The following is a 64912-nucleotide window of genomic DNA, read 5'->3' on the forward strand; positions in this document are numbered from 1 at the left end:
TTTTTTTGTGTGTGTTAGAAGTGCAGGCACACAGAATATTCATTTGGCAGAAACCTAATTTTTGAGCTGCTGGAACATGCAGGCTTGGCTTTGTTGTTTGCTGGCTAAACCATGAGGGGAGCCTGGAGAGCAAGGGGGTTACAAATGGTTGTAGTATTCCAGGGCTGCTTTACTAGAACACGTCCTTAACAAAGGATGTCAGAAAGGGAAAATGAGACTTTGAGTGAGAAATCCACATATACTTTTAAACAGAATTTCAATCACTCGGTGCTAAGTTGTATTGTAAGGGCACTAAAATTTCTCTTTTATTAAGAATGAGGAAAACAAAACAGCTGTAGAATTTGGGGTTTTTTTAATAATTAGGCATTGGACATCGAGTGTTTTAAATGTCCAACAGGAGCCTGAGTTTATAACAGCAGTATTTAAATATGCAATATCTGCCTTTTTGATTTCCTTACAGAAATCCACAAGTGTTTCTCTGGCTGTTTATTCAGAATGTTGATTTGTGGTTAGGACGTGACTATCGATACAACAGGCTGCAATACCTTAAAATGGCGAGATCAATACATTAGGGTGTTCTGCTTCCTACCATTTTCATATTACTATGTTTTGCTAAATGTGATAAATTTTTGGCCTTAGCAATTTATTCACCTTAATTAGATACTCTCAGACAATTTACTTGCTGCTGGATATCATGCATTCCTTTCCAAATAAAACAGAAACTTCGATTGACTCCTTTCCAACTGCCTTTGCTATTCCTTGGGGTCTCGTTAAGCTTATTCAAGGGTTTTGGCTTCTAGATCACAATGATTATGAAGTAAGTATGAAACAGTTGAGTCGGACATTGCAGTGCAGAGCTTTAATCAATAGAAGTATTTTTAAAGATTGGTACTTAGGAGCTGTTGAAGCATTAGAAACTTTTTTTAACACTGCTCTGACATCTTGGGCAATAAGTTATGATTTGAAATTTTGCTTTAACTATTTTGACAGGAAATTGATTAAAACAAAGGCATAATCAACTTTATTAATTTTAATATTTAAATTTTCAAAGCCATCTATGGTTAGGTTTTCAGCAGACTGGTTGGGCACTGTTTCTAAAAGAGTGTTTTGGGTACTTTTAACCGTGGAAACTGTGCTGCAAGTAGCAGCAAGATTTGAGACAGAAGACTGCAGAAGTGACTTTTCAACCTGTTCTTCTGATGCTGAAGGTTGTTCTTTACTTGTCACCATGTCAATAGAATCAATTTGTTGGTCGAGTAACTTATTATTTCATATATTTATAAAAAGCAATGTTTGTCCACAGACTTTTGTTAACTTAGAAAAATCTGAATGTTCCTCTTAAAGCATTCACTTTGTTCTCTCTGGCTTGATTCCTTCTTTTCTGCAAATACTGAAGAACTTTTATTGATGTGCCCTGGATCAAGCATTTTGTTAGTTAGACATCTAAGTTTGCTTAACCCCCCTCCAGCCTTGCTGAAGAAAGTTTTGCCCGTGTTTGTTGCACGGGTTTGTGAGTCTGTGGTAATGAAGCTGCTCTCAACTTCTCCAGAATTCCCTGGCCCTGCTCTTCCATCCAGCTACAATCAAGACTGTGTCATGGCAACACATGAGGATAATTCAATCCCTCATGTGCCAGGGAGAGCACAGGCGAGCCCTCAGGTACATCCAGATGATGAAGCCGTCGATGTCCAGCAGCAGTGAAGTGCGGCTGTTCCTCACCGTGTTGTTGTCCAACAGGTAAGGAAATCTCTCCTGCCGTTTTGGCGTTCACATGTTGGGAAATGTGGAGAACTGATGCTACAAATGGGGCTCCCCTCCATTTCCATTTGATCCATTTGATCTTTGAATGAATAGCATCACTGTGGGGCATCTTGGTGGCTCTAGTGTTCCTATTCCTTTCCATGTCCAAAAACTTACCTCCAGGTGCATGGTGGAGGCTTGGGGTCTGTTGCAGCAGCACACCACGAAGTTAACCATAGAAGAGCTGCTCAAGCACATGTATGAAATCTGTCAGGAGATGGGGCTCATGGAGGATTTGCTGAAGCTGCCCTTCACAGACACAGAAAAAGTGAGTTTGGAGAAGAAACAAAAAAATCTTAATCGTCTCTGGCAAGAGAAGAGGCAGAATTGTAGTAGATGTTTGAAACGTGTTCTTTCTCACAGGAGTGTTTGGAGAAGTTTTTACAGACCAATGCTGGTGTTCAGAATCGTGAGTTCCTTTTAGTCCACCATCTGCAGCGTGCCAACTACATCCCAGCGCTCCAGCTGAATCAGTCCATGAAGGCCAATCTGACGGTAAGGGTAGACATCCTGCTGTGTGAAATTACGAATTATATGTTCCAGACCATGGTTGACTCCAGTTAAAAGAGTTTGTTTGCATCTGAGGAATAAATATGTATCTTGTCTTTTCATTCAGTTCCTCAGATCCCTCTGTTATGTATGGTTTAGATTATGGGAGTTGATTTACTTGTTTGTGTGTAATGAAGAGTATGTTGTATGTCATATCCTGTATCTTGCTTTTGCCTGAGAGCAGTCTAGATGCTCCACAGGTAAAATTTGCCTTGTGGGTTTTAGTTGCGAGTTTCAGAGTTGTTCGGGATTCTTACATTTTGGTTTTTTTAACTAGTCTTGCACTTTGCCAAAACTGAAATTGGTGAACTTGATGTGTGCTCCTGGGTGGCACTTGCTGTGTGCAGCAGAGGTGTTCTCCTGTAGCTGTAGAGCAAATTTAGGCCCTAGTTAGAACGAGCAGAGATAGTTCTGTGCAGTGAACTTCCTGTAAATTGTTAACGTCGTGCTTTACACATTTCCATTGTCAGAATGACCGTGATCCTCACCTGAGAGAGAGAGCAGTTGCCAGAAATTCTCTATTAGACCAATATGGCAAGGTGCTTCCCACAGTTCAAAGGAAGCTGGCAGTAGAGAGAGCCAAGCCGTACCGTTTGCCTTCATCAGTCTTAAGAGAAGGTAATTTTAGAGAAGGGAAATACGATGTACAGCCGGCCATCACTTTGATTACACAAGGCTCATATTTTTCCCTCTTGCTTTACAGTGCCAAGGCCAAAGCCTTTATCAACAGTTACAAGGCAGGGCAATGCAGGAAATGTGCATACAAGAGCAACTTTCATCAGTAAAGTGTTGTCCAAAATTGGGGAAGTATGGTTAGGAAATGAGCAGAAAACAAATATCTCACAATATGATAGGTAAGCAGCTTTTTTAAAAAGTTAGTCTTGAGCTACATGTTTGGAGGGGGAGGGAGGAGGAGGTGGAGAGAGAGAGTGAGTGGGAGGGGGCGAGAAAGAGAATTCTGTTTGAATTGTGTTAATATTTTGGTGGGAAGATGCATGTGAATAAAGCTTTGTTTTGCTTTTTTGCTCATATAGTATATAACATTTAAGAATCAATCATATGTAGTGTTTGGAGAGTTTTTCTGCTATGATAATCTTCTCTATACAAATCCATGTATTTACATTATGGCACATATGTTTACAGTATTTAAGACAGCTGAAACTTGAGCTGTTTGTCACTACCATGAAGCTGTTGGTGTACTGACTTTTACAGACTTTTGTGTGATCACATAGTAGTCTTTTACCACTTCCTGCTTGGTTATTTAAAAATAAGCAGAATCTTTACAAAGAGTGGAAAAGAGGCTTGTAATTGTCAGGTGATTGTCTTACATGGGATATGGACAAATAAAGTTGAATTCTGGTATAGCTGGACTTGGAAGGAATGAAAATCAGTTACGTTTTCATTTTCCTTCTAGTCCTAGAACTACAGAGCCAGCAGTCAGTACCCATCCTCTCCCTGCTGCAGAGTTGCCCGATGCATTTCTTGGGACACCTGTTACGAAACTTTCTCAAAAGTGTTCAAGGTATAGTAGAGCTACAGACTTTATATTTCAGAAAGGTGTTATCATGTAAATACATGTGCATGAGTGTATACTTCTTTGGTTTACCAAGGATTCTGTTGCTTTTAGTTTTGTATCTCAAAAGTCAACTTAGGGTCAAAATTAAGTGGAGAATTTGAAATGGTCCCTGCATTGAAATGTAGATTAGTTTTCTCCACTGCTGAGAATTAGGTCACTTGTGCAACTTAAAATTGGGGTATTCTTATGTCAGAGGCAGGGATTTAGGAAATTAGATACGAAATGTAAAGATATAATGAAAAAATGCTCCAATGTGCTTGTCGCTTGTTTGTGGGACTGATAGATCACCCCCAGCGGTGAGGTTGTATTTCTTGTTCATCCAGTGTTTTTGTTCTGCATCATCTGAGATGATCACAGCATGGTATTTTTCATTTATTTGTGCTCCTAGTTTAAATTGTGTGTTTTACCAGGTTACTGGATTTGGTGGTTCGTCCTGTTCCTTCCCGCTCTGTGGCACAGGATGAGAGCCAGCAGTCCCCATGCAGAGCTTCTACTTCTTCCGTGGCATCCAGCCCCCTGAGATCAAATACACATCGCTCCAGCTCCCAAAAGAATCTTCCAAGAGCATCAGAGCTGAATTTACTGGAAACTCCTCTTGTGGTCAAGGTTTGTATTTTAAGAAGTGAGTAGCAACCAACCAAACCAAAAAACTTCTTAGGTTTGTTTTAGGTGAAATTAAAAAAGTATTTAGCAGAAGCACTTCTGCATTGAAATTTTCAGTATGCATGTGGTTATTGTATACACAGTCCTTTTCAAAGCAGTAAGCTGGGAACGGTTTTTAAGCAGGAAACTTTAGTTCTCAGTTGATCACAGTGGACAGCTTGTCCCATAGCTTTGTGAAATAAATTTACTGTATGGAGCAATTCCATTTTCCACCTTTTTCTTATGAAATACCGTCCATACCAATGAACTAGCTTCATCCTCTTTTGAAACCCTTTCAGTACTGTAAAGTAATCTGAGTTAAGAACACCTGAATGCTTCTACATGAAGATACGTAGGTATTTTTAAAGCAGTGTTACTTCCTCTTGTGTGCACCTGATAAATTAGTAAAAAAAAAGCTGTGACTGTTGCTTTGCAGAATTGCTGTCAAATGCAGCAACTGAAAACGCTGCAGTACAGAGGAAAGTTGAAGTCGTGTGGCTTTTATAAGAGCAGCGTAAAAATTGCAAAAATTACTGGGATAAGAGATAACCTTGCAGAAAACAAGATGTCATATCGTTGTTTCTCGAAGAAGTAATTTTGAAAAATAACTTCTATTTGGTTGGCCATTACAAAGACAAACCAAGAGAAATATAAAAAGGATGCTTTTTTGTCTTTAAAATGTTGGTATTTTTGGAAAAAACAGTGCAGAGGCAAAACTTCTGCTGCTATAAACCCAGTTCATAATTTAAGCTAATTTAAGTTTTGTAATGTAAGCACAGTCTTCCCGTTTTGAAGATTTAACTGGTTTTAAATTAAATGTTTTTATTTCTTTTCCTAGAGAGCTAAAGTTTTGGCCACATCTTCTGGTTTTCCTGGGTTTACTCCTCAGTCTATTCTCAGGTCCAGCCTTCGCACTACACCCCTAGCAACTCCCTCTGCATCCCCAGGACGATCAGTTACTCCTCCTCTACGAGCAAAGGAACCTAGAATATCTTTCAGGGAAGAGAGCTCGAATGCAAAGTGGACTGTTGGGGTAAGCTGGGCTGCAGTTAGCGAGTTTTGCAGATAACGCTGTGATATTTTGACTTTAAAGTTTGCCAAAACTCCTTACACTGAGAATCTGGATTGTGAATCAGAATGGCAGAATTTGGTCAAAAAAAGATTGTGTTATGCTAGACCTTCTGTAGCATCATGTTCCTGCAGGAACATATTCTTAACAAACATCAGGGACCTTGGTGGCTTTTATTCAGATGTTCTTAGGACCTCTGGTGGTTCAGCTTTCAGCTCTACCTTTTCAAATGGTAGTGTTGCAGGAAGGTAAGGAATATAGATCGAGCCTCTTGTTTGGGTTTGTTACATTTTGCAAATTGAATATCTGGGAAAGCAACAAGTCATAAAGCTGCATTGACTTTCAACCTGTCTTTTTGCAATGTTGGGTTTACTTAAATGATTGTAAAAAGAGACTCCTGATGAAGAGAACTGTAGTGTTTTCTGTTCTCTGAGCCCTAAAGTTCTCGGGTTTGCTTCTTGCCTTGCACCCCGGGTAGCATCCATGTAGTTTCCAAATGCAGTGGGTCCATCTGACCAGCTGTGGTCCCTTCTGCTCCTGCAGTTGTGTAGCTGGATTCTGTGGTTCAGCCCATCAGGCAGTTGCCAGCATAATGTACCCAAATCAGGGGCACAACAGGGGCATGTGCTGCTATCCCATGTGTGAGTAGCTCATGTATGTTACAAGGAGCTACTCAATTGTAACAAGAGGTGCTCTCTCCTGTATGAAATTCTTACTAATAGTGGCACTATGGCCAGATGAATTTACTTGTTCCATGTCACAGCCATAGTTGAACACCAGCATATTTTAGTAGTGCATGTGTGTTGAAAGGGCAAGCATGAAATAGAGAAATCTGGAGTTAAGATTTTATTAGGCAAAGCTTTGTCTTCCTGAAAACACACTGGTAAGCCCATTGAAGAGGCTTGAGATGACATTATGAGCAAGACTGACTTCATCTTAATTCTTCAGTGTCGTGGAAACTCAATAAGCAATCTAAAGTGTGATTAATTTTTACACTTAGCCTTAAATCTAAGATAGTGCTAGAATGAGAATTTTTTATTGCCTCTCTAAGGGGACATGTGTAACTTAGAAATATCAGTATTTATTGGGGTTTTTTGTTTTGCTTTGGCAAAAAGCAGACTCCTGTTGCTGATCTGAACTTGTGTTTTAGGTGACAGAAGATGATAAAGCACTATTTGGAGCTTCATCTGAGCATCATCATGGCTTGATGGAGGATTCTTGGTCTGAAAGTAGAGAGAAACCAACTCTGTTTACTCTGAGCAATCCTGGGGGTGATCGTGCTGAATTGCAGGAGTCTTTGGAAAGCTTACCTGGAGGTGATTTGGAGAAGATGGATGTCAGCAAAGAAAATAGTAATTTCTCTGTCAGATCAGACCAGACTACTTTGGAGTATCATGATGCAAAATCACCTGGTGATTTTGAAGATGATGTCATCTTTATAGCTGCTAAACCAGCTAATTCTTCCACTGAACAAACTGGTGATGTTCAAGAATGGGAGAAGGAGGAAGAAACTGAAATGGTCGAAGATAAACCTTTCCAGATGAAACAACTAGATCCTTCAGAACGAAGAAAAGAAGCAGGTGTGTTTCATCCTGTGATAACCTAAGTTTCTGAATTTTTCAAATGTCTTCAAAAGATTAAATTATTGATGAGTGCAGCAGTTTAATGATGAGTTTTCACAAGTGCCCTGTGCTTTTAAAATTACCTCTTATGTTTTAAGTCCTTTTTTAAGTATCCCAGACCTATGAATGTATACTTCCTTGGCTGGCATTTCTTTTGTGTGCAGTGGCAGTTGAAAGGCAGCAGTGATTTGTGGGAATGTTAAGAGGGATACATGTTTAAAGCTTGGGCTTCTGGTTATGTTTTAGAGGTACTTCTGTAGTTTGCAGGTTTTTTTACGTTGTTTGACTGAAATTGTGCATCATCAGGCTTCTTGTTCTACTGCAAAGAAGAACTCGGACCTTCTGTGCCTTTGAAGTCTTGGTAGCATTATTTTGCTAAATGCCTGTCCTAGATGAAATGCATAAAGGATCACTTTGAACTCATATGAGCAGTTTAAAAGAAGTGATGTTGAGTGGAATGGGGAAGTCATCCATCTCTTCGTTTTTGTAGGATTTGTGGAAGAATCAAATGCTACATGTCCTACCCTTCCTGAGGGTGATAAATCGGTGTTTAAAGCTGCTGAGGCTGCTACTTCAAGGGCTGGAAAAGAAGGGTGAGCTTATGAAGTAGATACATCTTTGGGTTCACACAACATTCAGCTGCTGGCTTTTCTGTGTTTGAAAACTGATTTTGACCTGGGATTAGTTCCTTCCTGTGTTCTTATATATAAGGGCCTGTCTATTCCATTCTGTCTCTGAGCAAAAGTAATCTGGCATGAATGTAATGCACACTGACTAGCTGTCAATTTGAGCCTTTTTTCTCAAATCATTGCAGATCCCAAAGTATGATGATAAAGACTCCATTCAAGAGTCTATACAGACCTTGTTACAGTTTGAGAGTTACTAAGCAGATACTGTGAACATAAGCCCTGTTTTTTTATGAAAATTGTGTAGTTAAAAATTAATCCTGAGATCCTGTAACTTCCGTGGGTTTCTTTTGGAGTTTGAATGCTTTCTGACAGTATTTTTTACACTTAATTTCTGTTTTCTGTATGTGCTCAATTAGCATCTATTTGTTTATGGAAAGGGAAGCCATTTCTCACCAGGTACTTTAAAAGCTGCAACTGCTTATTCATAAAGACAGGATGTCAGCAATGAGAGAACCCTTAATTTCAAGTGGTAACTTTCACCTGTACAGACTTTTGTTCGGTTGGTTCTGAACCTCTGTTATTGTAGTTGCCCGCTTTCTACAGAAGACAAATAATACATTATTCTGTAACACACATCTGTTATGTTATTAACTAGTGTTAGATAGCTGGAAAGAATGTCAAGTACGTGGTTCGTTGCATAAAGTGAGTTAGAAAGTGAATTACAAATTGAGTCACAAATTGATTATGTTGAAAGAATTTCTAATTTTTCTTGTATTTTTTCTGGTTTGAAACTTGAAGACTTTACAGTGAGCAAGTAACTTGTAAAGCTCTTAAAAGTTTGTTTTCAAGCTTTATGATGAATTTCTCTCTTTCTGTTCATGAAGTGAAACAGCCTACCAGGAGTCTGAAATGACCTCTTCATCAGAAGAAAAAGCCATACTGGTTGCAACAAATCCACAGCTCTCTGAATCCCCAGAGGCAGACAGTGAACGTATGTTGGAAATACTCTGTGTGTTAAAGTAGCAGAGCTCCTCAAGTGAAGTGTGTAGTTTTCCATACTGCTATAGGTGTCTCAGATTGAAATAGTAGTAGCATGTTACTGCTAACTTTCATTAAACTATAGAGAAAATACACTCCTTCAAGAAAGTCCTTGTAAAAAGTGCATAGTGAATCTTCTTGATCAAAATATTTAGATGCTGGTAGAACTCAAAGTATTACAAGGAAAGACCAGTATTTATTTCAATGTTGTACACCACTACCAATTTGTGTGCCATGGGATCTGCTGTTTGATTTACTATTTTAAAAGGTGATACATCCTCAGTATTCAGACTGAAGAAATTATCTACCATGTCTTTCCAGCCACATTTTCCTCTTTTATTTTCCATCTATGGACTTGGCAGCTGATTTTCTCCTCCTTCTTTCTTGCTGTGGGGCTGCATTCTTTAGCAGATCTGTAGTTGTTGCAGTTTAAACCCAGTCGACAACTAAGCCCCACACGGCCGCTCACTCATTTCCCATGGGTGAATGGGGGAGGGAATGGGAGAGCTAAAGGTGAGAAAACTCACGGTTGAGATAAAGACAGCTTAATAGGGAAAGCAAAAGTCTTGCATGCAAGTCAGGCAAAACAAGGAATTCATTCACCACTTTCCATTGTCAGGCAGGTGTTCAGCCATCTCCAGGAGAGCAGGAAGATGAGTCATGGGAAGACAAACACCATAACCCGAATGTCTCCTGCTTCTTCCTTCTTTGCCCTGCCTTTTGTCCTGAACATGATGCCATATTTTATGGGATGTCAGTTGGGGTCAGCTGTCCTGGCTGTGTCCCTTCCCATCTTCCTGTGCAGCCCCAGCCCACTCACTGCTGGCATGGTGTGAGAAGCAGAAAAGGCCTTGGCTCTGTGTAGGCTCTGCTTAGCAGTAACTAAAACTTCCCTGTTACCAACACTGCCTTCAGCACAAATCCAGAATACAGCAGTACCAGTTCCTATGAAGAAAATTAACTATCCCAGCCAAAACCAGCTCAATAGTTTTAGCTTTTGGAGAAAGCCCAATATATGTGGCAGGATGGAGAACCATATTGTTGGCTCTTGTTACCTCTTTTACTTCTTTTTGCTTAAACTTGTGTCATTTATGTAACAGTTAATGTAAAATTACATAAATCTCTTCTAGCTGTGATAAGTATCCTTGACAGTGAGGACAGGGTCAGTACTCCGTCTGAAAATCGCCTTGAGGGCAAGTGTGTGGATTTACCTGAAGAATGTAACCCTAAGGCAGCTGAAGTTGAAGAAGACCATGTTTCTAACAATCCTCCTAAAACTGAGGAAATTAATGTAAGTAAACTATTTTCCCATTTCCTACAAAATAGAAAACAGTTTGCAAATTGAGGACAGACCTGTTCTGACAATTAGGAGACAATAAAAAATGTGTCCATTTCTTGAGCTGCTTAACACAAGTTAAAACCTTGATGTTGTAAGGGCAGATATGTTTTTCTCTCCTGCATTTTCTGTTCCTATAACATGAATGGGATCTGTCTAAACTTAGGCATTTGACAGCAAACAAAACCAAAATAAATGCCTAAACTATTTTTTTAAATAGCTAGGCATTAATTTGATTTACTTGAATTCAAACTTTTTTATTTGACTTAAAAAAATAGTTTTAATGTTAATAAGAAAGTTACAGGAGTGCAGCTTCTTTGTACTGGAAATCATTTACCAAATGACAAAAAGATGTGGGAACCAAACTCCGAATTATTTAGGTGCTTAGGTCCTTTACTGTTTGTTCCTTCTTAACACAAACAGAATTTCCAGTAATGAGCTCATTTTGGTGTCAAGATACTTCTTCAAGAGATGGAGGTATTTAGAAAATGTGTTATCTCATGCAATCCAAGTGACTCCTTAAAGTGCAGTGTTGAGTTGTTGGATGCGATCCCTGGCCAGTCTAAGTGCTGCAGTCACAACTGTCATGACTGAGGCTTTAAGCAGTGGGGAGCCAATTGTATTTTACCCTGTCCGAGGCAGAGTGGGTCACTCTGGCTGTGGAGCAGTGCAGAGGGCACTGCATTGTGATGGTCACTGCTGGTTACATACACACCTTGTGTTGGAAAACTGCTGCCTGGTCATGGGCAGTGGGAAATGGTCAGTTCTGAACAGAAATACCAGAACCAGAGCCTGTGAACTGCACACAGGGACTGCTCTGATCTCTGTGCCTTAAACACACAAACTCTCATCTGTCGTACAAAATCACATTGTTTCACATTTGGGGTGATCTTAAGGGAAATGTCCTCAGTTTCATCTAGCTCGGTGTGAAATTAGTCTGTTTGGTAATGAGTGAAGTATTAACAGACTTTTTTTTAACTTTAGGTTATAGAAGATACCTCAGAACCAGCACCTGAAACATCTCCATATAGTGAACTAGATCCATCAAGCGATCTTCATTATAGCTATGAAAATATCGAGCAACAGTTTGCATGTGATTTTCCTGATAATAAAGATAGTGAATGTGATGCAGCTGAGGGAGATGGAGACCTTTTTCTATCTCAGAGTAATTTTACCTTAGTTTTGGAAGGAGAAGAAGGGGAAGCAGAGATGGGAGACCCTACATCAGTAGATGCTTCTAAACCAGATGAGACAACAACAGAAGAACAGGTCAACCCTGTGACCAATTTAGGAAATAATGAAAGCCAGGAACATGTTACAAACTCAGTGTCCACTGTAACTGGTGATCAGGAATCTCAAAATATTGCAGAGTCACTCCCATATGTGCCTGAACCTATTAAGGTTGCCATTGCTGAGAACTTACTGGATGTAATTAAAGACACAAGAAGTAAAGAATTTACATCTGAAGTTGTAGAACAATCTATTCATGAAACCATAGGTAAAAAGGTAACTAGATTCCAGAAGGCAAAAGCTCCCTTAACACCTGTGCTGGAAGCAGTGGGAGAGGAAACCAGCAGACATCATTATGGCATTGCTCCAAGAACACGCACAAGGGGACAGCTGAGTAGAAGTCCAGGTGTTCTGTCAGCAGGCACTCAGCAGCTGCTGAAGACAGACAGCCCAGCTCTGCTTGGACTGTCTCCTCGGAGGAGTACCAGGCGAACAAAAGAAGCGCCTGAGACTCCCAGTCTCCCATCAGAGGAAAATGCTCAAGAGGAGCAAACACCTGTGGCGCCTGTCACTCCTAGGAGAGGTAGGAAACCTAAAGTGTCAAATGCAGAAAAAACAGAAAGCAGCCATTCTGATGGACAAAATGTGTCTGACAGTATGCGGCCAGTTACTCCCAGAAGAGGACTAAGGAGAGCAAAGGAAGCTGCGCCTGAACTCCAAGAAGAGGCTACTACTGACGAAACGCCTCTTGCTGAAGGTAGCATTATTACTTCTTTCGCTTCCAAAAGGACTAAAGGAGGAAAAAGTTCAGCTGGAAATCCAGAAACTAGCAAGAGTGATACTGATCATAAGGTAAAAACAGCAGTCAGTCCCAGTAGAAGTGCAAGAAAATTGAAAAGCTTTAATTTACAGTTTACTGAAGATACTGTTAAGGATCAACAGGTGCAGCCTAGTGACCAACTCCTTTCACCTGTGCCAAGTAAAAGAGGCAGAAGAAGAAAGATTAGTTCATCAGAAGTTTCAGAAAATTCTGATCTTGATCTGTCTAAATCGTCGCTTCCTCAAACAGAATTTAAGCTTCCTGTCACACCTAGAAGAAGTGCTAGGAAGGCAGCACGAAACCTCTTGGCAGACCCAGAGTCTACCTCTGCTCAGGAAGACACACATTCAGGTGAGAAAGTAGAAGTCCTTGATACTCCTAAGAGAAGAACTAGAAGAGTGCCACATGAGAATCCAGAAAAAGTGGATACTCACGAGCAAGCACCTGCAGAGCCAAGCGAGGAGCCAACCACACCTAGGACTACGGTAAGGACAGGACGTCGGGGCAGGAAGAGGCGATCAATGTCCGAGGAGACCTCCCAGGGACCTGGTGGCAGTCCTTTGCTGCTCGAAGACATAAACCCCTCAGGACATGATCAGACATCAAGAGCTCTGACAGATCGTGTTACAAGAACCAGATCCCGCAGAACTGCCATCCATCAGAAACTGTCTGCTGAGGAAAATGAGGCTTTCCTTTTCTCTCCTCCTCTCACAAAGCTGACTAAGAAATTTGAAGGTAGGTGCATTATGTTTATATGCAAAATAGGGCATATTTCCTCTTTTTTAAACCACAGAAAACAAACTGCGAGGATGGCTACAAGTATTGTAAAGAATGGAAGCATGCAAAAGAAAAAATTTGCCAAGAGGCAATTCATCTTTTGGCTGAACTCTGTGTGACTGCCTGCTTAGTTCTGGTAGAAACAGATTATGAAGCCAGTCTAAGCAGTGAAATTAAACTTAGCTATATTTTTGTGAGGAACCTAATTTCTATCAGATTTTGAAAACCAGAGATTATTTGTGAATATGCCATCCCTTCCCTCCGCAAAGGAGAAATAAAGGATGTGTGCTTCCAAATTCTGTTCAGTTTTCAAGTTCAGATGAGCTGCATCTTGCAACAAACTATACATCTGTTTAATTATGTGATTATTTTTCATGGGTGTATATTTCGTCAGTGAAATCAGTGTACACAGTAGTCTTTTAATCAGAATACATGATAAATTTTTTTGAGATGTTTAAGGACTGTTGATGCCTCTGGAGTATAGTATCTTTGATTTGGTAAGTGCAGGTAAAATCACTACACTGGCTTAGTTTTGTTTCACTATTTATGGTAAAAGAAAAGAAGAGGCAGTTACTAGGGGGAAAATGCCTTTGCATGAGGTGTTTATAAAGCTGATTGGACCTTTATTTCAGGAAGCTATTGTGCTCTTATTTGTCAGCTGTAATTTAGTATTACTGTCCCTCATGTATAACCTGTGTGCATGCTAACACTGCATTGTCATTACAGGTGGAAAAACAGACCATCCTGTGCAATTTAACGATTTAGACCCGGATTTGTCTTCTCAATTTGTCTTTTCACCCCCTCTTTTGAGGTCAAGGAGAAAAACTGTAGCTAGCATTTCCCGGATTGTGAAAGAAGCAGTAAGTAAAAACTCCAGTTGTCCCATGTTCTTGATTTTAATTCTGTACCTTTTTTGAGATCATGCTTTGCCTTTTTCGTTGGAAACATATCTAAAAAGAGCTTCAAATGAATCAGCTAAAATTTGTTTTTCTTCATGAAAACTAGCTACAAAAGTCAGTTTTGAATCTATGTAATTCAAGAATTGATAAATACTGTTTTGCCTTTAACAAAAGGCACAGTGGCTTTCTTTAAACTTACTTGGTATGTCATCTGTTAATTTCAGAGTTTGAACTTTTGGAATGGTAAAATAATTTGATGTGGAAGGTTTGTTTTTGCACATGCTTTGGGATGTAACTTTGGCATGATTTCTTAATGAAAAAACATTATTATTCTGTAGAATTGTAAGAACTTGTTCATGGGTAACATTTTTGTTGCCTTAATGTAGGAGGTTCCAGCTAAAGAGGAAGAGGATACCAAATCCATAGAGTCTGGGGGAAAGCAAAAATTGAAGAGAGGTAGAACTCCAAAATCAAAAATGAAGAAAGCAAGCAAGTATGAAATAAGTTTTGAACAGTTATTTGCATTTCTTAATGTGATGGTGATTCACCTGTTGAGCACCTAACTACTTCTTCCTCACTTGGCTGTGCAGGTCTTCTCTCATTCTATCAGACTGTCCAGCTTGCTGGTCTAATAGGCACCTTTTCCCCATTTAAGGGTTTGGTTTTCTAATGGAAACAGAAGAGGGAGGGGATAGAAAAGGGCAGGTGGATACTTACTGCAAGTGGTGACATTGCAATGCTCTTAACATTATCTTACTACACCTTGTGAAACCCCACTCTTCCAGTTTAGTTTCTCATACAAGGCCGGGAAGTGGCCAGACGATGAGTAAAGGGAATAAAAACAAAACAAATCTTATTTATGTGCCTTTTCTGCCTTAATTCTATCTACAAAGAAGCCCATGTGTTTTTCTTGGGAACTGATTTTGTAATGCCAGTTTTTTCCTCGATTAAATACTGTTTGTAATGAGTAATTGATTTGATGCCTATCCTTCTTTTCAGAACCACAAAAGAAAGTTCTTGGTCACCTCCACCAGTGGAAATAAAATTCATCTCTCCTTTTGGAAGTCCAGTGGATGGAACAAAAACAAAACAGAAGGAAACTACAGATGCAGCAGGGAAGACCCTAAGAAAGAACAAAAAGAGACTGTCTAATTTTCCAAAGCCAGTTGTGCGCCGGAAGATGCTGTAACTGTTTTTTTAAGTTTATAATGTACACCACTGTTTGTAAAGTCATCAAAATTGTGTGAATTAGTAAAAAGAAGAAAAATCATCTAATTTGGAAGAGATAATTTATATAAATTATTGTAAAATTTCATAAAAAAATGGTCTTCAGTAAGTAACTCCATATGGAGTGTGATTTCCTCAGTCAATGCAGTTTTCTATTTTATATTAAGACTTCATACATTTATATAATATGTAAATACAGGTTATTTTAGGAATGTTAAATAAAAATGTATACTTCCCAATGTGCTTACTGTCTGATAGCTTTTTGAGGGAATATTGGGTTGAATGACCTGTATTGCTCAGAACTTTGTTGTTTTGCGGGAGTTACAGACTCTCAAAAGTGATTCCAAATGCTTTTTAAAAGTTTGTTTAGAATTCCTGTAACAAGTAAACATTTTAAATATACTAGTTTTAATTTTAAAATTATGTTTTACCTTCTGGGACAAATAATTGGACTTAAAATACAAACTGGTAATTCCTTACATTCACAGTTAAGTTGTACTGTATTGAAGTCAGAATGTAAACAATTGTGTTTTAAGCTGTGCAATATTTTTTTTTGTATTTTCTTAAACTTTGGGAAAGCTGCTCTTCAGTTCATAAAACCAGATCACACCTCAGATGTGTCATTTTTTCTTAAAATTTGTTGTCAGCAAAAAGTTAACTGTACAGATGGTGTGATGCTTACAATAGCATATCAGATTTAAAAGGATACTACCCAGATACTTCGGAATTTGAGCCAAAATTATTTTCTTAATATGACTTCTACTATAATTTCAATACTTATTGTCTGTAAACATGCTTTGCAGTATTTGAAGCCTGCATATCACAGCACTGAAAACCTGATGGTGAAGCTAATGTAATAGCCTGAAAAAGGTACAAAAATGTACAGAAATCTTAGTTACAAACCGTATTTTTGAATAATTATTTCATTAACAGTCTTGGGTTAAGGAGTATATGTCCCTATAAAGTTTCAATTTGTATAAATAAAGTCACAAACCTATTCTTTTAAAAGCAGACATGGAAGTACTATTTTGATGTGCAGTCTTTTAGACAACGGATTATTTTTCTGTATGTTAATTTATATATGGATGCAACTTTGAAGACTACAGAACGGTGGAACCTGATATTAAACTTTTCCATTAGTAAAAACTACTACAGTTATTTTAAGACATAATTTATTTATTAACTAACAGCTTGTACATAGTGAATGAATGTATTCATAACAGACTAAGCTTGTGAAAGAAGATTGTTCTGGGGCTGTGATTTTTCTATCTCAGAACAGATCATTCTAGAGAAGCAATTGCATGCACTTGGATATTTTTCTCCTTGGGGAAGTATTCATTACTGAAAGAAAGCCTAAAAAAAAGTCAGATGTTTAAAATGTGGAAGTGGCAGTTTGACTGAGACCTTTGAGTCAAGTTAGTAATCATTTTCTCTGTATATTTTGTACTTGAATGACTATAAATACAGTCAAAGAGGAAAGGGGAGGGAAGTTCTAGCAATATTATTTTATATTCACATTGCACAGAAGTGCAGTGCATAGCTCAGAAAATGGGGTAAAAGGTCAGATTTTCAAAACTGAAATAGAATACAGATGGCACATCTGATTGTTTTTTGTAGTGTGCAAGAATATTTGTAAAATACTTTGATTATTGTCAAATGGAACTGACTGACGAAATGCTAGTAAGGATTGCTTAATAGGGTTTTAACACATTTCTGTCATTTATACTTATATGTGTATATTTTTTGGTATGAAAATTAATTGGAACAAATGAAAATACAGCATTAGCTGATTTATTAATTTTTAGTGTCTATTTTATTTACACCTCAGCTAAAATATCCTCATTTGGCTGTGCTTAAGAAGAAAGCAAGCAATAGCAATAAAAGACAATTGGCATTGTCATATAGATTCAATAACTTCCTAAAGGTTTGCAATTTTCTAGTAATTTTTTTACTTAAAAGGAGTTTTGATTACATGTTAAAATGTTTTACTCTTTTCTTCCCCTTTTTTGTAACTTGGATTCAGTGCATAGTTCTCCAGTCTGACCAGATTCCCCAAGGAGCAGTTTAAAAAGGAATGTGAGCATAATGTGTAAGCAGGAGTGGGAGCTGAGAAATTTAAAGGACACAGAAGGAAATGGAAGCAAAACCAGACACTGTGACTTTCTGTTTAGAGCCTGAGAAAAGCAAGAAGCTGGAGAACAGTGTTAAGGCACGAACTCTGTCATCCTCAGTCAAGGATGGGTTTATAATGAAGTGAAGAAAATAGATTTTATGTGGGTGCTTTCTGTGTAGGCTTGCTACACGTGTGAAGGATGAGTGGAAAAGATGATTTGCAGCTGTTTGCACATGTATCTGAGAGGGAGAGAATTGTAGTGGCAGGGAAGGACAGGAGGGGCCTGTCAGAGGAGGTGGGATGTATCATGGATGGATGCAGGAGGCTGTAAGGGCATAGAGCTGCAATTTTCTTGAAAACAAGATGGGAATTTCACAGGAACTACAGCTCATCACTAAATAGAACATCCTGAAGCTTTTCTATAGGAAAGTAATTGCTTGAAGGGTGTATGTTTTTATCCCCTAAAGAAAGGTTAGAATTTCTCAGGAGTGTAGTCACGTATCTGCTTTAATCCACTGTTGGATGGCCAAAAGCTGAAGCTGGATTGTGCATCTGTACCTCTGGAAGGTTGAAGGCCTTGGGACAGCCAGAATCTTACCTTTCAGAAAGAGTAACATGGGGTGTAATGGCAGGTTTTATTTCCAGGAAACACACAGGAGGATATTAGTGATGGGAGTATCAACAACATTAAGGACTGTTGTATTTTGTATTTTGTAAAGAAAAGAAAGGTCACAGTGGAAATGGTTCTCTTGAGTTACTTCAGAGGGTTAACATAAATACTCCTAAGACTTGTTTTTCTTCAATTGTTAGCTAAGGCTGATGAAAGTATTCATTCCAGGTTATAACACAAAGGAGATTTAAACCTATTTTACTTTCAATAGCCACTCAGTGCTTGAAGCGCCAATTGATTCACATTGACTTTATTTGCCTTAATATTTGTACATGTCCAGTGTGCAAGTAAGGGCACAGATAACTATTTTAATCCCCCACCAGAACTTCCTCTCATGGAAGACTACTCTCAGGGTTGTCAGTGCAATGGATTTATTTGCTGCAATTTCATTACTTCCCATGTAACTAATAATATAGCAAAGTTGTTGATTTCTGGTGGGGAAAAAAGCTACAGGCAGAAACCAATCTACAGGTTCTCATGAATAGTTGGACAATGCTTGCCACCAATTAGTCTAGGCCAGTCTGAAAATACTGAAATAATAGAATTTTAGGCAATAGGACAGTGTTTGTTTCTTTTGTTCATACTTTTGTCTTCTGTGCAAGCTTCTGAGTTTCTGTTCCAGGAATGCTTTTTTCACCAAAGTAGTCATGATGAGTCTCTTTGATATGCTTGAAGATAAACGTTCTGTGGTTCCTGTTGAATTAAAGCTGTTGCCAAAATAAAATGCATTTTCCAGCACTGGGCTGTGTGCATGACCAATATGTGAGGTAGAGGGAAAACTGCAAATTATGGTTACTGATGTGTCCGTTTGTTCAGGTCAGTTTCTCCTTGACTGTGTCGTGACTCAAGAGCAGGCTCATCCCACGGCAGTCATTGATGTGCTGTGCAGAACTTGGTTTAAATCGGAACTGAAACATCAATTAGTAGTGCATGACTGCTTGCCTGTATTTTGATACTACAGCTGGGATTGTAGTAACAGTAAGAGAAGGATGCAGGAGATGGGGGTGTGATTTCTGTGAAAACCAACAGCACCACCATCTATGACCACAGGCTTCCATTGCACAGGAAAACCTTTGCTTTTGATCTGACCTGTTGCAGCTTCTGACCATGGTGTCTTCCTTAAAGGACAAGAACAGTGTACTCATCTCAGCAGGACCCAACAGTTACACAGGCCAGGTAAGATTTTATTCAAAGAAGCAACTAAAATCAGTTTTTGCTAATACACTGTTGTAGAACAGTCAGGTTTTTTTATCTCTGCTTACTAACATTCACTTCAGTGTAAGGCACATGTCTGGTGGTGGTTTGAAGTGTTACGTAGTGTCACTTACACTTCTGTCATCCTGGAACTCTGCTGCTTTCGAGCATGTTTACAAATCTTGCTTCCTAATTTGAACTGTTAAGTGGGGCGCTCCTACTGAACAGCAGTTTGCACACCTATGAAGAGGATGCACTTGGTTGTTCTTTTAGAGAGGGATCTTGTGTGGTCTTGGGCAAGGAGTGCTGGAGGACACCTGGCCAGGCTGCAATGCAGCTCTGCTGGCATAGAGTCAGACCAGCCCAGGGAAGAGCTACTTGACGATGATCAGTTATGGTGCAAGCAGAGGCCTGGCACCTCTTGTGTGCAAAGAGCTCTTCAAAATTGCACAACACTGGAAAAAGAACAAGTAATACAGGATTTGCACAAAGTGTCATTTATTTCCAAGACCTTTCCAGGTTGTACTGTAAAGGACACGGTTGCTTTCAAATTGGCAAAAACAGTTGCTCCATATACTCAGTTTCTAAGAGTACAAGACATAGTGAATCCTATAAACTAGTGTTGAACAAAATGTTGATGTATTAGAACTAGATTTACAGATAAACCTTAAAATAATTTTGTTTAAGTTAGTGAATTTATTATAGCCAAGCTTAACATTTGATGTCAGTGCCTGCCTAAGTAGTGGCAGGATGTTACAAATCTGCTAACCCAGGGCATCTTCCTTCCTGCCCCAGGAGCCTGTCCTGGTGCAGTCCATACCTTGGGGTGTTTCTGTCCCAGACCCATGGATGTGGGTGCTGCTTTCCCCATGGCAGGTTCAGTGGGTAGCGAGGCTGAACATGCACCATGCACAGGCATGACAAGAGCACGTGTGGCTCTGCAGGCTGCTGGAGACAGGGCTGTGCCTCTAACACCTGCCTTCGAGCACTGTGGCAACTCACCATAATTCCCCTCCCTCGCCTGTAGGTTCCCACCCCACCATGTCTACAGAGCTCCAGAAGATCAGCACAGCTTCAAGCCTGGCAGTTTTTCTGTGCCCCCACCCTGGGCTGCCTCCCTGACCTCTGGCTGAGACACTGAATCGTCCCAGAGACAGGTTTTCCTCCTGTTCACTGGCTAGCCCACCTGAAGTCTGCTAGCAATTTATATATGCACATCTGGCTAGGGAAGAATGCAACCACCCGTAACTGTGGTCTCCAGCCCAGCTTCTGGCGCTGAGACCATCCATCACTTGCTGACACTGCAGACCTGGACCTGAGGTCACCTGGGACCTGACTTTGGTTGCTGACACTCACACAATGACCTGTGGTCCCACCAGTTGCTGGCACTGGGACCCTTGTATGATCTGAACACTATAATGTAGCGCATGTTCTCACACAGACTCACAGGATCACTGAAGTCCAGCTCCTGGCCCTGCACAGCACCATCCCCGAGAGTCACACTGTGTGCCCAAGTGCATTGTCCATTTCTTGAGCTCTGTCAGGCTGGTGCTGTGACCACTTCCCTGGGGAGCCTGTTCCAGTGCCCAGCCACCCTCTGGGTGAAGAGCCTGTTCCTAATATTCCTAATATCCACCCTAAACCTCCCCTGACACAGCTTCAGGCCTTTCCCTCTGGCCCTGTCACTGGTAAGCAGAGAGCAGAGATCAGTGCCTGCCCCTCCTCTTCCCCTCATGAGGAAGTTGTGACTGCAATGAGGTCTGCCCTCAGTCTCCTCTCCTCCAGGCTGAACAGACCAGGTGCCCTCAGCCACTCCTCCATACAGCTACCCCCCTAGACCCTTTACCATCTTCGTTGCCCTCCTTTGGATGGTCTCTAATAGTTTAATGTCTGTCTTACAGCGTGTCTCCCAAACCCGCAGGGTATCCTTCTGCAGGTGATGGATACGTTGTTTCTGGAGGCAGCCAACACGACCTCTCCTCAGGGCACGCCCGGCCGGTAGAGGCTGAACTGCGCCCTGCAGTGCCTGACAACAACATGGCTGCTGCTTAGCCAGGCAGGGCCGTGTCTGCGGGAGGCCTGGGCGATGACAGCCAAGGACTGCGTGACTTGCTGCTCTGGGAATTAAGGTGTCACGTACAGTTTTGGAGAAACAGTGGTGACAGGCGTTTCCTGCTGTGACACTGTTTTACTGGTGTGGTGGGGAGAATAGAATCCTTAAGTAGTTAGGAGAGAGTCACCGACCACCAGGGCCTGTTGCATGGGTTGCAGGTGTTTCTGCAGTTGATCTTGTCAGCTTGCTGGCTGTAAAAGCCTGTTGGAGAGTAACATGTTCCAAACCCATCTGGATACAGGCTTGGGCAGCCTGCTGTAGGTGGCGGCTTGAGCAGCAGGGCAGTCAGACAAGATGACTGCCAGTGGTTCCAGAAGGCCTTTCTAGAATTTCGTTACGAACCCAAGATTCTAGAACTTGAGCTGGGAGGGACAAGCAGTGAAATACCACTCTGCGGAGTTCTGTACTGAGACCCTTGGCACCTATGTCTCTCTGTCCGGGTAAAGCAAGCAATGTAGAGACAAGATTGGCACAGCACAGGCTTCAGGAACTTTTGCTTGCTCAGCTATCTTAGACAGACTGCAGCTCTTGGATGAAAGTAGAGTTGTGTCAGACAAGAACCACAGCAGATAGCTGGGTAAATTTGCTCTAATGTCCAATTCTGATCTGTGTTAGTTTTGTTTGTTTTCTCACTTAAAAGGAAGTCAGATCTTTGGTCTGCGTCTGATACAGAATCTTAGCTGTTGGGGCTATTGGGATAGAGTGCTGAAATCCTTTCTACTTCTCATTTTCTGCTATAGGTTTGTGCTTCCTGGAGAGCACAAACTTTTTGAAATACGATTTTTCTGAGATCACAGCTTGCTAACCTGGATGAGTAGACCTGAACTCAGTGTGTTGTTCTCTTTCCTACTATTTATCTTGTCCATCCCTGTGTCACTTTTTGTTGATCTCAGAGGCATCAGAAAAGCACAAGATTCTCCTTTTGCTCTGCTGTGAGATGAAAAACTGTCCTGAGTTCCATTTTTTTTAAGCAGAAAGAGCTACAGATGATGTATAGGAGATTTGTCACTGCATACTGATGAAGCTTGGGTCAGTCTCAAAGATATTTATGGCTGACATGAGTCTTTCTTTTTGCCTTTTTTTCCTTTATTTACAGTGAAGAATGCGAGACCTAACGGCTCAGGTAACGAGCAGTCTGCTGCAGTTTCCAGAGGTGACTGTTCAGGCACTTGGGGAAGATGAGATCACCCTAGACTCTGTGCTGTGTGGGAAGTTTTCTGGAGGTGAGCATTTTCCTTTAAATTTTGTTGTGGTATAAAGGGTCATAACATCAGGTTGATTCTGTTAAATAAAATGCATCAGATTCTGATAGCGCTAAAAGGATATTTGAGCAGTTAGAAATGCTAAGCATTGAAATTGCAACAGCCTGCTCCAATCTACTGAAGTAGATTAGTGTGCTATTAAAATAATTTAGCTGACCATGCCCTCCTCAGTTGTGAATGAAATAGGAGACAGTTTTCAAAGAAGAGATAGTGTTGTTTTGGGATGGATTTCTTTCTACCAGCTCAAGCTCTGCGTCCATCATAACATCCCATGCAGAAATAGTTACAGAGATGCAATATGCTCCTTTTTCTTCTCTAGTCTAAATAAAATATGGGAAGAAGAGGACAGCTCTGTTAAGCACTGCCCGTGTATTTCCAAGGTATTTAATAGGATGCAGATGAGGACCCAGTGAGAGTTGCTGAAAGCAGCTAAGCAGATTAGCTAGCTGACTTTCTAGGTGATCTGAAGGTAGAGCTGGATGCCTGTCTGGATGTCTGGGCTTGTGTTAAGACCAGATAGAATCTTACCTACCTGACTGTAAGTGCAGTAATGGAGCTGATCCTTCCTTTGAGCTTGATGTTCTCCAGTGAAGGAACAAGTGTTAAATTCTTCAGTGAACCAACACTTGTTGAAGTGTAAAAGTTGAAATGCAGTGCCCATTTGAAGATAATTTCCTGTCCAAATCCCTGCCCAGAGTAGTCACGTGTCAAGCAAAATTCTTAAACTGGAAATGAATTGGTTTAGATGGGCTGTATTTGAAGTGTGCTTTGAGACTTGTGTTCCTGTACATATGTAGGTGTTTTCTAGCAAAAGCAAGGCAAGTATGATGTACACGCTAGAGATCAGTCTATTGTAATCTTTATCCCAAACAGTCAACGTTCTTGAGTGCAGGAATGACAAGTACAAATGCAAAGGAACGGGGTTATTAATTTTAGGATGTACTGGTTGAGGGCTGCAATGGGTGATTTAAAAGCATTGTCCAGAAGTAGGTAGTTCGGTCTTCCTCCCTTTGGCGCGTTTGAGGGAAAGGCGCAGTGACAGCGGCCTTGCTGTTGTTGCAGTTCCTCTGCTGGGGATTTGTTCAGTCATGTTTCTTTTCCCTTGCAGGCAGAAGTGGCCTGGCGTGGCTGGCGTGTGGCCCTCAGCTGGAGGTGGTGAGCTCTGTGACGGGAGAGCGGCTCTCTGCGTATCGCTTCAGCGGAGTGAACGAGCAGCCTCCCGCTGTTCGCGTGGTGACCGAGTTTTCTTGGCAGAAGAGGACTGGACTCCTGGTTGGGTTGGAGGAAGCAGAGGGAAGTGTTCTCTGTCTCTATGACCTTGGGATCTCAAGAGTGGTTAAAGCAGTTGTTCTTCCAGGAAGGGTATGTATCTTTTTGGGGAAACAAAGATTTTGTGTTGTTTGGTGCTGCATAATCCTGCTTGAGGAAAAGGTCTTGTGCATCACTTTGTAGGACTTACACTTTTTATATTGCATTAACGTATTGTCAATTCGGTGTATCCAGTCAAGAGAGCCTTGATGTAGAATCTTGGACTTAGCAATAGCATTATCTTTTGAGTTTACTGATAGTAAAAAAAATGCTGTAGAGCCCATAGTGACTTAATTCTCTTCTTTTACAAAAAAAGGCATTGCAAACTTCTTTTTTTGTCAGAGCAAAAAAGAAAACCCCAGTTAGGGTGTCTGTAATATACTTTTTCTGAACAGCTAATTTCTGTCAGAAATACTGTCTTTAAATTATCTCAGACTCCCATCATTGTGTTGTTAATGACTTTGACACATTCCCCTCAATCTCAGACTAGGAAGCAGAACAAATTTTTCCTTTAATTTAGGATTGGAAGAAAGAGATTTTAGTGAGTTATCTGTCAGATTGTTGGCAGATATACTTTGTCTGCAGTCCTTGAATCTCTGCTTATTGAATAAAGTGTTTGTGTAGATGGGATACAGTGGTGTAATGTTGCTAATTTTTTCTGCCTTCTGTAACCCTTGAACTCAAATGATGTAGTATCCCTGTGTCTCGTTATTGTAATGGAAACAAGTATCAGATTAAGTTATCAGAACATTAACATTCTCTGTGTTTTCATCACCTTAATCTGCAACAAATAAATACTTATTTACTGCTCAGCTTTCCCGAACATTATTTGGTTTGACTTGCTAGAATACAGGTGGAAGTGTGCTTACTAGTAGTAAGCATTTGTGGTGTGGTAACTTTAAAGATACAAGTCGGGTCAGTGTTTCAGTGTGTTGTTTTGCTATCTGCACGGGTTTTAGAGGGAGAGGCAGGCTGTGTGCTAGCATAAACATATAATCAGTAAGTAAATTATGTTCTGATAAGTGATGTTGGTGTGTTAGATTTTATTTCTTCTATCTAAGTAAGCTAGGAAAGGTTAAGAAGTAAGGATTAGGTCGTGTCGAATCTGTATCTACAGAAGTGTTTTGAAATAGAAGCTATTTCCAACAATCAGTTGTATTAGAGTTGTTCTATACCACAAAAACTGGTTCAGGAGCAAAGATGATGAAGCCCTGCAGGAAAGAGTTGGCTGTTGTGTGATGAAGGGTATGAATTTTGAAATAAAGCCAAAGCTGCTCTGAAAATTTTGCTCTTATGCCCTGAAAGCTTTTGATTACAAGTGTGTTTGGTCTGTTGCTTTCGTTTTGCTTCCTATGTCTTTGATATTGCATTAGTTAAGTCAGCATAGTCAGGACACAGGTATTGCTAATTGGACTGTCAGCTCTCAGACTGTGAGTGGGAGTAAGGGTAAGCAAAAACAAGTAGATAAAACTTCCACTTGGCTGCTGTCCATATGTTTTGAATTCTTTCAGAAACTCATATTTGCATATTATGTAATGTATAGTTTGGGGGGGTTGATATGCCTGAATGTTTCTCTGCTTTTCAGATTGATTATTTTTAAAGGTAAAATGTGGATCTTAATGTCACTTTCTACAGTTTTGTCATTACTCTTTTAAACCTTTAATGAGCAGCATGTTTTCAGGACTGTTTTCTCAATGGATATAACTGTGGACAGCTAAGTTGTACAGTTTAACACTAAGAGCAATTCTGCTCCTAGGTGTCAGGTTGTTAGTGTACTAATACAGGGTGCTTATTGTGACGGTGTGACTGCCTTTTAGTGTAACAGTGGATGTTGAATCATTCAGAGAATACAGAGGTGAGTTAAAAAACCCAAACTCAGGAGCTTAGAAAGAATTTTAGCATAATGGCTGTGAGTGTCTCTCAGTGCCCTCTGGATATATAAAATGCAGCAGAAAACTGAAAATGTTGACGAGTATGATTTGAACTGGATTCTGAATTAAAAACATGAATTACATTGAATTGGTTTATAACAGTTGCATGTTTAAGAACTGTTGCGTGGTATTTTCCCAATTTTTCCCGGTTTCTATGAGGCAGAAGGGCAGCATTCAGATTCAGTGAGCTGAGAAAAGTTTTCTTTGTTCTTTCCCAGAATGAGCTGGCAGTACACTAGGAGAATAGGAAAAAGCAGTGCATAGCATAGTGGAAAAATATGTCATTTCAGGAGCGTCTACATGGAAAATAGAAGTAACCGGGGAACATTTTTGGAAGACTCTATGCAAAACTAGTAAAGATTCATTTGGAGCCAGTTGTACAATGAAAAAAATACCTTGAAAAGAAGTTAGAAGCAACACTTGAACCTTGGCTAATTGTGCAGCAAGATGTGTTCTGTATTTCCTCATCACAGTCACCAAGACTTGGAGCTCAAGAATCCGAGTAATCAAAATACTTTTGCTAGTCCTCTGAGCAGCAGAGAAGATTGGAGATTTAATTTGAATCATAAAAATTCTGAAAGAAAACCGAGTTTCCTAAATAACTATAGGTACTTCTAAGATTGGAATTCTTGTGTCCAAGGTAAAAGGTGGATTGTGTAGCAGATGTCCAGGCAGCACAGTCGTAAGCAAATGCTTGATATGGGAGAGGAGAAAACTTCAGGGGGCTTAAGGGTTTGGATATTTTCCCCCACTTCTGGGGGTAAATAACCTCCCTAAAAAGATGGGCCACCTTGTGATGCTCACTTCTTTGCTTTGTTTTCAGACAAACCTTTGTTGTTGCTGTAAAGCTGCCTGTTTTCATGGTGCTGCATTTGTAAGAGGCCAATCGATAGCCCCTGTTCTTCTGTTGTCCAGCTTTAGTGCAGGAGGCTTGGTGTGCTTGGGTCTCTGCTGAGCAGTCAGTATTGTGCTGGGTGTGCTGTGGGTGCTGAAGGGTCTTCACCTTGTCCTGAGGTTGTGGGGACTGCTTGTCCTGTCAGGGAGCAGAGAGAGCTCGTGCCTCAGGCTGAGCAAGTTCCTGTTTGGTCTGTTGCTGTTGGTTTAGGCTGCCTTCTACAGTTTTCCTTCCCATCTGTGACAGTGCTGGCACGCATTTAAAATTTTTGTTGGATATTATGAGTCAAAGTGAGGACCAGCATAGATTTTACTAAGCCAGCATCTCCCTCCAAGCCTTTCTAGGAATGTTTCATTCCCATGGAAATGGTGTGTCTGCTGTGGCCCATGGCCACTGCCTTGTTTGCCTTGCAGCCCTGATTTATCCTGTGAGATGTTTGGTAAAGAGGACCTGGACTGTATCACAGTGCCGATGGGCTGTGAGCAGTGGAAGGACTAGATTTAGCTTTGTCTTTCTTACTTAAGTCCCGTACATACAGTAAAGCTTCTAGCATGTAATTGATTTCATGTGTCTTCTCAGATGTAATTATTTCTAAGTAGGAAATGGAAACTGGTAAGCTGTAAAGACAGAATGGGCCATTTAAGTGGAGAGAGCTTTCTTTCTATGAATTTCCTTTTTGCTTGATATAATTGGGAACAATGCTTTGTTTTGAAGTCTTATGAACCTGTATTTACTTTCTTATTTCTGATGTGCTAATGCTGGCTTCATTTCTGAGTGAATTGAGCTTCCCTTCTGAGTGATTACTCTTGAGCTTGTCAGAAGAGCTTTGCTGTTGACTGCAGTTTCCCGCAGGTGACTGCCATCGAACCCATCAGCAGTGACGGCGGAGCCAGTGTGAGCACCCGGCACCTGCACCAGAGCCTGCGATGGCTCTTTGGAGTGGCAGCGGTGGCTACAGACGTTGGCCATGTCCTTCTGGTTGACCTTTGTTTGGATGATTTATCTTGCAGTCAGAATGAAGTAGAAGCATCGGGTAAGCTGCAGTTTTTAAACTTGAATTTAGAAGTAAGAAAATTTGTTTCTTTTCAAAAGCCAGCATGTACCCCAGTGAAGATCCCAGCGTGCTGACTGACTGCTGACGTTTCTGACACTGCTGATTGCAGATGGCAGTTTGGCATTGTGTGGTCCTGAACTGATCAAAAATTGGGAGTGGCTCAATACCCCTCCTGCTGTTAAGAACACCTCTTGCTGCCCAGATCCCTTTGTCCCTATGATTCTTGTCAGTGGGATGTAGGAATTTTTCCATCTGAGTCCGTGCAGCTGCCTGATAGGAAGTTGTGTCAGAGGTACCATATTTCTTGAGAGGGTTCTCCTGTTTCCTTTAATGACTTTGGGCAAATTTTAGGCTTGTGTTTTGAAATAAATCTGGTTTATCAAAGCCCTGCATTTGGGTGAATGAATACTGCAATTTGTGTTTTCAGATTGTGCCCACTGTTTTGGGTGTTGTAAGAGTGGTTTCAGGAGTTCATGTCCCTTCAAATAGCTTCATCATGAGGCCCAAACTCCTGATTTATAGAGTCCAAGAAGAATTTGTCTAGAAAGGTTACAGTTGTACCCAGTTTTGAAATAGGATTGAGAATACCTGTCCCATTGGAGAGTCCTTCTTTTCTCTGAATAGGTGCAGAAACAGAAATAGCAAAAAAGGTGTTGCAGAAATGGGTGTTTTGCCTGGGACAGTAGAATTAGATTATATACACTGTATAATCCCATCAGTTCCAAATGCAGCTGAAGTGGCATAATACATTCATTTCTTGCCTGCTTTTATGTGTGTAGATCTAGAAGTTGTCACTAGAATTCCTGCTGAAGTTCCACAGAGAAGAGAAGCTGTGACCAGAGAAGGGAGGCATCTCTGTTTTCAATTACGAAGTCCTTCAGGAACAGCAGTATCAACCCTGTGCTACATAAGCAGAAGCAACCAGCTCGTTGTGGGTTTTTCTGATGGCTACTTGTCACTATGGAATATGAAAACTTTGAAGAGGGAGTAAGTAATACTTTCCACTTGGTCACACTTGGAGGTGCAGTGGTCTCAATTTTTTGTTTCAGGAAGTGCTGCAGTAGGGCTGTGATAAAACTGGTTTTTTAAAGTCAGTTTGTTCTGTCCAGGAGTATTCAGTAAAACTATGCAATGTGTGTATTTCCAGGTATTAGAAAGTATTTTTCAGAACCAGGTACTGCAATTAGGCTGAAGTTACTGAAAGCCTTCATTATGTAAATAATGTGATTTTGGTGATAATATTTTTTAAAGTGTCCATGATGAAACTAGTGCGACATGGTAATTCATTAGCTGATCTGTGTCTGAAAGCATATTCTTTCCTACATTTCAGTCTTAATGGAAATTGGTGGTGAACTCATTCCAAGGCAAGGGTGCATGCAAATGAAAGATTGTTTGGAAGCCTTGGAGTCAGTATAAGGGACATGTAATTTTATAAGCAATAGTAAAATTTAGAGGTGATTTTAAATCTGCCACTTAAAATATCTGACCACATTCAGATAGGGGTTTACGTAAGGAAATCTACAGCACCTCACCGGAAACTACATATGTGTTATGGATGAATTATGGATGCATAAATAGACAGTGGACCATAATTAGATGCCAAGAAAAGATTGTGAAGGTACAGCTGAAGTTCAGAAGTTGGGAAGACAAATACTTAAGAAGTAGTGGCTTGTCAGTCATCAGTTGTTTAAGATGGAAGTACAACCTTCTGCACTTTGAGGATAAACGTGCAAGGTGCTTTTTTCCCCAGAAGATGCCTCTACCCTTCTACAAACAGCTAGAGCCAGCAGGCTTTTTTTCTTTATCATTTTTTTGTTTTAAACCTGTAGGCACCACTCTCAGCTTGAAGGAGGAAGGATTCCTGTCTATGCAGTTACTTTTCAAGAGCCTGAGAATGATCCTCGCAATTGTTGCTACTTGTGGGCTGTTCAGTCTACACAGCAAAGGTGAATAAAATCTTGCCATAAGTCACTGATCTTTTTTTATAATACTTGTTCACATTCAGTTGATATCTGTGTATTCATTTTGTTCATTTAACTGTACAGGAGATGAAAAGTATTAAGCTTACAGTGCAGTTTTTTCAGGATTTTTCACTTGTGGAGAGGGGTCGACTCACTCCTACCTTGTGAAAGAAGGCAAAGGAACAGTGCCTATATTTTTGTGCTTTCAGTCTTAAATGATTTCCCTTGTTTCTTGATGACTGCTTCAAGATTTGTTTGGTATTCCCATCATGATATTCAATACCATTTAAAGTGGTTTAGGCTGCAGATGCAGAACAGTAAACATCATCAGCAAGCTACTTAATCAGCCCAGCTGTTCATAGAGTGGTAGTCTTCTTAAGTTTGACTTTAAAGCAGTTTTCATGGAGAATGCTTTACTGTTGTGAGTGATTTCCAGCAATTCGGCAATTTTTTTCTCCATACTGCATATTAAAGCTTTCCAATGATGTAGTTAGCATTGGCCCCTGAAGCTGCTAGTGTCAAAATTTCCTGCTTTCTGTTTTACTGGCTAAATGTGACCAATTTTCATGTTTTGGGAAGCAGTATTTTTCTTTTTAGCAAGAGCATGCTCTTAAGTAAGTTTCAGCCTAGATCTAATAAAATGCTAATGAGGATTGTAAAGCCTCTTTGTAATCAAATCTCCTCATTTATACCTTTTTCAGTGAAGGTGATGTTGTGAGTTTACATCTGTTGCAGTTAGCATTTGGTGACAGAAAACGTCTGGCATCAGGACAAGTCATGTACGAGGTAAGACAGGCCTATATGTGAGAAGATGAAAATAGTAATTTTGTCTAAGTGAATATCAGTTAAGTTGACCAGGTTAATATTTACGATGACAGATCAGTGAGACTAAAGAAAAAATGTCTTTTGATGAGTCTCTGTAGGCATTGTTTGGTCCATACTTTTCAAAACAATTCATAGAATCATAGAGTAGTTTTGGTTGGAAGACCTTAAATATCATCTAATTCCAATCCGCTGCTATGGGTATGGATGCCCCCCACTAGATCGGTTCACTCAGGGCCCCATCCATCCTGGCCTTGAACACTTCCAGGGATGGGACATCTGTAGCATCTCTGGGCAGCCAGATCTCCAGATCCTCACCACCCTTACAGTAAAAAATTTCTTCCTAACATCTAATCTAAATCTCTCTCCTATTTTAGTTGAAAACCCCTTCTCCTTTGTCCTTTCACTATCTGCCCTTGTAAAATGTCAGTCTCCCTCTTTTTTACAAGCTCCCTTTTAAGTGCTGAAAGGCTGCACTGAAGTCTCCCAGCATGAGGTTGGACTATTGGGCTGTGAGTGCATACTGCTTCTTGTCCACTAGCACCCCCAAGTCCTTGGCAGGGCTGCTCTCAGTCATTTCTCCTGGTCTGTAGTCATGTCTGGGATGTTCCAGGTGCAGCACCTTGCACTTGGACTTGGATACCTTCATGTCACGAGATTCTCATGGGCCCCCCTCTTAGGCTTGTTGAGGTCCCTCTGGATGACATCCTGGCTTTCTGTTTAGTCAGCTGCACTTTTCAGCCTTGTGTAATCAGCAGACTTGCTTATGGTGCACTTGATCTCACTGTGTCATTGATGAAGACACTGCAGCGCACCGGTCCCCACACAGGTTTCTGAGGGACACCACTCAACGTTGGCCTATGCCTGGAGATAGAGCTGTTTGCTACAACTCTTTGGCTTGTTCCATCCAACCAATTCCTTATCCACTGAGTAGTCCACCCTTCAAATCTGTCTCTTCAATTTAGAGATGGTGATGTCATGTGGGATTGTGTCAAAGACCTTTTAGAAGTCTAGGTAGGTGACATCAGTCAGTCTTCCCTTGTCAACTCTTGCAGTCACTCCATCACAGACAATGACCAGATTGGTCAGACACAATCTGTCTTTACTGAAGCCATACACTTTTATACTGCAGTGTCGTGTGTTCCAACTAGATTAATCTGCAGAGAGCCCCTATACATTCAATTCCTGAAGAGGAAATGGCTGTTACAAATGAAATTACTCAATTTAAACATCACATGAATGGCATATAGGAAGAGAAGACAGGGCTTTGTTGAATAGCTTTGTGTTACCGAACTGTAGATTTGAGGAAGCCTCTGTCTGTCTCCCTTTCTTAAAATATGGTCATGTATACATCTTATAGATTTCTGATCTCTGTTTTATAATCTTGTTTTTCTTTTAAGCTCTGTCAGCCTGACTTCAAATACACCTACAAAAATACCTACAATGTCTCTTCAGTCTTGATTCTGAAACTCAATAGTTTTAAGGATGATTCTTTTTTACTTTTTGGCTGGGTTGTCTCTGAAATCTACTCTTAAAGCCAGCAAAAGATATAAATGCAATGTAAGGTGGTATGATTTGGTCAGAAGAGTCTCCGTAAATTTTTAGAACTGGTTCCAGAGATGCTGTGGTATAGAATAGATAAAATATAGAAGAGATATTATTAGGTCTCAGATATCTGGCAGAGATGGGAGGCACCTGTAGAATTTTAATTCCATTCAGCAGTATGCACGAAACTCTTCCAAGATCTTTTTAGTGGGAAAGTAATCTTAATTCAGAGTAAGTCTTTCCTCCTATTTGGCACTTGCTCTTGTATGTTCTCAGTAGTACAAAATGAAATTGAGGTAATCCATGGATTACCTTGGACTGTGGTTCAAAGACTTTTTTACAGGGACTTTGAGTTTTGAATTTTTTGGAATGAGTTTAAATTTTGTTCTTTTTTTCCTTCTATCTATAGGAAAGCGCCTTCCTCATTTGGAAGTGTTGCTTTTGAACAGATAGAGGTTAGGTGTTTGGAGAAGGTAGTGTTTCTTTAAAACCTGTCCTCTGTCATGGTGATGAAGTAGAAATACCTTCAAGTGGTTCAACATATCTGAATATGCATGTCATATCTTCGTGTGCGGTTTTTTAATGACAAAAATACACAGTGCTCTAGAGGAACAGAGCACCCTGTTTGGGGGTCTTTTGTGTGTGTGTGGCATTTTTTTATTTTAAAACAGCTTTCATTGCGGTTCACTCCTGCATCTTGTGCTCTGAGCACTTTGGCAGGTTGATAGGAGAAAGTTTCTTTAATCTTCTCAAGATTCACTTTTGAATTTCTGTTTTGTTTTATCCTCTTTTAAAAGTTTTTTTTAGCTACAGTCTTAGCAGTGACAAAGACAATACCTTTTCCTGTGTGCTGCATTGGGAAAAAAGCAATTGTCTCTATTTCTCTCGTGGCTACTACTTTTTCCATCTGAACAATTTGATGTTAAAAGTGTGGGACCTTTAACTATTTGGTGGTTATTCATCTTGGTTGTCTTACTTTTCTGAACAAGATGTGACAAATGTCAGTTTGTACCTCAGAGGGTTGAAATATTTCATCAGCCTTTAAAAATGGATCTACTAGAAATTCCAGTTGATACTCTTTAAAAAAAACACACAAAGCGATTAAAAAATGTTATTGTGTTTGTGACTTGGAAAACCTGTGGTGTAGTTAAAGTAAGACTTGGAACCCTCTACAGGCTATACAACCAGTAGTACATTCACAGGCTTATCAGTGGTGTCAGGCACCATTCCCTGGATCTGAGATCTTTTCCTTCCCTGCTGTTTCTGCTTCCCCATGATGAGTGTGTTGAAAGATCGCAAAAGGAGCCAATCTTAGAAGGCTGTTGAGGAGAGCTGAACATCTGCACCCTCTGAGGAGGAAAGACAGGTTCTTCAGCTGGCTTCCAGATAAACCACTTGCATGTGTAGTTTCATGCTGAGATCTGATAGCATCTACTGCCAAGAATCCCTCCCCAAAGGATGCATCAGGACAGGATCTGTGCTCTCCAGTAGACACTTAAGTCTTGGATTACTTCTTGTGGTCATAGATTGGTCAGTATGACATGATGGCTCTCTGCCTACATGACTGAATCAAGCTTCTTGTTGGTCTTCAGTGACAGCAAATTTAAGAGTTGTCCCATTCACCAGGCCAAGCTTGAGTAAATGAGGAGAAATTAATCTACTGCTGCTTCTTGTTCACTGAGTAGAAGTCACAGTATCTTGAAACACTTGTCCCCTTACATCAGTGCTTTACGTCCCAGGAATCAGACTCGAGGCCATGAAAGCTTGCACTTTGTATTACGGTAAAAGTCACAAATGGAACTTCTGAAACGCGTGGCACTGTGTTTTTATAAACGGGTCCAACTTGGGTCTCCATTGTCTTCAAGGCTTGCTTAAATCTGCTCAAGTAAGAAAACTGAAAGATACACTGAAATTAGGCTTTCAAAGGCCTTTTTTATATCATCTCAGCAGCTGCTGTATCTTGTGGATCAGTTCATGGTCATGGAGCATATCCTTAACTTTGTCCTGCACAAGGCTTGTGTATAGTCTCTACGTTGATACCAGAGTCTGACCAGTTCAACTCCTTTGAAAACTGTCCCATTTAACTGGTCTGGAACATCATAACTTAGTATCTTCTGTGCACTAGAGTTCCTTAACTTAGATTTGCTTGCCGCAGTGTGGAAAATTTAAAGTATGCGGCTTTGGCTAGGAAATTGTCTTCAGCAGGAACTATTTGGTATTATTTTTCTCCTTCTTCTCTGCACCAACTTTGTGTGGGTGTGCCTCTTCATGTATGAATGACAGCTGAAATTTCTAGTCATTAAAATTAATGCTGGACATATTTATGGAATTTTCATGCTTTATCTTGTGGAACTGTCCTTTGGAACGGTGAATTTCTTGTTCAGGACATGATCTCTTTTAAAATCGGTTTTAGTGATTAGTTATCCTACAGTGAAGGTGAGGTTCTTTGCTTAGGCTTCATGTTAGTTTTTCAAGGAGATGGTTTGGATTTTTCTTGTCTACCCTGCATATATCTGTTACTTCCAAAGTTCCTGAATAAGATAGTGTGGACTGTGCATGCCTCAGAGCAAAGTTTTTCTAAGGAATTGATAGTTTTTGAAAATGTGCAAAGCCTTTTCAGCCAAACTTACCTGCTCCAGTTTGAAACTTCTCTTTAATGTCAGATGTAGTTTTTATTTGCTATCAGAAATAAGTTCATTGGAAATAAACAGTACCATATACATGTTATATTAGATATATACTTTCTTTCATAGTAGATCTAATGAAAATTACCTTCTTTTTTAATTTTTTTTCCTGCCCAGGGTTTGGAATATTGTGATGAAAGGTACAGTTTAGACCTCACTGGTGGAATCTTTCCCTTGAGAGGGCAGACCAGCAATACTAAATTACTCAGCTGTCAGACCATAGAAAAGTTTCGCAACCATGCTGACAGAGAGGATAGCATTAATGAAGGTTTGTTCTGATGTCCCTGTTTGGTTATTCTAAACTACATGATTTGGGAATCTAAGCAATGAATGCTGTTCTATACTCACAGTCTTAAAGTCTTAAATATTCGTCTAGCTGACCTTGTTGGGCTTATTTAAAAAGAATCGCTTGCTTAAGTTCTGTGGGACTTTTTTATCCCTCTGGACATCATTCTTTAAGGGAAAAAATAAGTTTTATTTTATGTTTGCTGGGATGCTAGAGCAGTGTATGGGGTCATCTGTATAATACTGGTCAGTCAGTTTGTTCTGGCAGTTGTCTTCATTGCACAGTAAGATCAATCTGTCTGTTGCTTAGGAATGTTACCTGATTTTTTTTTTTTCTTCTCCCTGATCAAACATATGGCTTGGCTGCATCCATTTAGCACCTGGTCACTAGTGGTGTTCCCCAGGGCTCAGTACTGCAGCCAGGTCTATTTGATATCTTTTTTAGATGATCTGGAGGAAAACCTTGATTAGCTAATAATTGTATGTTTGGTTTAGAAAGGATACAATTTGAACAAGAAAAAGAGGCAGTATGACTAAAACCTATCACATGGATGTTTGCTATTCTGTATATTGTTTTTATCGTTGTTAAGAAAGAATTATGTTTCATGGGTGAAATAACAGAATTAAGCCAAAACAGAAAGTAATATTTTAAAAACACCAGATCTCATATTTTCTACAACAAGAAACAATGTCTTCTCTTTGACAGTAATCTCTCCTGACACCAGTGTATCAATCTTCAGTTGGCAAGTGAATACCTATGGTCAGGGAAAACCATCTACTTACTTGGGTGTGTTTGACATCAATCGCTGGTATCATGCTCAAATGCCAGACTCACTGAGGTAGGTTTTAGTTAAGTTGCTTTCAATATCCCTACAAAGGATTAATTTGAAAGTCTCTGTTGAGCTTATGCACTTGTTTTCTTTAAGGCCAGAAGAATTCCGTCATGATTGCCCCTATTTTGCACTGTGGTCACTGGATCCTGTAATAAGCATGACTTCTCCAAACCTCATTTTGGATATTCTGGTACACGAGCGTAGTCTAAGTCGGGGGGTTCCTCCTTCTTATCCACCACCTGAACAGTTTTTCAATCCAAGCACCTATAATTTTGGTAGGTATTTCAGTGCTTTTCATTTGAATAGTGACAAGCTTCAGTTGAGGTCAAATGCCACTTAGGGGTTCTCCTTCTTGTTCATTGTTTGTCACACAAAAACCAAACCAAACAACCCCCACAAACCTTCTCCAACCTGGTTACCTGTCCTGACAAGGTATTTAGCTTGTGCAACATATCTGACAGGCTGCTGACTTTTGGGTTTTGGGGCTTCTGTAACACAGCCTGGGAAGGGGTGATGGTCATAAAATGAAATGACTTGGAGCTGAGGCCCAAAGCACAGCATCTGGGTGGCAGTGGAGCTTAAGTTTCTACGGTCAGACAGTAACTACTTTTTAAAGAAAGTTTGTAGGTGATCTGCTGAAGGCAAGGGCTGCTCGAGGTTTGTCTTTCCAGAGGGCACTATTGAAAAAGCACAAACTGGTGATAAGGTAACAATGTCTGTCAAACGTTCTTGTTTCTGCAGATGTTACGTGCTTGCTCAGCTCGGGAGTTGTTCACATGACTTGCACCGGCTTCCAGAAGGAGGTGACTTTTTTGCTGTATCTCTGTTGAGACTGTCCAGAGATGAACCTTTTCAAGCTTCTCTCTTGCAGTGCTTTGAGTGTCAGAGACCACTTTATGCTCACACAGCCCATCCACATGCATAACTGCAGTCACATCCTGCCAGTTTCATGCAAATAGTGCTGTTCTAGGGAGGCAGAGCAGGGATTGAATGGCTGGAAAGGAATGCAGCATTGCTGTAGTAGGAAGAAAGGGTGTGGTGGAAGTTGGGGAAAGCGTTTTCTTCTTGGTACTGTCTGCACAGCGTGGAGTTAGGGTATGGACCCCGATGAACTTGAGAAAGGAGGACAGCATGGAGAAAGGGAGAAGTTATTTAACTGTTTCAGAATTATTAAGGAAATGCATGTTTTTTCTCCCAACCTTGGCCAAATTATAACTTCTGAGCCACTGCACAGCTTGTGACAAATCCTTTCAAATTAAGTTCCAGCTCACTAAATATACCCGTGTAAATCATCTTTGGCACAAACAAGCACAGAAGTGTGATTTAAAGTTGTGTGTTAGTTTTAACTTCTACAGAATATAATTTGTGTCAGGGAAAATACCAGGGCTCGAGTATTAATAGGCTGGAAAATACTTCCTTTAGCATTGCAAGGGTTAGTATTTTCTTTCACAGGATATTGTCTATAAACTGAAACTGTTAGTTTGTCTGTTGTTTTTAAGACAGAGCCCTAGCGATTGAATGCTGTCTTAAATCTGTGTGTTTTGATTGATGTTTCAGACCTTGAAGTTCTTGAAGAAATCTGGTCCTTTAATAAGTGAAGCCATTCGTGACAGCTACACTCGGTGTCTTGTAGCTGGCTTGCTGTCTCCAAGACTGGTTGATGTCCAGCCATCCAGTTTGAGTCAGGTGAGTGTACACTGGGGAATCCAGGGGGAATACATCCATCTTACCTGAAGGCTCTAGAGGCTATAAGACCATGATTTTTTTATTACAAGTTGCTCTGACAGGCAGGTTTTGACATTAGGTAGCAGAAGTAATAATATTTTTAGATCCAACCTTCTGACTGGGAACAGCCCTAAGAGGTCTGTCTTTAGTGACCCGTGTGTTAATTCCGTGCTCCAGGTACTCACGCGGAAGCATGCAGTCAGTGCTGGGCATGTGCATCAGAGAGCAGCTTTCCCTAGGAACAGCCTTTATCCTCTTCATGTCTCAGAGCCTTGGTTGCAGTGTATTAGGTGGCAGAGTGGCCTCCCTCAGATGTGCACTATTGCGAACACCAGCTTGCTGCACTAGACATCATTTGCTTCCAAGGAAGTGCTGACCAATTACAATTGTCATCTTACCAGACAATCTCATTGCCAGTTCCCCTCATTTTCTCTTCATCAGTAGGTTTTTCTGCACCCTCTCAAAAGTGATCTTCATCTCTGTAGCCTTTGTCTTCAGCTGTGGTGGCTTGATTTCCTCCTCTTAGAGTGCCCTCTTGCTGCAACACCTGCATCACCTGTATCTTTCAACACTGCTACGTTCTGTCTGCCACCACAGTGGTTTCACACCCCTCTCTCACGGGTTTTCCATTTGTGGTGCAACGAACTTTGTCTCATCTGAAGAGTTTCCTCAAAGAAGGAGCCTTTGTGATGAACAACCCATCTTTCTCCAGGCAAGGGCAAAGCTAAAGGGTTGGATGGTCATCATGGAGTGCAGCAGTAAGCATTAGGAAGAGGAGAGCAGTCTTCCCCCGCCTTCATCTTCCTGTCTGTGGGCTTCTTCACCAAATGTGGAAATGTGTTAGGGAAAATAACATTTCTGCATAGTGTGGTAGCTAAAACAAATTTGGCAAGCTGACCCAGCCCAGAGAATGTTTATTTTTCAAGCCTGATGTAGGCTCTTACATTCTGATTAGATGTTCTGATGTCAACTCTGGTTTGGAAATTACTTGGGAAAGCAAGACATTTTATGATGACCTTTGCTGAACTGTGATTATATTGTTCAGAGACTGCATTGAGCAGGGATTGCTTTTGAATACTAGAAAGAAAAATTTCAGCATTAGGGTCAAGAAGCTTGGAATTTTGTTTGGTACCCTAAGAGGTAGTTGGCATGTTTCCTTGCCTGAAATGCATTTTCAGAAAACAATGGAAATATCTGTATGTCTTTTAATATGTAGAAATTGCTCTTAAATGTAATGTTTTTACCTAGAACACAAACTTTTTGATTTGTTTAAAAAAAATAGAGGGAAGAAAAAATGAAAAATTGTATGCAGGATCATTTCACCTGAAAGAAATGTCTGAACACCAGCTGAAATAAGCTTATTTGCCGTGTGTGTGCATGCCTGTGCATTATCCTTCTCGAGGATTGCCATGGCATTAGAATACAGAATTTGAACAGAAATTTCTGCCTATTAGAACTGAAATGTTTCCCTTCTTTGTGGTACTTTAACAAATTGTAGCTTAATGTTTTGGCTGTCAAAGCTGCTTCATGTCTTGCTGGTCTTGGGAGCTGCTTGGCCTCAGCTTCACTGTTTCCATGCAAACACAGTTGTGTTTGCTCTGTCCCCTTCACGTGTTCCTGATGGCAAAGGGGGGTGCCCAAAGTGCATCATGGGTGTGAGCAGAGGATGTTACTGCAAATAGTTAACTGGGACTCAGTAAATGGAGACTGAAACCCCAAGGCACAGAAATAGAGATTAACATTAGCCTGTGTGAGGTTGAAATGTCAGAGGAAAACTTCCCTGTGTTCCTCAAACCAGCAATCAGTCCAGCCCGTGGCTGGAATTCAGAAAGAATCAAGAATTGGGAATTAGTTGCGTTTGCACCAGTGGACTTTGTGATGTCTGAATGAGTATCCAGTTAGAAACAAACACTTGTGTCGATGGCTCGGGAATGAAAAGTAGGTGAGGTTGTGATTTGCTTTTGTCTGTTGTGCTTAGGAGGAGCAGTTAGAAGCGGTGTTGTCAGCTGCTGTGCAGACAGGTTCTTTAGAACTTCTGACGGGATGCATTAAACACTGGACTTCTGAAGGTAATGCTGCTTCCAGTGGTTTTATGTTCTGTCTGTTTTGGTGAGAAATTGTGGCTTCACATCTTCTTTGTTTTCTCTTTCTACAGAGCAGCCAAGTTCTGCTGTAAATTTACGGTTTGTTCTTGAGTGGACGTGGAGCAAAGTGATCTGTACAAAAGATGAACTGGACCAAATATGTGAGTACTGGTGTGGTCGTTTTTGAAAGCTCAGGTCATTCTTTGTAGTGGATCCTATTCAGTAATCTGCCGGTATATGGTACTGCTTCTTTAAGTGTTCTCTAAGTGTTGTGTGGTTGTTGAAGTGTCCTCTGGAAGTCTGCAGTTGCTCTGCTGACTGATGATTTGATATTCATCCTTGACAAGGTGTTCCGCTGTTTGACGGCTCCTGCAACTTCATTGACCCCCAGACACTACAGTCCCTTCAGCACTGCCAGCTGCTTCTGAGCAACCTCAGCACAGTCCTGAACTGTTTTCTAACAGAAGCCCGAGAGCTTACTGAGAAAGGTTGGTGAAAGCACTGCTAAGCCTTGGGTCCGTTTGTTAAGGTTTGGAAGGATGCTTGGGTTGTAACTGTGGAGACAGGAGCTGCTGTTGTTTTGGATGGTTGGGAGAGTGTCAGATTGAGCTGGGAGGAGGGGCTTAAAGAAGAAGAGAAGAGAAGCTGGGACTTAAAGCCGGGAGGAGGGGCTTAAAGAAGAAGAGAAGCTGGGACTGTGATTTAAGATGCTTTGAGTTCAGGGCAGCAGCTTGTTGTGGAGGTCATGAGGCTGGGTAGGGGAGGCTGCATTGCTTCAGCAGTGAGCTGAGTAAGCACCTGGGTGGCACTTACAGCAACTGAGTGTGGCAGTGCTGAGAAGTGTTCCTAGTTCTTAGCTCGTGATCGATAGCTGTGTGCAAATTGCTGGAAAATATAAAGGAAGCTGAAATGAGTAATGTGTAAAAGCAAGTTCCTTGATTTATTTTGGCTTCTGAATTTATTAATTGTTGTTGGCATATTGTGGGCAAAAGAAGACACTCCCTTTGCTGTAGTAATAATCTCTGCTACATGGGAAACAAATGTCTTTTTCCTGAGTAAATCTAATTGATAAGGTTTGGGTTTTTTTAAATTTTAATTTTTAGTGAGTCTGTTTCTTTGTAGTGCTTGGTTTTTTTTGGGGGTGGGTGAATGGTGTTTCGTTTTTTCAAATTCAGAAGTGATCTGGAGGGACAAATACAAGTAAAAAGAGTTCCACCATGTTTTTTTAGGCTTTCTATTTGTTCTGCTGAAGGGAGTTTTGTAAAAAGGAGAGGAATTGCAATATCCAAATAATCTTTTGCCTTTTTTTCAGGTTTTACAGACTTGACAAATAAGCAGGTGGTAACCAGCCTAATTTCTTTGTATGCACAAGTGGTGATCTGGTTCTGTCGATCCAGTCTCCTGCCTGAGGGTTTAGGTAAGCAGAACCTGTATTGCCAGAACACTTGTTTTGAGAGTAAAAGCAGTACCTGCATGTTTGGAACCTTTTGTGTATTGCTGGAGGTGAAAATACACCTTGGAAATGATCTGAAATTAGACACCTTATAAATTCCATTGTCAGCCTTAATTGTCTGACAGATGCTCACACGACACATTCAAAAACCATTCCAAACCGACAAAAGAGTTGTTTATTTAGGAGTGACCTGAGCTTACTTTGCGTGCTCTGAACACTGCATCAGCTGCAAACTTGAAACTGATCTTGAGACAAGAAGAAGTAGTTGAGCCTTTTACCTTAGTTCTCTTTTAGCAAAGGCAGAAAGATGGATTCTTTGAGAGTTGGAGGTTTCTTGAGGTTGTGTGGTTTCTGTCTGTCTAGTCCAAAGTTGTAGTTGAAAAACGTGGTCTTACTTCTTTAACTTGCTTTTACTGTATCACCTGTAGATGACCATATGCATTTGTCCAGACCTTTCTACAATTACCCTCTGATTCAGAGCTACTATACGGGTCACCGACAGAAACTCCAGCGCTTATCAAGGTAAGACTTACAGGAAATCTCTAGAAAGCCTGCACTGTTAGTTAGACTGGGTGAGCGTGGTTACTTTGGCAGTTAAAACCCTTTGTCTGCACTTCCTTGGCATTCCACATAACAGAGCAGGAAAGCAAACCTGGAACCCAAACAGTCACTGCAGCTCTTCTCTTGATTTCTGCTTTGGACTGCCTCATTAATTCATTGTGACCTAAGGAGCATCTTTCCTCCGAGTCAGAAATCTGTGACACTGAGAGGCTGGAATGAGTGTTTTCCTCTGTCCAAACCCTTGCTCTCTTTTGTTGCAGAGGAAAGTGGGATTCTGACTGCTTGATGATTGATGGAATGGTTTCCCAGCTGGGAGAGCAAGTTGAGAAGTTGTGGCAGAGAGATGAAGGCGGCACTGGGAAATACCCACCTGTCAGTTTACACGTGAGTGTTCTGTTCACTGAAAACCCCAGCAGCAGCAGCAGCAGCAGCAGCAGTCCCCTAAAGCCAGGGATCCTGAAAGACAGGAGCATTAGAAAACCTTTTCATCTTTCATTTCAGGCACTGCTGGATCTCTATTTGCTAGAAAGCATTGAAGAAAGTGACAAACATGCAATTGTATCCTTTGCAGATTTTGTTGTTACCTCTTCAGTTGTGTGCACATGAATGTTCTTCCATGTTTGTCACCAGGTGTTTTTCGCAAAGTCTTTTCTGATACAAGAAAATATGTTCCCTAAAATATTCAAGATAAAATCCTCCCTTAGTTTTTCTCAAAATTCAACACAGTTTATGATTTTTTAAAGCACTCCTATATGTAGCAAAGGATACATATAGTGAGTTAGAATGGTGCCCTGAAATGTGCTGCTTCAGAGCAAAAGGATTTGTAACAGTGGTTTTCCAGTAGCTGATTTTTGCCAAAATCATTTGTCTCACAGCCCAGCTAACAATGTTTGCTTTTTTTGTGTGTGTTAGAAGTGCAGGCACACAGAATATTCATTTGGCAGAAACCTAATTTTTGAGCTGCTGGAACATGCAGGCTTGGCTTTGTTGTTTGCTGGCTAAACCATGAGGGGAGCCTGGAGAGCAAGGGGGTTACAAATGGTTGTAGTATTCCAGGGCTGCTTTACTAGAACACGTCCTTAACAAAGGATGTCAGAAAGGGAAAATGAGACTTTGAGTGAGAAATCCACATATACTTTTAAACAGAATTTCAATCACTCGGTGCTAAGTTGTATTGTAAGGGCACTAAAATTTCTCTTTTATTAAGAATGAGGAAAACAAAACAGCTGTAGAATTTGGGGTTTTTTTAATAATTAGGCATTGGACATCGAGTGTTTTAAATGTCCAACAGGAGCCTGAGTTTATAACAGCAGTATTTAAATATGCAATATCTGCCTTTTTGATTTCCTTACAGAAATCCACAAGTGTTTCTCTGGCTGTTTATTCAGAATGTTGATTTGTGGTTAGGACGTGACTATCGATACAACAGGCTGCAATACCTTAAAATGGCGAGATCAATACATTAGGGTGTTCTGCTTCCTACCATTTTCATATTACTATGTTTTGCTAAATGTGATAAATTTTTGGCCTTAGCAATTTATTCACCTTAATTAGATACTCTCAGACAATTTACTTGCTGCTGGATATCATGCATTCCTTTCCAAATAAAACAGAAACTTCGATTGACTCCTTTCCAACTGCCTTTGCTATTCCTTGGGGTCTCGTTAAGCTTATTCAAGGGTTTTGGCTTCTAGATCACAATGATTATGAAGTAAGTATGAAACAGTTGAGTCGGACATTGCAGTGCAGAGCTTTAATCAATAGAAGTATTTTTAAAGATTGGTACTTAGGAGCTGTTGAAGCATTAGAAACTTTTTTTAACACTGCTCTGACATCTTGGGCAATAAGTTATGATTTGAAATTTTGCTTTAACTATTTTGACAGGAAATTGATTAAAACAAAGGCATAATCAACTTTATTAATTTTAATATTTAAATTTTCAAAGCCATCTATGGTTAGGTTTTCAGCAGACTGGTTGGGCACTGTTTCTAAAAGAGTGTTTTGGGTACTTTTAACCGTGGAAACTGTGCTGCAAGTAGCAGCAAGATTTGAGACAGAAGACTGCAGAAGTGACTTTTCAACCTGTTCTTCTGATGCTGAAGGTTGTTCTTTACTTGTCACCATGTCAATAGAATCAATTTGTTGGTCGAGTAACTTATTATTTCATATATTTATAAAAAGCAATGTTTGTCCACAGACTTTTGTTAACTTAGAAAAATCTGAATGTTCCTCTTAAAGCATTCACTTTGTTCTCTCTGGCTTGATTCCTTCTTTTCTGCAAATACTGAAGAACTTTTATTGATGTGCCCTGGATCAAGCATTTTGTTAGTTAGACATCTAAGTTTGCTTAACCCCCCTCCAGCCTTGCTGAAGAAAGTTTTGCCCGTGTTTGTTGCACGGGTTTGTGAGTCTGTGGTAATGAAGCTGCTCTCAACTTCTCCAGAATTCCCTGGCCCTGCTCTTCCATCCAGCTACAATCAAGACTGTGTCATGGCAACACATGAGGATAATTCAATCCCTCATGTGCCAGGGAGAGCACAGGCGAGCCCTCAGGTACATCCAGATGATGAAGCCGTCGATGTCCAGCAGCAGTGAAGTGCGGCTGTTCCTCACCGTGTTGTTGTCCAACAGGTAAGGAAATCTCTCCTGCCGTTTTGGCGTTCACATGTTGGGAAATGTGGAGAACTGATGCTACAAATGGGGCTCCCCTCCATTTCCATTTGATCCATTTGATCTTTGAATGAATAGCATCACTGTGGGGCATCTTGGTGGCTCTAGTGTTCCTATTCCTTTCCATGTCCAAAAACTTACCTCCAGGTGCATGGTGGAGGCTTGGGGTCTGTTGCAGCAGCACACCACGAAGTTAACCATAGAAGAGCTGCTCAAGCACATGTATGAAATCTGTCAGGAGATGGGGCTCATGGAGGATTTGCTGAAGCTGCCCTTCACAGACACAGAAAAAGTGAGTTTGGAGAAGAAACAAAAAAATCTTAATCGTCTCTGGCAAGAGAAGAGGCAGAATTGTAGTAGATGTTTGAAACGTGTTCTTTCTCACAGGAGTGTTTGGAGAAGTTTTTACAGACCAATGCTGGTGTTCAGAATCGTGAGTTCCTTTTAGTCCACCATCTGCAGCGTGCCAACTACATCCCAGCGCTCCAGCTGAATCAGTCCATGAAGGCCAATCTGACGGTAAGGGTAGACATCCTGCTGTGTGAAATTACGAATTATATGTTCCAGACCATGGTTGACTCCAGTTAAAAGAGTTTGTTTGCATCTGAGGAATAAATATGTATCTTGTCTTTTCATTCAGTTCCTCAGATCCCTCTGTTATGTATGGTTTAGATTATGGGAGTTGATTTACTTGTTTGTGTGTAATGAAGAGTATGTTGTATGTCATATCCTGTATCTTGCTTTTGCCTGAGAGCAGTCTAGATGCTCCACAGGTAAAATTTGCCTTGTGGGTTTTAGTTGCGAGTTTCAGAGTTGTTCGGGATTCTTACATTTTGGTTTTTTTAACTAGTCTTGCACTTTGCCAAAACTGAAATTGGTGAACTTGATGTGTGCTCCTGGGTGGCACTTGCTGTGTGCAGCAGAGGTGTTCTCCTGTAGCTGTAGAGCAAATTTAGGCCCTAGTTAGAACGAGCAGAGATAGTTCTGTGCAGTGAACTTCCTGTAAATTGTTAACGTCGTGCTTTACACATTTCCATTGTCAGAATGACCGTGATCCTCACCTGAGAGAGAGAGCAGTTGCCAGAAATTCTCTATTAGACCAATATGGCAAGGTGCTTCCCACAGTTCAAAGGAAGCTGGCAGTAGAGAGAGCCAAGCCGTACCGTTTGCCTTCATCAGTCTTAAGAGAAGGTAATTTTAGAGAAGGGAAATACGATGTACAGCCGGCCATCACTTTGATTACACAAGGCTCATATTTTTCCCTCTTGCTTTACAGTGCCAAGGCCAAAGCCTTTATCAACAGTTACAAGGCAGGGCAATGCAGGAAATGTGCATACAAGAGCAACTTTCATCAGTAAAGTGTTGTCCAAAATTGGGGAAGTATGGTTAGGAAATGAGCAGAAAACAAATATCTCACAATATGATAGGTAAGCAGCTTTTTTAAAAAGTTAGTCTTGAGCTACATGTTTGGAGGGGGAGGGAGGAGGAGGTGGAGAGAGAGAGTGAGTGGGAGGGGGCGAGAAAGAGAATTCTGTTTGAATTGTGTTAATATTTTGGTGGGAAGATGCATGTGAATAAAGCTTTGTTTTGCTTTTTTGCTCATATAGTATATAACATTTAAGAATCAATCATATGTAGTGTTTGGAGAGTTTTTCTGCTATGATAATCTTCTCTATACAAATCCATGTATTTACATTATGGCACATATGTTTACAGTATTTAAGACAGCTGAAACTTGAGCTGTTTGTCACTACCATGAAGCTGTTGGTGTACTGACTTTTACAGACTTTTGTGTGATCACATAGTAGTCTTTTACCACTTCCTGCTTGGTTATTTAAAAATAAGCAGAATCTTTACAAAGAGTGGAAAAGAGGCTTGTAATTGTCAGGTGATTGTCTTACATGGGATATGGACAAATAAAGTTGAATTCTGGTATAGCTGGACTTGGAAGGAATGAAAATCAGTTACGTTTTCATTTTCCTTCTAGTCCTAGAACTACAGAGCCAGCAGTCAGTACCCATCCTCTCCCTGCTGCAGAGTTGCCCGATGCATTTCTTGGGACACCTGTTACGAAACTTTCTCAAAAGTGTTCAAGGTATAGTAGAGCTACAGACTTTATATTTCAGAAAGGTGTTATCATGTAAATACATGTGCATGAGTGTATACTTCTTTGGTTTACCAAGGATTCTGTTGCTTTTAGTTTTGTATCTCAAAAGTCAACTTAGGGTCAAAATTAAGTGGAGAATTTGAAATGGTCCCTGCATTGAAATGTAGATTAGTTTTCTCCACTGCTGAGAATTAGGTCACTTGTGCAACTTAAAATTGGGGTATTCTTATGTCAGAGGCAGGGATTTAGGAAATTAGATACGAAATGTAAAGATATAATGAAAAAATGCTCCAATGTGCTTGTCGCTTGTTTGTGGGACTGATAGATCACCCCCAGCGGTGAGGTTGTATTTCTTGTTCATCCAGTGTTTTTGTTCTGCATCATCTGAGATGATCACAGCATGGTATTTTTCATTTATTTGTGCTCCTAGTTTAAATTGTGTGTTTTACCAGGTTACTGGATTTGGTGGTTCGTCCTGTTCCTTCCCGCTCTGTGGCACAGGATGAGAGCCAGCAGTCCCCATGCAGAGCTTCTACTTCTTCCGTGGCATCCAGCCCCCTGAGATCAAATACACATCGCTCCAGCTCCCAAAAGAATCTTCCAAGAGCATCAGAGCTGAATTTACTGGAAACTCCTCTTGTGGTCAAGGTTTGTATTTTAAGAAGTGAGTAGCAACCAACCAAACCAAAAAACTTCTTAGGTTTGTTTTAGGTGAAATTAAAAAAGTATTTAGCAGAAGCACTTCTGCATTGAAATTTTCAGTATGCATGTGGTTATTGTATACACAGTCCTTTTCAAAGCAGTAAGCTGGGAACGGTTTTTAAGCAGGAAACTTTAGTTCTCAGTTGATCACAGTGGACAGCTTGTCCCATAGCTTTGTGAAATAAATTTACTGTATGGAGCAATTCCATTTTCCACCTTTTTCTTATGAAATACCGTCCATACCAATGAACTAGCTTCATCCTCTTTTGAAACCCTTTCAGTACTGTAAAGTAATCTGAGTTAAGAACACCTGAATGCTTCTACATGAAGATACGTAGGTATTTTTAAAGCAGTGTTACTTCCTCTTGTGTGCACCTGATAAATTAGTAAAAAAAAAGCTGTGACTGTTGCTTTGCAGAATTGCTGTCAAATGCAGCAACTGAAAACGCTGCAGTACAGAGGAAAGTTGAAGTCGTGTGGCTTTTATAAGAGCAGCGTAAAAATTGCAAAAATTACTGGGATAAGAGATAACCTTGCAGAAAACAAGATGTCATATCGTTGTTTCTCGAAGAAGTAATTTTGAAAAATAACTTCTATTTGGTTGGCCATTACAAAGACAAACCAAGAGAAATATAAAAAGGATGCTTTTTTGTCTTTAAAATGTTGGTATTTTTGGAAAAAACAGTGCAGAGGCAAAACTTCTGCTGCTATAAACCCAGTTCATAATTTAAGCTAATTTAAGTTTTGTAATGTAAGCACAGTCTTCCCGTTTTGAAGATTTAACTGGTTTTAAATTAAATGTTTTTATTTCTTTTCCTAGAGAGCTAAAGTTTTGGCCACATCTTCTGGTTTTCCTGGGTTTACTCCTCAGTCTATTCTCAGGTCCAGCCTTCGCACTACACCCCTAGCAACTCCCTCTGCATCCCCAGGACGATCAGTTACTCCTCCTCTACGAGCAAAGGAACCTAGAATATCTTTCAGGGAAGAGAGCTCGAATGCAAAGTGGACTGTTGGGGTAAGCTGGGCTGCAGTTAGCGAGTTTTGCAGATAACGCTGTGATATTTTGACTTTAAAGTTTGCCAAAACTCCTTACACTGAGAATCTGGATTGTGAATCAGAATGGCAGAATTTGGTCAAAAAAAGATTGTGTTATGCTAGACCTTCTGTAGCATCATGTTCCTGCAGGAACATATTCTTAACAAACATCAGGGACCTTGGTGGCTTTTATTCAGATGTTCTTAGGACCTCTGGTGGTTCAGCTTTCAGCTCTACCTTTTCAAATGGTAGTGTTGCAGGAAGGTAAGGAATATAGATCGAGCCTCTTGTTTGGGTTTGTTACATTTTGCAAATTGAATATCTGGGAAAGCAACAAGTCATAAAGCTGCATTGACTTTCAACCTGTCTTTTTGCAATGTTGGGTTTACTTAAATGATTGTAAAAAGAGACTCCTGATGAAGAGAACTGTAGTGTTTTCTGTTCTCTGAGCCCTAAAGTTCTCGGGTTTGCTTCTTGCCTTGCACCCCGGGTAGCATCCATGTAGTTTCCAAATGCAGTGGGTCCATCTGACCAGCTGTGGTCCCTTCTGCTCCTGCAGTTGTGTAGCTGGATTCTGTGGTTCAGCCCATCAGGCAGTTGCCAGCATAATGTACCCAAATCAGGGGCACAACAGGGGCATGTGCTGCTATCCCATGTGTGAGTAGCTCATGTATGTTACAAGGAGCTACTCAATTGTAACAAGAGGTGCTCTCTCCTGTATGAAATTCTTACTAATAGTGGCACTATGGCCAGATGAATTTACTTGTTCCATGTCACAGCCATAGTTGAACACCAGCATATTTTAGTAGTGCATGTGTGTTGAAAGGGCAAGCATGAAATAGAGAAATCTGGAGTTAAGATTTTATTAGGCAAAGCTTTGTCTTCCTGAAAACACACTGGTAAGCCCATTGAAGAGGCTTGAGATGACATTATGAGCAAGACTGACTTCATCTTAATTCTTCAGTGTCGTGGAAACTCAATAAGCAATCTAAAGTGTGATTAATTTTTACACTTAGCCTTAAATCTAAGATAGTGCTAGAATGAGAATTTTTTATTGCCTCTCTAAGGGGACATGTGTAACTTAGAAATATCAGTATTTATTGGGGTTTTTTGTTTTGCTTTGGCAAAAAGCAGACTCCTGTTGCTGATCTGAACTTGTGTTTTAGGTGACAGAAGATGATAAAGCACTATTTGGAGCTTCATCTGAGCATCATCATGGCTTGATGGAGGATTCTTGGTCTGAAAGTAGAGAGAAACCAACTCTGTTTACTCTGAGCAATCCTGGGGGTGATCGTGCTGAATTGCAGGAGTCTTTGGAAAGCTTACCTGGAGGTGATTTGGAGAAGATGGATGTCAGCAAAGAAAATAGTAATTTCTCTGTCAGATCAGACCAGACTACTTTGGAGTATCATGATGCAAAATCACCTGGTGATTTTGAAGATGATGTCATCTTTATAGCTGCTAAACCAGCTAATTCTTCCACTGAACAAACTGGTGATGTTCAAGAATGGGAGAAGGAGGAAGAAACTGAAATGGTCGAAGATAAACCTTTCCAGATGAAACAACTAGATCCTTCAGAACGAAGAAAAGAAGCAGGTGTGTTTCATCCTGTGATAACCTAAGTTTCTGAATTTTTCAAATGTCTTCAAAAGATTAAATTATTGATGAGTGCAGCAGTTTAATGATGAGTTTTCACAAGTGCCCTGTGCTTTTAAAATTACCTCTTATGTTTTAAGTCCTTTTTTAAGTATCCCAGACCTATGAATGTATACTTCCTTGGCTGGCATTTCTTTTGTGTGCAGTGGCAGTTGAAAGGCAGCAGTGATTTGTGGGAATGTTAAGAGGGATACATGTTTAAAGCTTGGGCTTCTGGTTATGTTTTAGAGGTACTTCTGTAGTTTGCAGGTTTTTTTACGTTGTTTGACTGAAATTGTGCATCATCAGGCTTCTTGTTCTACTGCAAAGAAGAACTCGGACCTTCTGTGCCTTTGAAGTCTTGGTAGCATTATTTTGCTAAATGCCTGTCCTAGATGAAATGCATAAAGGATCACTTTGAACTCATATGAGCAGTTTAAAAGAAGTGATGTTGAGTGGAATGGGGAAGTCATCCATCTCTTCGTTTTTGTAGGATTTGTGGAAGAATCAAATGCTACATGTCCTACCCTTCCTGAGGGTGATAAATCGGTGTTTAAAGCTGCTGAGGCTGCTACTTCAAGGGCTGGAAAAGAAGGGTGAGCTTATGAAGTAGATACATCTTTGGGTTCACACAACATTCAGCTGCTGGCTTTTCTGTGTTTGAAAACTGATTTTGACCTGGGATTAGTTCCTTCCTGTGTTCTTATATATAAGGGCCTGTCTATTCCATTCTGTCTCTGAGCAAAAGTAATCTGGCATGAATGTAATGCACACTGACTAGCTGTCAATTTGAGCCTTTTTTCTCAAATCATTGCAGATCCCAAAGTATGATGATAAAGACTCCATTCAAGAGTCTATACAGACCTTGTTACAGTTTGAGAGTTACTAAGCAGATACTGTGAACATAAGCCCTGTTTTTTTATGAAAATTGTGTAGTTAAAAATTAATCCTGAGATCCTGTAACTTCCGTGGGTTTCTTTTGGAGTTTGAATGCTTTCTGACAGTATTTTTTACACTTAATTTCTGTTTTCTGTATGTGCTCAATTAGCATCTATTTGTTTATGGAAAGGGAAGCCATTTCTCACCAGGTACTTTAAAAGCTGCAACTGCTTATTCATAAAGACAGGATGTCAGCAATGAGAGAACCCTTAATTTCAAGTGGTAACTTTCACCTGTACAGACTTTTGTTCGGTTGGTTCTGAACCTCTGTTATTGTAGTTGCCCGCTTTCTACAGAAGACAAATAATACATTATTCTGTAACACACATCTGTTATGTTATTAACTAGTGTTAGATAGCTGGAAAGAATGTCAAGTACGTGGTTCGTTGCATAAAGTGAGTTAGAAAGTGAATTACAAATTGAGTCACAAATTGATTATGTTGAAAGAATTTCTAATTTTTCTTGTATTTTTTCTGGTTTGAAACTTGAAGACTTTACAGTGAGCAAGTAACTTGTAAAGCTCTTAAAAGTTTGTTTTCAAGCTTTATGATGAATTTCTCTCTTTCTGTTCATGAAGTGAAACAGCCTACCAGGAGTCTGAAATGACCTCTTCATCAGAAGAAAAAGCCATACTGGTTGCAACAAATCCACAGCTCTCTGAATCCCCAGAGGCAGACAGTGAACGTATGTTGGAAATACTCTGTGTGTTAAAGTAGCAGAGCTCCTCAAGTGAAGTGTGTAGTTTTCCATACTGCTATAGGTGTCTCAGATTGAAATAGTAGTAGCATGTTACTGCTAACTTTCATTAAACTATAGAGAAAATACACTCCTTCAAGAAAGTCCTTGTAAAAAGTGCATAGTGAATCTTCTTGATCAAAATATTTAGATGCTGGTAGAACTCAAAGTATTACAAGGAAAGACCAGTATTTATTTCAATGTTGTACACCACTACCAATTTGTGTGCCATGGGATCTGCTGTTTGATTTACTATTTTAAAAGGTGATACATCCTCAGTATTCAGACTGAAGAAATTATCTACCATGTCTTTCCAGCCACATTTTCCTCTTTTATTTTCCATCTATGGACTTGGCAGCTGATTTTCTCCTCCTTCTTTCTTGCTGTGGGGCTGCATTCTTTAGCAGATCTGTAGTTGTTGCAGTTTAAACCCAGTCGACAACTAAGCCCCACACGGCCGCTCACTCATTTCCCATGGGTGAATGGGGGAGGGAATGGGAGAGCTAAAGGTGAGAAAACTCACGGTTGAGATAAAGACAGCTTAATAGGGAAAGCAAAAGTCTTGCATGCAAGTCAGGCAAAACAAGGAATTCATTCACCACTTTCCATTGTCAGGCAGGTGTTCAGCCATCTCCAGGAGAGCAGGAAGATGAGTCATGGGAAGACAAACACCATAACCCGAATGTCTCCTGCTTCTTCCTTCTTTGCCCTGCCTTTTGTCCTGAACATGATGCCATATTTTATGGGATGTCAGTTGGGGTCAGCTGTCCTGGCTGTGTCCCTTCCCATCTTCCTGTGCAGCCCCAGCCCACTCACTGCTGGCATGGTGTGAGAAGCAGAAAAGGCCTTGGCTCTGTGTAGGCTCTGCTTAGCAGTAACTAAAACTTCCCTGTTACCAACACTGCCTTCAGCACAAATCCAGAATACAGCAGTACCAGTTCCTATGAAGAAAATTAACTATCCCAGCCAAAACCAGCTCAATAGTTTTAGCTTTTGGAGAAAGCCCAATATATGTGGCAGGATGGAGAACCATATTGTTGGCTCTTGTTACCTCTTTTACTTCTTTTTGCTTAAACTTGTGTCATTTATGTAACAGTTAATGTAAAATTACATAAATCTCTTCTAGCTGTGATAAGTATCCTTGACAGTGAGGACAGGGTCAGTACTCCGTCTGAAAATCGCCTTGAGGGCAAGTGTGTGGATTTACCTGAAGAATGTAACCCTAAGGCAGCTGAAGTTGAAGAAGACCATGTTTCTAACAATCCTCCTAAAACTGAGGAAATTAATGTAAGTAAACTATTTTCCCATTTCCTACAAAATAGAAAACAGTTTGCAAATTGAGGACAGACCTGTTCTGACAATTAGGAGACAATAAAAAATGTGTCCATTTCTTGAGCTGCTTAACACAAGTTAAAACCTTGATGTTGTAAGGGCAGATATGTTTTTCTCTCCTGCATTTTCTGTTCCTATAACATGAATGGGATCTGTCTAAACTTAGGCATTTGACAGCAAACAAAACCAAAATAAATGCCTAAACTATTTTTTTAAATAGCTAGGCATTAATTTGATTTACTTGAATTCAAACTTTTTTATTTGACTTAAAAAAATAGTTTTAATGTTAATAAGAAAGTTACAGGAGTGCAGCTTCTTTGTACTGGAAATCATTTACCAAATGACAAAAAGATGTGGGAACCAAACTCCGAATTATTTAGGTGCTTAGGTCCTTTACTGTTTGTTCCTTCTTAACACAAACAGAATTTCCAGTAATGAGCTCATTTTGGTGTCAAGATACTTCTTCAAGAGATGGAGGTATTTAGAAAATGTGTTATCTCATGCAATCCAAGTGACTCCTTAAAGTGCAGTGTTGAGTTGTTGGATGCGATCCCTGGCCAGTCTAAGTGCTGCAGTCACAACTGTCATGACTGAGGCTTTAAGCAGTGGGGAGCCAATTGTATTTTACCCTGTCCGAGGCAGAGTGGGTCACTCTGGCTGTGGAGCAGTGCAGAGGGCACTGCATTGTGATGGTCACTGCTGGTTACATACACACCTTGTGTTGGAAAACTGCTGCCTGGTCATGGGCAGTGGGAAATGGTCAGTTCTGAACAGAAATACCAGAACCAGAGCCTGTGAACTGCACACAGGGACTGCTCTGATCTCTGTGCCTTAAACACACAAACTCTCATCTGTCGTACAAAATCACATTGTTTCACATTTGGGGTGATCTTAAGGGAAATGTCCTCAGTTTCATCTAGCTCGGTGTGAAATTAGTCTGTTTGGTAATGAGTGAAGTATTAACAGACTTTTTTTTAACTTTAGGTTATAGAAGATACCTCAGAACCAGCACCTGAAACATCTCCATATAGTGAACTAGATCCATCAAGCGATCTTCATTATAGCTATGAAAATATCGAGCAACAGTTTGCATGTGATTTTCCTGATAATAAAGATAGTGAATGTGATGCAGCTGAGGGAGATGGAGACCTTTTTCTATCTCAGAGTAATTTTACCTTAGTTTTGGAAGGAGAAGAAGGGGAAGCAGAGATGGGAGACCCTACATCAGTAGATGCTTCTAAACCAGATGAGACAACAACAGAAGAACAGGTCAACCCTGTGACCAATTTAGGAAATAATGAAAGCCAGGAACATGTTACAAACTCAGTGTCCACTGTAACTGGTGATCAGGAATCTCAAAATATTGCAGAGTCACTCCCATATGTGCCTGAACCTATTAAGGTTGCCATTGCTGAGAACTTACTGGATGTAATTAAAGACACAAGAAGTAAAGAATTTACATCTGAAGTTGTAGAACAATCTATTCATGAAACCATAGGTAAAAAGGTAACTAGATTCCAGAAGGCAAAAGCTCCCTTAACACCTGTGCTGGAAGCAGTGGGAGAGGAAACCAGCAGACATCATTATGGCATTGCTCCAAGAACACGCACAAGGGGACAGCTGAGTAGAAGTCCAGGTGTTCTGTCAGCAGGCACTCAGCAGCTGCTGAAGACAGACAGCCCAGCTCTGCTTGGACTGTCTCCTCGGAGGAGTACCAGGCGAACAAAAGAAGCGCCTGAGACTCCCAGTCTCCCATCAGAGGAAAATGCTCAAGAGGAGCAAACACCTGTGGCGCCTGTCACTCCTAGGAGAGGTAGGAAACCTAAAGTGTCAAATGCAGAAAAAACAGAAAGCAGCCATTCTGATGGACAAAATGTGTCTGACAGTATGCGGCCAGTTACTCCCAGAAGAGGACTAAGGAGAGCAAAGGAAGCTGCGCCTGAACTCCAAGAAGAGGCTACTACTGACGAAACGCCTCTTGCTGAAGGTAGCATTATTACTTCTTTCGCTTCCAAAAGGACTAAAGGAGGAAAAAGTTCAGCTGGAAATCCAGAAACTAGCAAGAGTGATACTGATCATAAGGTAAAAACAGCAGTCAGTCCCAGTAGAAGTGCAAGAAAATTGAAAAGCTTTAATTTACAGTTTACTGAAGATACTGTTAAGGATCAACAGGTGCAGCCTAGTGACCAACTCCTTTCACCTGTGCCAAGTAAAAGAGGCAGAAGAAGAAAGATTAGTTCATCAGAAGTTTCAGAAAATTCTGATCTTGATCTGTCTAAATCGTCGCTTCCTCAAACAGAATTTAAGCTTCCTGTCACACCTAGAAGAAGTGCTAGGAAGGCAGCACGAAACCTCTTGGCAGACCCAGAGTCTACCTCTGCTCAGGAAGACACACATTCAGGTGAGAAAGTAGAAGTCCTTGATACTCCTAAGAGAAGAACTAGAAGAGTGCCACATGAGAATCCAGAAAAAGTGGATACTCACGAGCAAGCACCTGCAGAGCCAAGCGAGGAGCCAACCACACCTAGGACTACGGTAAGGACAGGACGTCGGGGCAGGAAGAGGCGATCAATGTCCGAGGAGACCTCCCAGGGACCTGGTGGCAGTCCTTTGCTGCTCGAAGACATAAACCCCTCAGGACATGATCAGACATCAAGAGCTCTGACAGATCGTGTTACAAGAACCAGATCCCGCAGAACTGCCATCCATCAGAAACTGTCTGCTGAGGAAAATGAGGCTTTCCTTTTCTCTCCTCCTCTCACAAAGCTGACTAAGAAATTTGAAGGTAGGTGCATTATGTTTATATGCAAAATAGGGCATATTTCCTCTTTTTTAAACCACAGAAAACAAACTGCGAGGATGGCTACAAGTATTGTAAAGAATGGAAGCATGCAAAAGAAAAAATTTGCCAAGAGGCAATTCATCTTTTGGCTGAACTCTGTGTGACTGCCTGCTTAGTTCTGGTAGAAACAGATTATGAAGCCAGTCTAAGCAGTGAAATTAAACTTAGCTATATTTTTGTGAGGAACCTAATTTCTATCAGATTTTGAAAACCAGAGATTATTTGTGAATATGCCATCCCTTCCCTCCGCAAAGGAGAAATAAAGGATGTGTGCTTCCAAATTCTGTTCAGTTTTCAAGTTCAGATGAGCTGCATCTTGCAACAAACTATACATCTGTTTAATTATGTGATTATTTTTCATGGGTGTATATTTCGTCAGTGAAATCAGTGTACACAGTAGTCTTTTAATCAGAATACATGATAAATTTTTTTGAGATGTTTAAGGACTGTTGATGCCTCTGGAGTATAGTATCTTTGATTTGGTAAGTGCAGGTAAAATCACTACACTGGCTTAGTTTTGTTTCACTATTTATGGTAAAAGAAAAGAAGAGGCAGTTACTAGGGGGAAAATGCCTTTGCATGAGGTGTTTATAAAGCTGATTGGACCTTTATTTCAGGAAGCTATTGTGCTCTTATTTGTCAGCTGTAATTTAGTATTACTGTCCCTCATGTATAACCTGTGTGCATGCTAACACTGCATTGTCATTACAGGTGGAAAAACAGACCATCCTGTGCAATTTAACGATTTAGACCCGGATTTGTCTTCTCAATTTGTCTTTTCACCCCCTCTTTTGAGGTCAAGGAGAAAAACTGTAGCTAGCATTTCCCGGATTGTGAAAGAAGCAGTAAGTAAAAACTCCAGTTGTCCCATGTTCTTGATTTTAATTCTGTACCTTTTTTGAGATCATGCTTTGCCTTTTTCGTTGGAAACATATCTAAAAAGAGCTTCAAATGAATCAGCTAAAATTTGTTTTTCTTCATGAAAACTAGCTACAAAAGTCAGTTTTGAATCTATGTAATTCAAGAATTGATAAATACTGTTTTGCCTTTAACAAAAGGCACAGTGGCTTTCTTTAAACTTACTTGGTATGTCATCTGTTAATTTCAGAGTTTGAACTTTTGGAATGGTAAAATAATTTGATGTGGAAGGTTTGTTTTTGCACATGCTTTGGGATGTAACTTTGGCATGATTTCTTAATGAAAAAACATTATTATTCTGTAGAATTGTAAGAACTTGTTCATGGGTAACATTTTTGTTGCCTTAATGTAGGAGGTTCCAGCTAAAGAGGAAGAGGATACCAAATCCATAGAGTCTGGGGGAAAGCAAAAATTGAAGAGAGGTAGAACTCCAAAATCAAAAATGAAGAAAGCAAGCAAGTATGAAATAAGTTTTGAACAGTTATTTGCATTTCTTAATGTGATGGTGATTCACCTGTTGAGCACCTAACTACTTCTTCCTCACTTGGCTGTGCAGGTCTTCTCTCATTCTATCAGACTGTCCAGCTTGCTGGTCTAATAGGCACCTTTTCCCCATTTAAGGGTTTGGTTTTCTAATGGAAACAGAAGAGGGAGGGGATAGAAAAGGGCAGGTGGATACTTACTGCAAGTGGTGACATTGCAATGCTCTTAACATTATCTTACTACACCTTGTGAAACCCCACTCTTCCAGTTTAGTTTCTCATACAAGGCCGGGAAGTGGCCAGACGATGAGTAAAGGGAATAAAAACAAAACAAATCTTATTTATGTGCCTTTTCTGCCTTAATTCTATCTACAAAGAAGCCCATGTGTTTTTCTTGGGAACTGATTTTGTAATGCCAGTTTTTTCCTCGATTAAATACTGTTTGTAATGAGTAATTGATTTGATGCCTATCCTTCTTTTCAGAACCACAAAAGAAAGTTCTTGGTCACCTCCACCAGTGGAAATAAAATTCATCTCTCCTTTTGGAAGTCCAGTGGATGGAACAAAAACAAAACAGAAGGAAACTACAGATGCAGCAGGGAAGACCCTAAGAAAGAACAAAAAGAGACTGTCTAATTTTCCAAAGCCAGTTGTGCGCCGGAAGATGCTGTAACTGTTTTTTTAAGTTTATAATGTACACCACTGTTTGTAAAGTCATCAAAATTGTGTGAATTAGTAAAAAGAAGAAAAATCATCTAATTTGGAAGAGATAATTTATATAAATTATTGTAAAATTTCATAAAAAAATGGTCTTCAGTAAGTAACTCCATATGGAGTGTGATTTCCTCAGTCAATGCAGTTTTCTATTTTATATTAAGACTTCATACATTTATATAATATGTAAATACAGGTTATTTTAGGAATGTTAAATAAAAATGTATACTTCCCAATGTGCTTACTGTCTGATAGCTTTTTGAGGGAATATTGGGTTGAATGACCTGTATTGCTCAGAACTTTGTTGTTTTGCGGGAGTTACAGACTCTCAAAAGTGATTCCAAATGCTTTTTAAAAGTTTGTTTAGAATTCCTGTAACAAGTAAACATTTTAAATATACTAGTTTTAATTTTAAAATTATGTTTTACCTTCTGGGACAAATAATTGGACTTAAAATACAAACTGGTAATTCCTTACATTCACAGTTAAGTTGTACTGTATTGAAGTCAGAATGTAAACAATTGTGTTTTAAGCTGTGCAATATTTTTTTTTGTATTTTCTTAAACTTTGGGAAAGCTGCTCTTCAGTTCATAAAACCAGATCACACCTCAGATGTGTCATTTTTTCTTAAAATTTGTTGTCAGCAAAAAGTTAACTGTACAGATGGTGTGATGCTTACAATAGCATATCAGATTTAAAAGGATACTACCCAGATACTTCGGAATTTGAGCCAAAATTATTTTCTTAATATGACTTCTACTATAATTTCAATACTTATTGTCTGTAAACATGCTTTGCAGTATTTGAAGCCTGCATATCACAGCACTGAAAACCTGATGGTGAAGCTAATGTAATAGCCTGAAAAAGGTACAAAAATGTACAGAAATCTTAGTTACAAACCGTATTTTTGAATAATTATTTCATTAACAGTCTTGGGTTAAGGAGTATATGTCCCTATAAAGTTTCAATTTGTATAAATAAAGTCACAAACCTATTCTTTTAAAAGCAGACATGGAAGTACTATTTTGATGTGCAGTCTTTTAGACAACGGATTATTTTTCTGTATGTTAATTTATATATGGATGCAACTTTGAAGACTACAGAACGGTGGAACCTGATATTAAACTTTTCCATTAGTAAAAACTACTACAGTTATTTTAAGACATAATTTATTTATTAACTAACAGCTTGTACATAGTGAATGAATGTATTCATAACAGACTAAGCTTGTGAAAGAAGATTGTTCTGGGGCTGTGATTTTTCTATCTCAGAACAGATCATTCTAGAGAAGCAATTGCATGCACTTGGATATTTTTCTCCTTGGGGAAGTATTCATTACTGAAAGAAAGCCTAAAAAAAAGTCAGATGTTTAAAATGTGGAAGTGGCAGTTTGACTGAGACCTTTGAGTCAAGTTAGTAATCATTTTCTCTGTATATTTTGTACTTGAATGACTATAAATACAGTCAAAGAGGAAAGGGGAGGGAAGTTCTAGCAATATTATTTTATATTCACATTGCACAGAAGTGCAGTGCATAGCTCAGAAAATGGGGTAAAAGGTCAGATTTTCAAAACTGAAATAGAATACAGATGGCACATCTGATTGTTTTTTGTAGTGTGCAAGAATATTTGTAAAATACTTTGATTATTGTCAAATGGAACTGACTGACGAAATGCTAGTAAGGATTGCTTAATAGGGTTTTAACACATTTCTGTCATTTATACTTATATGTGTATATTTTTTGGTATGAAAATTAATTGGAACAAATGAAAATACAGCATTAGCTGATTTATTAATTTTTAGTGTCTATTTTATTTACACCTCAGCTAAAATATCCTCATTTGGCTGTGCTTAAGAAGAAAGCAAGCAATAGCAATAAAAGACAATTGGCATTGTCATATAGATTCAATAACTTCCTAAAGGTTTGCAATTTTCTAGTAATTTTTTTACTTAAAAGGAGTTTTGATTACATGTTAAAATGTTTTACTCTTTTCTTCCCCTTTTTTGTAACTTGGATTCAGTGCATAGTTCTCCAGTCTGACCAGATTCCCCAAGGAGCAGTTTAAAAAGGAATGTGAGCATAATGTGTAAGCAGGAGTGGGAGCTGAGAAATTTAAAGGACACAGAAGGAAATGGAAGCAAAACCAGACACTGTGACTTTCTGTTTAGAGCCTGAGAAAAGCAAGAAGCTGGAGAACAGTGTTAAGGCACGAACTCTGTCATCCTCAGTCAAGGATGGGTTTATAATGAAGTGAAGAAAATAGATTTTATGTGGGTGCTTTCTGTGTAGGCTTGCTACACGTGTGAAGGATGAGTGGAAAAGATGATTTGCAGCTGTTTGCACATGTATCTGAGAGGGAGAGAATTGTAGTGGCAGGGAAGGACAGGAGGGGCCTGTCAGAGGAGGTGGGATGTATCATGGATGGATGCAGGAGGCTGTAAGGGCATAGAGCTGCAATTTTCTTGAAAACAAGATGGGAATTTCACAGGAACTACAGCTCATCACTAAATAGAACATCCTGAAGCTTTTCTATAGGAAAGTAATTGCTTGAAGGGTGTATGTTTTTATCCCCTAAAGAAAGGTTAGAATTTCTCAGGAGTGTAGTCACGTATCTGCTTTAATCCACTGTTGGATGGCCAAAAGCTGAAGCTGGATTGTGCATCTGTACCTCTGGAAGGTTGAAGGCCTTGGGACAGCCAGAATCTTACCTTTCAGAAAGAGTAACATGGGGTGTAATGGCAGGTTTTATTTCCAGGAAACACACAGGAGGATATTAGTGATGGGAGTATCAACAACATTAAGGACTGTTGTATTTTGTATTTTGTAAAGAAAAGAAAGGTCACAGTGGAAATGGTTCTCTTGAGTTACTTCAGAGGGTTAACATAAATACTCCTAAGACTTGTTTTTCTTCAATTGTTAGCTAAGGCTGATGAAAGTATTCATTCCAGGTTATAACACAAAGGAGATTTAAACCTATTTTACTTTCAATAGCCACTCAGTGCTTGAAGCGCCAATTGATTCACATTGACTTTATTTGCCTTAATATTTGTACATGTCCAGTGTGCAAGTAAGGGCACAGATAACTATTTTAATCCCCCACCAGAACTTCCTCTCATGGAAGACTACTCTCAGGGTTGTCAGTGCAATGGATTTATTTGCTGCAATTTCATTACTTCCCATGTAACTAATAATATAGCAAAGTTGTTGATTTCTGGTGGGGAAAAAAGCTACAGGCAGAAACCAATCTACAGGTTCTCATGAATAGTTGGACAATGCTTGCCACCAATTAGTCTAGGCCAGTCTGAAAATACTGAAATAATAGAATTTTAGGCAATAGGACAGTGTTTGTTTCTTTTGTTCATACTTTTGTCTTCTGTGCAAGCTTCTGAGTTTCTGTTCCAGGAATGCTTTTTTCACCAAAGTAGTCATGATGAGTCTCTTTGATATGCTTGAAGATAAACGTTCTGTGGTTCCTGTTGAATTAAAGCTGTTGCCAAAATAAAATGCATTTTCCAGCACTGGGCTGTGTGCATGACCAATATGTGAGGTAGAGGGAAAACTGCAAATTATGGTTACTGATGTGTCCGTTTGTTCAGGTCAGTTTCTCCTTGACTGTGTCGTGACTCAAGAGCAGGCTCATCCCACGGCAGTCATTGATGTGCTGTGCAGAACTTGGTTTAAATCGGAACTGAAACATCAATTAGTAGTGCATGACTGCTTGCCTGTATTTTGATACTACAGCTGGGATTGTAGTAACAGTAAGAGAAGGATGCAGGAGATGGGGGTGTGATTTCTGTGAAAACCAACAGCACCACCATCTATGACCACAGGCTTCCATTGCACAGGAAAACCTTTGCTTTTGATCTGACCTGTTGCAGCTTCTGACCATGGTGTCTTCCTTAAAGGACAAGAACAGTGTACTCATCTCAGCAGGACCCAACAGTTACACAGGCCAGGTAAGATTTTATTCAAAGAAGCAACTAAAATCAGTTTTTGCTAATACACTGTTGTAGAACAGTCAGGTTTTTTTATCTCTGCTTACTAACATTCACTTCAGTGTAAGGCACATGTCTGGTGGTGGTTTGAAGTGTTACGTAGTGTCACTTACACTTCTGTCATCCTGGAACTCTGCTGCTTTCGAGCATGTTTACAAATCTTGCTTCCTAATTTGAACTGTTAAGTGGGGCGCTCCTACTGAACAGCAGTTTGCACACCTATGAAGAGGATGCACTTGGTTGTTCTTTTAGAGAGGGATCTTGTGTGGTCTTGGGCAAGGAGTGCTGGAGGACACCTGGCCAGGCTGCAATGCAGCTCTGCTGGCATAGAGTCAGACCAGCCCAGGGAAGAGCTACTTGACGATGATCAGTTATGGTGCAAGCAGAGGCCTGGCACCTCTTGTGTGCAAAGAGCTCTTCAAAATTGCACAACACTGGAAAAAGAACAAGTAATACAGGATTTGCACAAAGTGTCATTTATTTCCAAGACCTTTCCAGGTTGTACTGTAAAGGACACGGTTGCTTTCAAATTGGCAAAAACAGTTGCTCCATATACTCAGTTTCTAAGAGTACAAGACATAGTGAATCCTATAAACTAGTGTTGAACAAAATGTTGATGTATTAGAACTAGATTTACAGATAAACCTTAAAATAATTTTGTTTAAGTTAGTGAATTTATTATAGCCAAGCTTAACATTTGATGTCAGTGCCTGCCTAAGTAGTGGCAGGATGTTACAAATCTGCTAACCCAGGGCATCTTCCTTCCTGCCCCAGGAGCCTGTCCTGGTGCAGTCCATACCTTGGGGTGTTTCTGTCCCAGACCCATGGATGTGGGTGCTGCTTTCCCCATGGCAGGTTCAGTGGGTAGCGAGGCTGAACATGCACCATGCACAGGCATGACAAGAGCACGTGTGGCTCTGCAGGCTGCTGGAGACAGGGCTGTGCCTCTAACACCTGCCTTCGAGCACTGTGGCAACTCACCATAATTCCCCTCCCTCGCCTGTAGGTTCCCACCCCACCATGTCTACAGAGCTCCAGAAGATCAGCACAGCTTCAAGCCTGGCAGTTTTTCTGTGCCCCCACCCTGGGCTGCCTCCCTGACCTCTGGCTGAGACACTGAATCGTCCCAGAGACAGGTTTTCCTCCTGTTCACTGGCTAGCCCACCTGAAGTCTGCTAGCAATTTATATATGCACATCTGGCTAGGGAAGAATGCAACCACCCGTAACTGTGGTCTCCAGCCCAGCTTCTGGCGCTGAGACCATCCATCACTTGCTGACACTGCAGACCTGGACCTGAGGTCACCTGGGACCTGACTTTGGTTGCTGACACTCACACAATGACCTGTGGTCCCACCAGTTGCTGGCACTGGGACCCTTGTATGATCTGAACACTATAATGTAGCGCATGTTCTCACACAGACTCACAGGATCACTGAAGTCCAGCTCCTGGCCCTGCACAGCACCATCCCCGAGAGTCACACTGTGTGCCCAAGTGCATTGTCCATTTCTTGAGCTCTGTCAGGCTGGTGCTGTGACCACTTCCCTGGGGAGCCTGTTCCAGTGCCCAGCCACCCTCTGGGTGAAGAGCCTGTTCCTAATATTCCTAATATCCACCCTAAACCTCCCCTGACACAGCTTCAGGCCTTTCCCTCTGGCCCTGTCACTGGTAAGCAGAGAGCAGAGATCAGTGCCTGCCCCTCCTCTTCCCCTCATGAGGAAGTTGTGACTGCAATGAGGTCTGCCCTCAGTCTCCTCTCCTCCAGGCTGAACAGACCAGGTGCCCTCAGCCACTCCTCCATACAGCTACCCCCCTAGACCCTTTACCATCTTCGTTGCCCTCCTTTGGATGGTCTCTAATAGTTTAATGTCTGTCTTACAGCGTGTCTCCCAAACCCGCAGGGTATCCTTCTGCAGGTGATGGATACGTTGTTTCTGGAGGCAGCCAACACGACCTCTCCTCAGGGCACGCCCGGCCGGTAGAGGCTGAACTGCGCCCTGCAGTGCCTGACAACAACATGGCTGCTGCTTAGCCAGGCAGGGCCGTGTCTGCGGGAGGCCTGGGCGATGACAGCCAAGGACTGCGTGACTTGCTGCTCTGGGAATTAAGGTGTCACGTACAGTTTTGGAGAAACAGTGGTGACAGGCGTTTCCTGCTGTGACACTGTTTTACTGGTGTGGTGGGGAGAATAGAATCCTTAAGTAGTTAGGAGAGAGTCACCGACCACCAGGGCCTGTTGCATGGGTTGCAGGTGTTTCTGCAGTTGATCTTGTCAGCTTGCTGGCTGTAAAAGCCTGTTGGAGAGTAACATGTTCCAAACCCATCTGGATACAGGCTTGGGCAGCCTGCTGTAGGTGGCGGCTTGAGCAGCAGGGCAGTCAGACAAGATGACTGCCAGTGGTTCCAGAAGGCCTTTCTAGAATTTCGTTACGAACCCAAGATTCTAGAACTTGAGCTGGGAGGGACAAGCAGTGAAATACCACTCTGCGGAGTTCTGTACTGAGACCCTTGGCACCTATGTCTCTCTGTCCGGGTAAAGCAAGCAATGTAGAGACAAGATTGGCACAGCACAGGCTTCAGGAACTTTTGCTTGCTCAGCTATCTTAGACAGACTGCAGCTCTTGGATGAAAGTAGAGTTGTGTCAGACAAGAACCACAGCAGATAGCTGGGTAAATTTGCTCTAATGTCCAATTCTGATCTGTGTTAGTTTTGTTTGTTTTCTCACTTAAAAGGAAGTCAGATCTTTGGTCTGCGTCTGATACAGAATCTTAGCTGTTGGGGCTATTGGGATAGAGTGCTGAAATCCTTTCTACTTCTCATTTTCTGCTATAGGTTTGTGCTTCCTGGAGAGCACAAACTTTTTGAAATACGATTTTTCTGAGATCACAGCTTGCTAACCTGGATGAGTAGACCTGAACTCAGTGTGTTGTTCTCTTTCCTACTATTTATCTTGTCCATCCCTGTGTCACTTTTTGTTGATCTCAGAGGCATCAGAAAAGCACAAGATTCTCCTTTTGCTCTGCTGTGAGATGAAAAACTGTCCTGAGTTCCATTTTTTTTAAGCAGAAAGAGCTACAGATGATGTATAGGAGATTTGTC

The 64912-nt window shown here is 40.5% G+C and overlaps 2 protein-coding genes across 3 annotated transcripts; both read left to right on the top strand.

Moving 5' to 3' along the window:
* The first annotated feature begins 644 nt into the window (after positions 1–644).
* On the top strand, positions 645–16363 carry LOC121660594 (protein ELYS-like). Its single transcript, XM_042019990.1, has 17 exons — positions 645–817; positions 1550–1737; positions 1924–2068; positions 2164–2295; positions 2820–2967; positions 3053–3203; positions 3764–3871; positions 4336–4531; positions 5406–5600; positions 6787–7216; positions 7749–7851; positions 8772–8878; positions 10056–10216; positions 11246–13046; positions 13815–13948; positions 14374–14480; positions 14987–16363. Exons 1-17 carry the CDS (start codon positions 695–697, stop codon positions 15174–15176), a joined length of 4419 nt encoding a protein of 1472 aa, XP_041875924.1. The 5' UTR covers positions 645–694; the 3' UTR covers positions 15177–16363.
* Positions 16364–22363: 6000 nt separating this feature from the next.
* AHCTF1 (AT-hook containing transcription factor 1) lies at positions 22364–59608 on the top strand. Of its 2 annotated transcripts, XM_042019991.1 has the most exons (36): positions 22364–22527; positions 23675–23928; positions 27553–27733; positions 28534–28741; positions 29255–29488; positions 29584–29700; positions 30417–30501; positions 34884–35034; positions 35758–35890; positions 35978–36159; positions 36626–36687; positions 37442–37570; positions 39588–39678; positions 39765–39854; positions 40041–40181; positions 41006–41110; positions 41575–41668; positions 41968–42091; positions 42209–42265; positions 43272–43418; positions 44151–44338; positions 44525–44669; positions 44765–44896; positions 45421–45568; positions 45654–45804; positions 46365–46472; positions 46937–47132; positions 48007–48201; positions 49388–49817; positions 50350–50452; positions 51373–51479; positions 52657–52817; positions 53847–55647; positions 56416–56549; positions 56975–57081; positions 57588–59608. In XM_042019991.1, exons 1-36 carry the CDS (start codon positions 22407–22409, stop codon positions 57775–57777), a joined length of 7002 nt encoding a protein of 2333 aa, XP_041875925.1. In that variant the 5' UTR covers positions 22364–22406; the 3' UTR covers positions 57778–59608. The 2 variants fall into 2 exon arrangements, with proteins under 2 accessions (XP_041875925.1, XP_041875926.1); XM_042019992.1 differs by lacking the exon at positions 29255–29488 and having other exon boundaries at positions 22365–22527.
* Positions 59609–64912: the final 5304 nt, after the last annotated feature.

This window comes from Corvus kubaryi, unplaced genomic scaffold, assembly GCF_017639235.1.
Source record: "Corvus kubaryi isolate FWS band 111438036 unplaced genomic scaffold, C.kubaryi_AGA036_p1.0 36626, whole genome shotgun sequence".
In the NCBI taxonomy this organism is placed as follows: Eukaryota; Metazoa; Chordata; class Aves; order Passeriformes; family Corvidae; genus Corvus; species Corvus kubaryi.

What these genes read in the sequence shown, in the direction of transcription:
- LOC121660594 (XM_042019990.1), top strand. Translation starts at nt 695, where the DNA reads ATGCATTCCTTTCCAAATAAAACAGAAACTTCGATTGACTCCTTTCCA. An exon ending in TTCATCAGTCTTAAGAGAAG is followed by an intron (nt 2,968 to 3,052) that starts GTAATTTTAGAG and finishes CTTGCTTTACAG; the next exon opens with TGCCAAGGCCAAAGCCTTTA. An exon ending in AAAATGAAGAAAGCAAGCAA is followed by an intron (nt 14,481 to 14,986) that starts GTATGAAATAAG and finishes CCTTCTTTTCAG; the next exon opens with AACCACAAAAGAAAGTTCTT.
- AHCTF1 (XM_042019991.1), top strand. Translation starts at nt 22,407, where the DNA reads ATGCGAGACCTAACGGCTCAGGTAACGAGCAGTCTGCTGCAGTTTCCA. An exon ending in CCGAGAGCTTACTGAGAAAG is followed by an intron (nt 40,182 to 41,005) that starts GTTGGTGAAAGC and finishes CCTTTTTTTCAG; the next exon opens with GTTTTACAGACTTGACAAAT. An exon ending in AAACTCCAGCGCTTATCAAG is followed by an intron (nt 41,669 to 41,967) that starts GTAAGACTTACA and finishes CTTTTGTTGCAG; the next exon opens with AGGAAAGTGGGATTCTGACT.